Source organism: Lampris incognitus, chromosome 10, assembly GCF_029633865.1.
Source record: "Lampris incognitus isolate fLamInc1 chromosome 10, fLamInc1.hap2, whole genome shotgun sequence".
In the NCBI taxonomy this organism is placed as follows: domain Eukaryota; kingdom Metazoa; phylum Chordata; class Actinopteri; order Lampriformes; family Lampridae; genus Lampris; species Lampris incognitus.
Window position 1 is genome coordinate 33449207 of NC_079220.1, and position 72089 is coordinate 33521295.

The following is a 72089-nucleotide window of genomic DNA, read 5'->3' on the forward strand; positions in this document are numbered from 1 at the left end:
GTGGGGGGGGTTTAGGGGCAGGGGGAAGGCGGTTAGCTGGCAGGATGAACAGGAGGGAGATTTAGACGGGTGGATAACCAAACCGCTACATTGTAGCGGGGTTCTTCTAGTATATACACTACCGTTCAAAAGTTTGGGATCACCCAAACAATTTTGTGTTTTCCATGAAAAGTCACACTTATTCACCACCATATGGTGTGAAATGAATAGAAAATAGAGTCAGGACATTGACAAGGTTAGAAATAATGATTTGTATTTGAAATAAGATTTTTTTTACATCAAACTTTGCTTTCGTCAAAGAATCCTCCATTTGCAGCAATTACAGCATTGCAGACCTTTGGCATTCTAGCTGTTAATTTGTTGAGGTAATCTGGAGAAATTGCACCCCACGCTTCCAGAAGCAGCTCCCACAAGTTGGATTGGTTGGATGGGCACTTCTTTGAGCAGATTGAGTTTCTGGAGCATCACATTTGTGGGGTCAATTAAATGCTCAAAATGGCCAGAAAAAGAGAACTTTCATCTGAAACTCGACAGTCTATTCTTGTTCTTAGAAATGAAGGCTATTCCATGCGAGAAATTGCTAAGAAATTGAAGATTTCCTACACCGGTGTGTACTACTCCCTTCAGAGGACAGCACAAACAGGCTCTAACCAGAGTAGAAAAAGAAGTGGGAGGCCGCGTTGCACAACTGAGCAAGAAGATAAGTACATTAGAGTCTCTAGTTTGAGAAACAGACTCCTCACAGGTCCCCAACTGGCATCTTCATTAAATAGTACCTGTTAGAGCCTGTTTGTGCTGTCCTCTGAAGGGAGTAGTACACACCGGTGTAGGAAATCTTCAATTTCTTAGCAATTTCTCGCATGGAATAGCCTTCATTTCTAAGAACAAGAATAGACTGTCGAGTTTCAGATGAAAGTTCTCTTTTTCTGGCCATTTTGAGCGTTTAATTGACCCCACAAATGTGATGCTCCAGAAACTCAATCTGCTCAAAGAAGTGCCCATCCAACCAATCCAACTTGTGGGAGCTGCTTCTGGAAGCGTGGGGTGCAATTTCTCCAGATTACCTCAACAAATTAACAGCTAGAATGCCAAAGGTCTGCAATGCTGTAATTGCTGCAAATGGAGGATTCTTTAACGAAAGCAAAGTTTGATGTAAAAAAAATCTTATTTCAAATAAAAATCATTATTTCTGACCTTGTCAATGTCTTGACTCTATTTTCTATTCATTTCACAACATATGGTGGTGAATAAGTGTGACTTTTCATGGAAAACACGAAATTGTTTGGGTGATCCCAAACTTTTGAACGGTAGTGTATATAAATAAAATTTTTAAAAAATATATATATAATTATTATCATTACTACTTACTGATCCCCGTTGGGGAAATTCTTCCTCTGCATTTAACCCATCCTAGCTGTGTAGCTAGGAGCAGAGGGCAGCTTCCGTGCAGCAGCCGGGGACCAACTCAAGTTCGTCTTCTCATGCCTCGGTCAGGGGCACAGACAGGAGTATTAATCCTAACATGCATGTCTTTTTGATGGTGGGAGAAACCGGAGCACCCGGAGAAAACCCATGCAGACATGGGGAGAATGTGCAAACTCCACACAGAAAGGACCTGGGATGACCTCCCAAGGTTGGACAACCCCGCGGTTCAAACCTAGGACCTTCTGGTTGTGAAGCGACAGCGCTAACCACTACGCCACCATGCCGCAATATATTGTCTATTTGAATCAATTTGATGCCCATGTAATGAGCAGGGTGGTCGTTGAAATATGGAGAGTGACTTCCCTTTATGTTTTACCCTATGCCTTGACTTATGATTCGGTACCAATATAAAGTGATCACATGATTCTGGGACATCATTAACCAGTGGTTGTATGTTTAAAGGAGACTAGTCTCGACAGTGGATCTGTCTTTTTGCCCATCATTACCAGTTTACTTTAACAGTCAGTCGAGTTAAAGGTAGTGTAACCGGTTATTTCCTTGCCCGGTGCGGGATCCGATATGGGGTGTACTGCACCACAAGGCGACACCACTAACCGCTCGGCTAAAGGGTCAGACCCCGTTAGCTAAGGGCTAACGTGTCTTATTAATAGTTGACAGTCGTCACCCTCCCCGGAAGCGCGCCCTCGCGCTTTGTTATTCCCGCGCTCCGAAGAGACTTCTGAGGATCTGCACACTTCCGGATCCCACCGCTGCCACCAATGTAACCGGTTATTTTCTTGCCCGGTGCGGGATTCGATACGGGGTGTATTGCACCACAAGGCGACATCACTAACCGCTCGGCTAAAGGTTCAGACCTGTTAGCTAGGGACTAACGTGTCTTATTAGTAGTTTACAGTAGCATGCTGGGCAGGTACATGCAGACTGGGCCTGCCGGTCACTGTGGTCAGAACTGTGGTTACATCATCTTGAACAACTGAATCACAGGGCAGGGACACACATTTTAATAGGTAGAAAAACTGTTAGTGAGTCCTAGCAAATAAGCACTTGATGAATTTGTGTTCAGCAGACTTAGGGCAAGGTCCACTGGTAAAAGTGTGCTGCCTTTTTTACTATTGTTTTGAGTTCTCTTGACCCAATGTAGAGACCTGACCACTTCTTAGAGCTTAGCCCAGTCAGTGCTCCACCTTGTTTCAAAGTGGTAACAGATTCAACTTTTGGTGAACCGCATAGCTCATCAATGTTACTTGTAGTCTCACCAACCAGTAAGAATGAAGGAGGAGTGAAACCAGAGAGGAAACAAAAGATAGATCCACTTTGTCAAAGCCGAGAGTCAGAAACACTTTGTCATTTCATTTCATGCACTTGCGTACATGAAATAAAACGTGGTATCCCCCAGCCCACAGCAGTACAACACAAAGACAAAAACCCAAATCCAAAAACTACAAGAACTACAAGAACACATATATCCAAACTAACACATATCTAAACTAAAAAATAAATGAAAATCACTGTCCAAGAGAATGAACGCCAGCCAGGATGACTGTGGGGACTGCTGGTCTGCATGGGCTAGCAGTTAGCTTAGCCTGCCCCGCTTCCACGTCTTGTCAGACTACCCTTGGTGTTTCCTTTTCGGGCCTAGCTCTGGTCAGGGCTGTGGTCCTTGGGCCCACAGGATGCAGCAGACCAAGCTCCCTCAGCTGATCCAACTCCAGCTCTCCCAGCCAGACACCTTCGACACACCTCCCTGCACTCCACATGACAACACTTAAAACACAGTCAAGGCGAGGCGATGCCACCGTCAGACCGCCCTCGGTGTTATCGGAACTGCCAGTCTGCATGGGCTAGCAGTTAGCTTAGCCTGCCCCTGATTAGAGTGAAACAAATGATAAGAGAAACCCTTTATTTTTTTGACAGTTGTTATGTGTATTGTCTCTATGAATAAATAGAAAGTATGGGGGATATTTCTTTTAATGTGAACCTCATTGTGTAGTAACAACTACCCAACATCTCCTCCTAGCACTCGACATTGCCTCTCACACAGTGTGATGCATGCACTGCATGTGATGCATGCAAACAGTGTGATGCATCACACGCAGTGCATGCATGCACACAGTGTAATGCATGCACTGTACTGTTCCACCAACGACTTGCAAGCAGTGTTTCTAACTCTTCTGTAACAAAAGTTGCTAAAACCCTCTTCATGATGCCATCAACAAATTTGCACATTGTGTAGGAGATAGAGAGCTATGATGGTGTAGAGAGTGAGAAAAAGGGAGTGACACCACTGTGATTCACTATTCATGAATTTATAAGAACTCCCTCCCTCCCATTAATGCCAATTATGCATTAATGGGAGGGAGGGAGACGATAAGTGTAATATTTGCTAGTAATATTTGATTTGCTAATGTCCCTTACGGCTTTCCGTAGCGCCACAACAAAGTCACGTGATGTACGTAACAACATCAGTCGGAATCCGGTCGGTGAATAAACACCCAGCACGAGAGAAGTCGTCCTTGCTTTATTAATGTTATAAGTTAACATAGCCAGAGGGCACAGATCATTACATGGTGTCAGAGTAGCGGAGTTTACATACCCAATATGGATTCGTACGGCGTTCCAGCTCCACGGATGGACTGGGAATCGGCGAACTTACCTGAAGCATGGAGACGATTTCGACAAACAACGGAGCTAATGTTCAAGGGCCCCCTGCGCGGGAAGAACGAAGAGGAGAAATGCAGCTACCTCCTGCTCTGGATAGGGGAAAAAGGGCGCGATGTGCACAACACTTGGACACTCAGCGGAGAACAGGCCAAGAAGCTAGAAACGTACTACGATAAGTACACTGAGTACATCACCCCCAAAGCAAACCCGATTTATGCCAGATATAAATTTCATGAAAAGATGCAGGGAGAGAGTGAATCCTTCGAACGATTTGTAACTGAGCTAAAGCTCCTAGTCAAAGACTGTGGCTACCCAAATGCCGACGAGATGGTCAGGGACCGCATCGTGTTTGCCACCAACTCACCCAGAGTGAGAGAAAAGCTACTTAGCCAGGGAGCTGAGCTAACGCTAGAAAAAGCCGTAGATGTAGCCCGCTCACACGAGCTAGCAAAGCAACAGCTAAAGTTTATGGGCCAGGGCAGCACACGTGAAACGGTGCACGCAATAGGCAGAAAGATTTACAAACCGAACGCACCCAAAGCAGCTAACGCTAACTTCAGACAAAGGGAGGGTAACGTTAGCACCGCCGCCAGGGCGTGTAGCTATTGTGGAGGGCTACACGGCGCTAAAGCCACTTGCCCAGCTAAGGGTAAACAATGCATTAAATGCAAGAAGCTCAATCATTTTGCTAAAGTATGCAAGTCTAGCTCCCAGGGACAGACAAAGTACTACCGCGGCACAGTACATGCCGTCGGAGAGAACCCAGAAGAGTACACCACTGACAGAGAGCAGGAAGAACTGTACTTCGACAACATTACAGTGGAGAGCACCGCTGTGGGAGAACAGCCAGAGCTGTACATAGACTGCATCTCAATAGAGAACAACGGAAAAAGCAACGAGCAGGCTTACGTAGAGGTTGGAATTGGCACACCTCCACAGAAGGTAAAGTTTAAACTAGACACTGGGGCACAGGCCAATACTATTCCCACCAACCTGTTCCAGGCGCTGTTCAAAAATGTGACACTGAAACCAGCAATACACAGACTCACTGAATATGAAGGAGGCGCGCTGAGCGTGAAAGGCACACGCAAACTCAAATGTAAGTACAGAGACAATGCAATGATGCTGGACTTTTACGTCATTGACACAAACGCCCCACCAGTCATGGCAATGAAAACATGCCGTGACCTAAACTTGGTAAAAATAGTGATGGCTGTGAGCGAGGAAAACAATGTCACATCACAGAGCATAATGGATGAGTATGCAGATGTTTCCCAGGGAATAGGAGAGTTCCCAGGCGAGTGCACCTTCCGCGTCACACCAGATGCAACGCCGGTCGTCTGCCCGCCACGCAGAATCCCCATCGCCCTACGCAGCAAACTGAGGGACGAGCTTGACAGCATGGAGAAAGGCGGCATAATCTGTAAGGTAACAGAACCCACAGAAAGACAGGCAAACTTAGAGTGTGTTTAGACCCCAGAGCTCTTAACAAAGTGATACAACGACCTCACTACCCCCTCCCCACGCTGGAGGACGCCACCACAAAGCTCGCTGGAGCTGAGTACTTTAGCGTGTTAGATGCGCGGTCAGGCTATTGGGCCATCAAACTGAGCACTGAATCCTCAATGTTGACGACATTTAACACAGTGTTTGGCAGGTATCGTTTCCTCAGACTGCCATTCGGAATCGTGTCCGCTCAAGACGAGTTCCAGAGACGCGTGGATGAAACATATGAAGGATTGGATGGTGTGACGCTCATAGTGGACGACATACTAGTGTTCGGCAAAACTAAAGAGGAACATGACTGTAATGTTCTGTGCCCTCTGGCTATGTTAACTTATAACATTAATAAAGCAAGGACGACTTCTCTCGTGCTGGGTGTTTATTCACCGACCGGATTCCGACTGACGTTGTTACGTACATCACGTGACTTTGTTGTGGCGCTACGGAAAGCCGTAAGGGACATTAGCAAATCAAATATTACTAGCAAATATTACATCTCCCTTTTTCTGAAAAGTGCTGCTTTCTCTGCAGAGATACAGATCACATTGAGCACGTTTATAAGCGAATACAATCTTAATAAGAAAGAATATGAAAGTGGAACTCATATAACTGGACTGCAACAAAGTAGTGTAAAACATTTCCTTCACTGTCTAAATGTGACACCATAATAACATTTCATCTTTTTTTTTTTCATTTCATTACTGGTAACTGCAAACAGCAGGTAGGTACATAAGGTAAGTGAACGCTGTAAATATTTCTTTTCAAAACATAGCAGGTATAGTACAGGTTGGTGTAAAATTCTCTCTTTTTTTAACATTCATAAGTCAAGGATTTGTCTTGGTTTGATCGTGCGACCTGACCTCGTGGTGTAACCAGGCTGTGTGTCTGGTTGTCGCTGATTGTTCGTGTCTGGAGGTTCAGCATGCTCTTGCTGATGGGCTTGTGTGTTGTTGTTAACGCTGGTAACAGTCTGCTGTGAAGTGTGTGTGTGTGTAGTGTGAGTGTTCACTCTGCTTTGTCGCAGGTGTTGACGGTTGCGTTGGTAGATCTGACCTTCTTTGGTTTGGATGTGGTAGCTCCTGTCTGTGTTCGCTGGTCTTTCCACAGTTGCAGGTCTCCAGGATCCATCCTCCTGCCGGAAGCGGATTGGTGTGCCTGCGGGCAGGTGGGGCAGAGGTTTGGCTGTTCGGTTGTAGTATGCCTGCTGGCGCTGTTGACATACCTCTCTCCTTTTGTGAACATCCTCCTGACTGGCGATCTGTGGCTGCAGGTGTTTTGCTGTTGATGGGAGAATGGACCGCAGCCTCCGACTCATCAGTAGCTGTGCCGGTGATTTCAGGTTGTCCACCGGTGTGTTGCGATACTCCAGTAAGCTCATGTAGGGGTCTTTGTTCTCAGCTTTGGCTTTGTCCAGGATGCGTTTGGCCGTCTGGACAGTCTTCTCGGAGAGGCCGTTGCTCTGTGGGTAGTGGGGGCTTGTGGTGGTGTGTGAGAAACCCCATGTCTGTGAGAAGTTGCGGAACTCACCAGAGCTGTAGCACGGACCGTTGTCGCTGATGATAGTCTCGGGGATTCCGTGTCGAGCCATTGCTGCTTTCAGCTTCATGATGACGGCAGATGAGGTGCAGCTGTAAAGTCTTTCTAGCTCGAAGAATCTGGAGTAGTAGTCCACAGTGACTATGAAGTCCTGTGAGTTCCATGTGAATAGGTCTGTGCCTATCACTTGCCACGGCCGCTCGGGTATGGCGTGTGACATCATTGGTTCCTTTGCATTTGCGCTGCGCCGTTCTTGGCATATGCTGCAGTCTGCTACCGCATCCTCGATCTGTTTCCCCATGCCAGGCCAGAACAGTAAGTCTCTTGCTCGGCATTTGCTTTTTTCCACGCCAAGGTGGCTGGCATGGATGCGCTGTATCATGTCCTTGCGAAGCTTTTGGGGGACAATGATTCTCTCACCTTTGAACAGGATACCGTCCATTTCTGAGATTTCTGCTCTGTGGTTCCAGTATTCCTGGATGCTGGGCGGGCACTTTTTCTTTGTGTCTGGCCAGCCAGTGAGTGTGGCTCGTCTGAGTGCGGTGAGCTGTGGATCTTGCGCTGTTTCCTGCTTGATTTCTGTGAGTCTTGTGTCGCTCACAGGGATGTTGCTGAGGACTGTGTGCACTTGGGCCTCCATCCCTTCCTGTAGGTCACTGTCGTGGTGTTCTATTGACTTGCGTGACAGTGTGTCGGCCACCGGTATGTCCTTACCGGGGCGGTGGATGATTTGGATGTCGTATTTTTGGAGCGCCAGGATCATCCGTTGCAGCCGGGGTGGTGCTGCTGCCAGTGGCTTTTTTAGTATTGCCTCCAGAGGCTTGTGGTCTGACTCCACAATCACTTTTCGTCCATACATGTACTCGTGGAACCTCTTGCAGCCGAAGACCACAGCGTAGAGCTCCTTCTCTATCTGTGCGTAGTTTTCTTCAGTGCTGTTGAGTGACTTGGACGCATAGGCAATTGGTTTGCCATCTTGGAGCATGACAGCCCCAAGGCCACTTTTGGATGCATCCACTTGGAGTCGCAGCTCTTTCTGCGGGTCGAAATATGAGAGTACTGGACCTGGGTGCTGTGTAATGAGATTCTTCATCTCTTGGAACGCCTTGTCGTGGACTGCATCCCACACAAACTCACTGTCCTGTTTCAGAAGCTGTCTGAGGGGTGAGTTTATCTGTGAGAGGTGTGGAGCAAATCTGGCGAGGTAGTTGATCATGCCGAGGACTGTCTCCAGCTCTGCTTTGTTCTGTGGGGGTTGCATGTCCTTGACCGCCTTCACCTTGTGTGGGTCTGGTTTGATGCCTTCGTGTGAGAGCGTGTGGCCGAAGTAGCTTACCTCGGACACGCATATGTGACACTTGTCGGGGTTGAGCCTCACCCCTCGCTCCCTTGTGCGCTTCAGCATCGCTCTGAGACGCTGGTCATGTTCCTCTTTAGTCTTGCCGAACACTAGTATATCGTCCACTATGGCCGTCACACCGTCCAATCCTTCATATGTTTCATCCACGCGTCTCTGGAACTCGTCTTGAGCGGACACGATTCCGAATGGCAGTCTGAGGAAACGATACCTGCCAAACACTGTGTTAAATGTCGTCAACATTGAGGATTCAGTGCTCAGTTTGATGGCCCAATAGCCTGACCGCGCGTCTAACACGCTAAAGTACTCAGCTCCAGCAAGCTTTGTGGTGGCGTCCTCCAGCGTGGGGAGGGGGTAGTGAGGTCGTTGTATCACTTTGTTAAGAGCTCTGGGGTCTAAACACACTCTAAGTTTGCCTGTCTTTGGCTTCTCAACAATGACGAGTGCGTTCACCCATTCTGTGGGTTCTGTTACCTTACAGATTATGCCGCCTTTCTCCATGCTGTCAAGCTCGTCCCTCAGTTTGCTGCGTAGGGCGATGGGGATTCTGCGTGGCGGGCAGACGACCGGCGTTGCATCTGGTGTGACGCGGAAGGTGCACTCGCCTGGGAACTCTCCTATTCCTTGGAAAACATCTGCATACTCATCCATTATGCTCTGTGATGTGACATTGTTTTCCTCGCTCACAGCCATCACTATTTTTACCAAGTTTAGGTCACGGCATGTTTTCATTGCCATGACTGGTGGGGCGTTTGTGTCAATGACGTAAAAGTCCAGCATAATTGCATTGTCTCTGTACTTACATTTGAGTTTGCATGTGCCTTTCACGCTCAGCGCGCCTCCTCCATATTCAGTGAGTCTGTGTATTGCTGGTTTCAGTGTCACATTTTTGAACAGCGCCTGGAACAGGTTGGTGGGAATAGTATTGGCCTGTGCCCCAGTGTCTAGTTTAAACTTTACCTTCTGTGGAGGTGTGCCAATTCCAACCTCTACGTAAGCCTGCTCGTTGCTTTTTCCGTTGTTCTCTATTGAGATGCAGTCTATGTACAGCTCTGTCTGTTCTCCCACAGCGGTGCTCTCCACTGTAATGTTGTCGAAGTACAGTTCTTCCTGTTCTCTGTCAGTGGTGCACTCTTCTGGGTTCTCTCCGACGGCATGTACTGTGCCGCGGTAGTACTTTGTCTGTCCCTGGGAGCTAGACTTGCATACTTTAGCAAAATGATTGAGCTTCTTGCATTTAATGCATTGTTTACCCTTAGCTGGGCAAGTGGCTTTAGCGCCGTGTAGCCCTCCACAATAGCTACACGCCCTAGCGGCGGTGCTAACGTTACCCTCCCTTTGTCTGAAGTTAGCGTTAGCTGCTTTGGGTGCGTTCGGTTTGTAAGTCTTTCTGCCTATTGCGTGCACCGTTTCATGTGTGCTGCCCTGGCCCATAAACGTTAGCTGTTGCTTTGCTAGCTCGTGTGAGCGGGCTACATCTATGGCCTTTTCTAGCGTTAGCTCAGCTCCCTGGCTAAGTAGCTTTTCTCTCACTCTGGGTGAGTTGGTGGCAAACACGATGCGGTCCCTGACCATCTCGTCGGCATTTGGGTAGCCACAGTCTTTGACTAGGAGCTTTAGCTCAGTTACAAATCGTTCGAAGGATTCACTCTCTCCCTGCATCTTTTCATGAAATTTATATCTGGCATAAATCGGGTTTGCTTTGGGGGTGATGTACTCAGTGTACTTATCGTAGTACGTTTCTAGCTTCTTGGCTTGTTCTCCGCTGAGTGTCCAAGTGTTGTGCACATCGCGCCCTTTTTCCCCTATCCAGAGCAGGAGGTAGCTGCATTTCTCCTCTTCGTTCTTCCCGCGCAGGGGGCCCTTGAACATTAGCTCCGTTGTTTGCCGAAATCGTCTCCATGCTTCAGGTAAGTTCGCCGATTCCCAGTCCATCCGTGGAGCTGGAACGCCGTACGAATCCATATTGGGTATTTAAACTCCGCTACTCTGACACCATGTAATGTTCTGTGCCCTCTGGCTATGTTAACTTATAACATTAATAAAGCAAGGACGACTTCTCTCGTGCTGGGTGTTTATTCACCGACCGGATTCCGACTGACGTTGTTACGTACATCACGTGACTTTGTTGTGGCGCTACGGAAAGCCGTAAGGGACATTAGCAAATCAAATATTACTAGCAAATATTACAATGACCAGCGTCTCAGAGCGATGCTGAAGCGCACAAGGGAGCGAGGGGTGAGGCTCAACCCCGACAAGTGTCACATATGCATGTCCGAGGTAAGCTACTTCGGCCACACGCTCTCACACGAAGGCATCAAACCAGACCCACACAAGGTGAAGGCGGTCAAGGACATGCAACCCCCACAGAACAAAGCAGAGCTGGAGACAGTCCTCGGCATGATCAACTACCTCGCCAGATTCGCTCCACACCTCTCACAGATAAACTCACCCCTCAGACAGCTTCTGAAACAGGACAGTGAGTTTGTGTGGGATGCAGTCCACGACAAGGCGTTCCAAGAGGTGAAGAATCTCATTACATAGCACCCAGGTCCAGTACTCTCATATTTCGACCCGCAGAAAGAGCTGCGACTCCAAGTGGATGCATCCAAAAGTGGCCTTGGGGCTGTCATGCTCCAAGATGGCAAACCAATTGCCTATGCGTCCAAGTCACTCAACAGCACTGAAGAAAACTACGCACAGATAGAGAAGGAGCTCTACGCTGTGGTCTTCAGCTGCAAGAGGTTCCACGAGTACATGTACGGACGAAAAGTGATTGTGGAGTCAGACCACAAGCCTCTGGAGGCAATTCTAAAAAAGCCACTGGCAGCAGCACCACCCCGGCTGCAACGGATGATCCTGGCGCTCCAAAAATACGACATCCAAATCATCCACCGCCCCGGTAAGGACATACCGGTGGCCGACACACTGTCACGCAAGTCAATAGAGCACCACGACAGTGACCTACAGGAAGGGATCGAGGCCCAAGTGCACACAGTCCTCAGCAACATCCCTGTGAGCGACACAAGACTCACAGAAATCAAGCAGGAAACAGCGCAAGATCCACAGCTCACCGCACTCAGACGAGCCACACTCACTGGCTGGCCAGACACAAAGAAAAAGTGCCCGCCCAGCATCCAGGAATACTGGAACCACAGAGCAGAAATCTCAGAAATGGACGGTATCCTGTTCAAAGGTGAGAGAATCATTGTCCCCCAAAAGCTTCGCAAGGACATGATACAGCGCATCCATGCCAGCCACCTTGGCGTGGAAAAAAGCAAATGCCGAGCAAGAGACTTACTGTTCTGGCCTGGCATGGGGAAACAGATCGAGGATGCGGTAGCAGACTGCAGCATATGCCAAGAACGGCGCAGCGCAAATGCAAAGGAACCAATGATGTCACACGCCATACCCGAGCGGCCGTGGCAAGTGATAGGCACAGACCTATTCACATGGAACTCACAGGACTTCATAGTCACTGTGGACTACTACTCCAGATTCTTCGAGCTAGAGAGACTTTACAGCTGCACCTCGTCTGCCGTCATCATGAAGCTGAAAGCAGCAATGGCTCGACACGGAATCCCCGAGACTATCATCAGCGACAACGGTCCGTGCTACAGCTCTGGTGAGTTCCGCAACTTCTCACAGACATGGGGTTTCTCACACACCACCACAAGCCCCCACTACCCACAGAGCAACGGCCTCTCCGAGAAGACTGTCCAGACGGCCAAACGCATCCTGGACAAAGCCAAAGCTGAGAACAAAGACCCCTACATGAGCTTACTGGAGTATCGCAACACACCGGTGGACAACCTGAAATCACCGGCACAGCTACTGATGAGTCGGAGGCTGCGGTCCATTCTCCCATCAACAGCAAAACACCTGCAGCCACAGATCGCCAGTCAGGATGATGTTCACAAAAGGAGAGAGGTATGTCAACAGCGCCAGCAGGCGTACTACAACCGAACAGCCAAACCTCTGCCCCACCTGCCCGCAGGCACACCAATCCGCTTCCGGCAGGAGGATGGATCCTGGAGACCTGCAACTGTGGAAAGACCAGCGAACACAGACAGGAGCTACCACATCCAAACCAAAGAAGGTCAGATCTACCGACGCAACCGTCAACACCTGCGACAAAGCAGAGTGAACACTCACACTACACACACACACACTTCACAGCAGACTGTTACCAGCGCTAACAACAACACACAAGCCCATCAGCAAGAGCATGCTGAACCTCCAGACACGAACAATCAGCGACAACCAGACACACAGCCTGGTTACACCACGAGGTCAGGTCGCACGATCAAACCAAGACAAATCCTTGACTTATGAATGTTAAAAAAAAGAGAGAACTTTACACCAACCTGTACTATACCTGCTATGTTTTGAAAAGAAATATTTACAGCGTTCACTTACCTTGTGTACCTACCTGCTGTTTGCAGTTACCAGTAATGAAATGAAAAAGAAAAAAAAGATGAAATGTTATTACGGCGTCACATTTAGACAGTGAAGGAAATGTTTTACACTACTTTGTTGCAGTCCAGTTATATAAGAGTTCCACTTTCATATTCTTTCTTATTAAGATTGTATTCGCTTATAAACGTGCTCAACGTGGTCTGTATCTCTGCAGAGAAAGCAGCACTTTTCAGAAAAAGGGAGATGTAATATTTGCTAATAATATTTGATTTGCTAATGTCCCTTACGGCTTTCCGTAGCGCCACAACAAAGTCACGTGATGTACGTAACAACGTCAGTCGGAATCCGGTCGGTGAATAAACACCCAGCACGAGAGAAGTCGTCCTTGCTTTATTAATGTTATAAGTTAACATAGCCAGAGGGCACAGATCATTACAATAAGTAACACCAAAATTATTAATCTAGCAGTTACATGCCTCTTCGTTCCTTTACCACTTAACGTACTGGTGTCAAAACAAACATTCTGCAAATGGTAAGGAAAAACTAGTTTTGTTGCTGATCGTGTTTGGGGAATTAGGTTGCTGAAGGAGTCTAAAAAGTCACCGAATCAGAGTTGTAAAGTTGCCAAACAGGCAAAGGTAAGTCAGCAGTTTATAGCAGGAGGGGAATGGCAGGAGGGGCACACGGGGGTCTGGACAACAAGCTGTTAATTTTTACACTGTACTCAGAATTGTTTAAGGTTTTTCTGAACTTAGTTGTTTTAATTTTCAAGCCTTGCTGAACACGTTTCAGCTTCAGAACTCTCTTTCAGCATCTCTCTGTTGCAGACATGAACACAGAGGGTACACACCCTGAGGTAGAGGAGCAGAAAGACAGGAGACGGCATAAAGAAGATAACAAGAGAGAGTCCCCCACATAAAGAGGCTTTCACACCGAACACCAAACGCCACCCTTGCACTGATAAACGCAGTATTGTCTATTGTCACACAAAAGCAGGGTTTGTGCCTTGTGTTGAGTGGAGACAGACTTTCAGAAAGTTCAGGTTAGCTGAACGGCAGTAGGATCCTGTGCACGTGACTTTACAGATATATTTCGTACGTTTCAGTATATTTTAGTGACCACTTGGCTTTTCTAAAAACATCTACTTTCGGTCAATGTCCCAATACTAATGGAAAACCAGTAGTTCAACTTTGGCCTAGAATTTGAAATAAAAACATTACCCATTATAATTAATGAATATGACAAATGTAATGGCCACCACATGATGAGAAACAAACTCAGAAGATGCTCTTGCTAATACACAAACTGAAGCATTATCTATGTTTTTATGTATGCTCAAAAGTTCAGGGAAGGAAACCATAGAAAGGTGAATAAGTTCATCTGGACACAACATGTATCAAGAGAAACGTTTCATCACTCATCTAAGTGACCTCTTCAGTCTAAACTGACTGCAGGTATCCCCACCCTTATAAACAATACAGTTGCATATTGACCAAAAACAATGACCAGTTCCACATGCAGATATGGGTGTGACCATTAACTAGAGTTTCAATGGCCATGTGTACTATTCAGAGAGGATTAGGGAATAGTTGCAATCACAGCATTGTAAAATGGTGACAGATGTACTCTTAGCCCCCCCCCCCCCGCCTCGGTTCAGGGATGGTCATTACCTCTTCACATAGATGGCCTCTTTGACTCCCCGTTCAAACCAGCATTCCTCCCTATCAAGGATGTGCACATCCCCATCCTTGAAAGAGTGGCCACTGGCCTGTAGATGGTGTAGACCAGTGGTTCTCAACCTTTTTGGGGTCCTGGACCCCCTGCGTATTTTTGATCTACCCTGAGGACCCCTCCACCTGATCTTGGGGGAGGGGGGTTGCAATTTGATAGAAACAGTAGAAACTGCATTTTAAATTGCATTATAGCATTTATTCACTCTTTGGGGCAAAAATAAGAGCTTTCAGTTGTAACTTAGATATAGTTAACAAAACAGAATTCTTATGCAGTAACTTTCAGATATATGTAACAAAACAGAATATGTATTCAGTAACTTTCAGATATATGTAACAACAGAATTTTTATGCAGTAACTTTTAACAATGCAAACGGGAGCGAGAGCTCTTATTCAAATACAATAAATTACACTTGTGAAACAGATGTAATTAGAGAAAAAAGTCCTGTTACCCTTTATAGTTTAGGTAGATAAAGGTCTCAGTCACATTTGAGTAAAATAATCCTATTTCTATAAATGTCATAGGATCTTTTTTTTAAAGATATTTTATTTTCACGGACCCCTTGCAATTACACCACTGACCACTAGGGGTCCGCGGACCCCCGGTTGAGAAACACTGGTGTAGACTGTGGAGTCCTGGTCTGACGTGTTAGCTTTTCTGTGTTGTGTCATCCACTTGACCAGCGTCTGTTTAGTTTCCTCAATGTACAAGTCACAGCAATCCTCCTGGCACTTAACAGCGTACACTATATTGCTCTGTTTGTGCTGGGGAACCCAATCCTTGAGGTGGACCAATTTCTGGCACAGCGTGTTTTGGGGGTACATTTGTCACCATCTTACAATGCTGTGGTTACAAGAAAAAGGTGATAGATTGTCTGAAGCTGTTAGAACAGGACAATGCTATTGGCAGAATTTGCACCACAGATTATACCCAGAGGAAGCTACACCTAGTCTGTATGGGTTACGTAAGATACATACACAAGATATATAATTACCACCTATTGTTTATATGATTAACTCAGTTACCTATAGCATCTCTAAGTTTCTGGCATCTATTCTTAACCCATGGATAGGCAGTAATGATCATCACATTCAGAACACTATGGAGTTTGTGGATAAGGTGAGGGACAACATTATGGAGAGGGATGAAATAATGGTCTCTTATGATGTTATGTCCCTCTGCTTTCCTATTGATGAAGCAGAGAAGGTAGTCCATATAAAATTACAAGACGACCCCACCCTTACCAATAGGACCACCCTTAACACTGACCAAGTGTGTCTGCTCCTGAAGCTGAGTCTTCAGTTCACCTACTTCACATACAGGGGGCAGTACTACAGGCAGAGGCATGGGTATGGTATGGGTTCCTTAGTTTCACCTATAGTGACCAACTTGTACATGGAAGAAGTGGAAAAGAGGACTCTGATGTCATATCCAGGGACACCACCTAGCCATTGGTTCAGATTTGTGGATGACACCTGGGTTAAAATTAAATCTCAGGGCGTACCACATTTCACCGACCACATTAACTCTGTGGACAACCACATCAAGTTCACCAGGGAGGATGTGAAAAACGACAGGTTAGCCTTCTTAGACTGTGAAATTGCAATTTGTGACGGGGGACATTTAATGTTTACCGTAAACCAACACATACTGATCAGTACTTAAAGTTTGACTTTCATCATCCACTGGAGCACAAACTAGGAGTCATCAGGACGCTGTACCACCGAGCTGACAACGTCCCCACTGACACAGCGGCCGGGGAAGGGGAGAAATCCCACATTAAACAGACCCTGGTTAAGTGTGGTTATCCTAACTGGGCGTTTGTCAAAGCCAGGAAGACACCCAAACAGTGCAGCAGCCGATCGAAGAGAGGAGAAGGACAACAGCTGTCTAAGCGTAAACCATTGGTGATTCTGTATGTGGTAGGAGTGTCAGAACAGCTGAGATGGGTATTTTCCAAACACCACATCTCAGTTGCTTTCAAACCCCAAAACACACTGCACCAGAAGTTGGACCACCCCAAGGATCGGGTCCCCTGGCACAAACAGAGCAATATAGTGTACGCTGTTAAGTGCCAGGAGGATTGCCATGATTTATACATTGGGGAAACTAAACAGACGCTGGCCAAGAGGATGGCACAACACAGAAGAGCTAACACGTCAAACCAGGACTCCACAGTCTACACCATCTACAGGCCAGTGGCCACTCTTTCGAGGATGAGGATGTGCACATCCTTGATAGGGAGGAACGCTGGTTTGAACAGGGAGTCAAAGAGGCCATCTATGTGAAGAGGTAATGACCATCCCTCAACCAGGGGGGGGGGGGCTAAGAGTACATCTGTCACCACTTTACAATGCTGTGGTTACAACTATTCCCTAATCCTCTCTGAATAGTACACATGGTCATTGTAACTCTAGTTAATGGTCACACCCATATCTGCATGTGGAACTGGTCATTGTTTTTGGTCGATATGCAACTGTATTGTTTATAAGGGTGAGGATACCTGCAGTCAGTTTAGACCGAAGAGGTCACTTAGGTAAGCGATGAAACGTTTCTCTCAGTAAATGTTATATCCAGATGAACTGATTCACCTTTCTCTGACAGCACATGAATCAGGATCAGAAACACTTTGTCATTTCATGCAGTTTCACACATGAAATGAAACGAAACATCGTTTCCCCCAGCCTACACCAGTGCAACACAAAGACAAAAATACATATCTAAAAACTAAAAGAACTACAAGAACACATATATCCAAACTAACACATATATCGAAACTAAAAAAAAAAATCACTGTCCAGGAGAACGAACGCCAGCCGAACGACTGCCGAAACTGCTGGTCTGCATGGGCTAGCAGTTAGCTTAGCCTGCCCTGCTTCTGCATCCTATCAGACCACCCTCAGTGTTTCCTCTTCGGGTGCAGCTCTGGGCAGGGCCGTGGTCCTTGGGCCTACAGGACGCAGCAGACCAAGCTCCCTCAGCCGATCCAACGCTAGCTCCCCCAGCCAGACACCTTCAGCACACCTCCCCACACTCCACATGATGACACTAAAACTACAGTCAAGGCTAGGCGAGGCCGCCACCAGACCGCCCTCGGTGTTATCAGAACTGCCGGTCTGCATAGGCTAGCAGTTAGCTTAGCCTGCCCCACTTCCGCGTCCTATCAGACCGCCCTCTGTGTTACCTCTTTGGGCACAGGTCCAGGCAGGACCGTGGTCCCTGGGCCCACAGGATGCAGCAGACCAAGCTCTCCCAGGTGATCCAGCACCAGCACTCCCAGCCATCAAATGAAGACAAACTTAGACGCAGATGTGGACAAAGACACTGCATGAACGGTACTGGGTGAGGCTGCCGCAAAGGTGAATTCACGCCGCCATCTTCCCACACCGGAAGCGGAAGATAATGTAGAATTATCTACATTAATGGGTCTGGGTATGCCCCCTACACACACACCCAACCCCCCCCCCCCAAATAAACCCAAAACATCCCTCACAGCTTGCCCTTTGTCCTTAACACATCTTGACATGTGGTTCTTTCTCTTCATACCATTACATGTGAGGGACAGGGATGGACAGGACACTCTGAAATGAATCTGACCTTTAACTGAAGTGGAGGGTGTCGTCGGTATCTAGGCTTGGTTTGGTAAGTGTTTAAAGATCAGAGAGATTGGCCTTCAGGCTGGACTGACAGAATGAGGTGGTTGTTCTGTGTTTTGTCTCAATAGGCTTGGTGAAACGAGGGCTAAAATTAACCAGCAAGCACACATGCCTTCCCAGAACCGTTTGGTGTTGGGGTTAAGTAAGAAAGGAGTGTGTGTGCCAGAGAGTTCAGCAGACAACACACACACACACCCCACACATGCACACACAGCCCATATGAAAATGTTTATAGTGAAACCACTGAAAATAGAAGATCAATATAGTATTGTGTTTTTTTTTATCAAATTACAATCACATCATTCATATGAGTACTTAAGTGTCTGAATAGTAATACTATCACATTCACACTGATATTCTCATACTATTGTCAGTACCGCAGCATTTCTACAGTAATACTGTAGGATCAATGTCTTGTACAGTATAGAAATACTGTCAAATTTGTATCATTTTCTTCTTCTTCTGGCTTGTTCCGTTTCTCAGGCGTCGCCACGGAAATGCTGTGATACGTTTGATGGTTTTGCTGTTCTCCATTTTTGTTTGAGAAGGAACACCAGGCAGAACAGCCGTGTGTGTGTGTGCATGTGTGTGTCTGTGCATGTATGTATGTGCGCGTGTGTGTGCATGTGTGTTCATGTGTGTGTCTGTGTGCGTGCATGTGTGTATGTATGTGCATGCATGTGTGTGTGCGTGTGTTCCACTCTGCTGTTCCACTGACCGCCTCCCTCTCCTGTTAACAACATGAGGTTGGTGATTGTATTCACTTGAAAGTCAAAACGCAGCAGCAAACTGAACCAGCAAGTGTGTCAGTGTGCAGAAAAAACCCCTCATGCCTGAATGTGCTAGATACAGAAGGGGACACTGTCATCATCAGTATTACCAACACAGCACAAACTACAGCTGTTAGATTATTGACCTACCAGTTGGGGTTAAGAAATAACACATTACAATAAAAGGGAGATAGGAAGAGCATGTTTGGACAGATGGACAGCTGCAGTCAGCGGGGGACCGTGAGGAGGACGTGATGTTTAGTTTCCGTGTGCTGACACCTAACCAAGTGTAATGAGTGTGTCTCCCTCTGAAAGAAGCTCTCCTCCGTATGAAGAGGCGCACAGACGCCATGCCCAACATGTTCTCACTCACCTCCAGACCGATGATGGGCAGAAAAAAGCCCTCTGAGAAACCTTCTACCAACCTATTTAGTCCTTCCAGGCTTTCTCTCTACACTGGACAAGTTTCCCAGGGCCCACACCCCACTGGAGAGAGACTGTTATCTGTCCAGGATTCCTCCTGCTAGAGGCAGCCTTCACACAGGCCCGAGACCCACCATTCCTTAGATAAGAGCCTGGCAGAACAGATACACACTGTACACACACACACACACACACACACACACACACACTCTCTCTCTCTCGCATAGATTCCACGTGAAAACAGAATGAGAACGTCTCATTGTTGTAACAGGGAACCCATGTGGATTCTCACATTTTTACTGGAATATGACTTTCATGTGGCTCCTTGCAGGATAAACAAGTTTCATAACCCACAGAGGAGTTAATCCAATTCAAACCCCTCTGTGAAGTTTCATAAAGGTACCAGTTGGTCAACTGAGGTTTTTTCTCTTTCAGTCTTTTTAAATGTGAACATATGCGAGACAGGTTTTCATCCACAGCGATATGCTGACAGTGCCAATGTCTTATTTACAATTACATTTGTGCACAGGGTTGTGTGTGAGCACATGCATTATGTACATACATTACATGTACGTAGCTCTAACACAGAAAACACCAATCACTGATAACGGTCAGGATGCATTTCCACGTCCGGTGTGGGAAGATGGTGGAGTGAATTCACCTTTGCGGCGGCCTCACCCAGTACCGTCCATGCAGTGTGTTTGTCCACATCTGCGTATCAGTTTGTCTTTGTTTGATGGCTGGGTCCTGTGGGCCCAGGGACCACGGCCCTGCCTGGAGTTGTGCCCGAAGAGGAAACATCGAGGGCAGTCTGACAGGACACAGAAGCGGGGCAGGCTAAGCTAACTGCCAGCCCATGCAGACCGGCAGCTCCGATAACACCGAGGGCGGTCTGGTGGTGGCCTCACCTAGCCTTGACTGTGTTTAGTGTCGTTGTGTGGAGTGCGGGGAGGTGTGTCAAGGGTGTCTGGGTGGGAGAGCTGGAGTTGGATCGGCCGAGGGAGCTTTGTCTGCTGCATCCTGTGGGCCCAAGGACCACGGCCCTGACTGGAGCTAGGCCTGAAAAGGAAACATCAAGGGTGGTCTGACAAGACGTGGAAGTGGGGCAGGCTAAGCTAACTGCTAGCCCATGCAGACCGGCAGTTCCAACAGTCATCCTGACTGACGTTCGTTCTCCTGGACAGTGTTTTTTTTTTTTTAGTTTAGATATATGTGTTAGTTTGGAAATATGTGTTCTTGTAGTTCTTGTAGTTGTGTTTTTGTCTTTGTGTTGCACTGCTGTGGGCTGGGGGAAATGATGTTTCGTTTCATTTCATGTGCGCGAGTGCATGAAATGAAACGACAAATAAAGTGTTTCTGATTCTGATCTCCAATTTCAAATTGGAAAAAAGGAATCCCTATGAGCACATGTGCATGCTTGTCTGACTGGGATGAAGTGTCGCTATGGGGAACAGTCAGGTTATGCGGTGTTTCACTAGTCAGGACAGCTGCTTTATCACCTCCTTGCCACCTTATTCAGTTTACGACTGTGAGGTTTCAAGAGGCAGATACTGCAAAACCATGCCGGGTATGAGCCGTGTGTGTCGCTGTGAAGCTCCTGGTCTCCTCCTAGTCCTGCAGACATCAGCTGTCCATCCATATGATGCTCATCGGACACCCATACCCATCCGACGTATACTGATGCACGTGTCTGTATTAAATACAGTTCGAGATCATTTCTCCCTCTGGCTTGTTCTGACAAAACAAACCAGCTTCAGTACGTGTATTGAAGACCTATTTAAGGTATTTAAAAAAACAAAACATTGAACATTATTTCTCACAAACAAAATATTTTATTGATGTTAAAATTGTTACGTAGTTTATATGGTTAGTAAAAGCTAAGGTTATATTCATATTTCACTTCACTTTAGCAAATTTGTCTGATGAAGTGTCATCCAGCTGTGTGAACAAATAGATGTACGATAATAAAGTCAAACTACGAGAGTCAGTTTAATATGGACAGACAACAGGACAGGGAGGAGGACGGTACATATGAACGCATTCTCAGTTTGTCCTCAGCAGAGCATTACATGAGTCTAGAGGCGTTAACATATATGCTGCATAAACAAAACTACTGCAAACTGAATCACACTTGAAGGTACGGCTGCACTGAAAAGCGTGCACACTTGCAGCTGCTTTGGGTTTTTCACGTACCACAAGCTTTACCACAGACATGAAAACATCTGCAATGAACTAGGGATGGAAACAGAGATTCTTCCACACATGCAAGCACAGCCAGTCATGCATATATATTTGTTGCTACTGTGCCCAGAATTGGGCCTACTCCAATAAGTTCAGTTCAGTAAGCAAGCCTGTGCACATTGCCAAAACTCCTATATGCACTAAGCATCCTGATGCTTTAACAAAGCAATATTAATTAGCGACGGGGTTGTCAGCAGGTTCAACTCAACAGGGTTTTAAGAGGAGTGGGTGTGTGGAATACTGACATCCATCACTCCACCTCCTCTCTACCCCCCTCGGGGCATAATAAAGAGCTTTTGGTCATGGAGACAGGTGTAGTTCAGCCCAGCAGCTGCAGCAGCACACCGTTATCTTCCACACCCTCTGCTGCCTCTGCGGCCCCCTGCACTATCACTCCAACACTCCACAGTTTGGCCAAGGAGGGGTTTGAACTGGAGGTTGTGGGGTAAAGGTCACATCCCTGCTGCCCAGCACTCCTCTTCCTCACCTTTGCTATGTCCCCTGTCACCTCAGAAACTCAAGTGGCCATGCCCAACACTGCTCCGGTGTCAAAACAAGAGGTTGACTTATCAAAGAGGGCACTGTATTTGGAAAATGGCGCTATCATATGGACACAGTGAATAACAGCTCATATTAAGGATGTTGGAGGGTGGAGATGAAGTGATGAGGGATTTTTTTTTTTTTACAAATGGGGGACAGAGGTGACTGAATAGAAGTGGGGGAGGGTAAGGCCAGTCTAACATCACTTGCGATTTTACTAAAAGTGCCAATTTTACATTCATAGGATCATCCATAACGACATACCATCCTGACTCCCATTACACATACACAACAACCACAGAACTTCGGCCCACCGCCAGCTGAACACAACTACAACATTTCAAGGTCTTTTCTGTGGCAACTATTCCAAGACATTGATAAGAATCCTATCTGTCACAACATCGTTTAAAACTAAAGCAGGCTACCTGTTTACAATATGCTGTTACTGGAATAGGGTCAACTGATCATTTATGGTGACTGGCCAAGAATCTATTCCTAAGTTAATAACGGCTGTACAAAAAGTATGGATCTTTTTGACTCTAGGGCAATGGTTCGACTGTGGTCATATCATAGTAAAGCATCTGACTGGTGGGTAATCATAAAGGGAATAAAAATTCTGAGGCAACGGTGTGAAAAATTAACTTTGGGGTCTGAAAACAAGAAAAAGTTGTAGTAAGCACCTAAATCCTTAAAGAATGACTGAAGAGAAGACGGCAGCAGGCCAGGCGGGTTGGTCTGGAGATTAAGGGAGATCCTTGTGCTCAGTTGTTGATTCTTTAATGATCTGAAAAGCAAAAAGATTTGAGTTAAAAAATGAATTTGTTTCAATTATCTTAGCTGATGCTCAAGTCAACAGGTGTGGTGAGCAGGAGGAACTGTGCTTCTGAACGTGTGACGCTGAGCTCGTAATATAACACAGTATAGCACACTGCCACCTAGAGGAGCCAGGGGTCTGGTACAGCACAGACTGGCCTACCACAACTTTTGAGCATCATACATTTTGTTCTTTATTTGAAACATACCTCCCCATCTCGAGTCTCAACGGTTCGAACCAGGATACTCCTCTTCACGTGGGCGCCGGGGGGTTTTGTTTCCAAATCAGTTTCTGAAGCAGGACCATAGGAAAGCAATGTTAGGAAACAATGCAGTCTTATGAAATACTTTTAATACTCGGTGGTTGATAGCAGTTTTTTTTAACTGTTGTCCTTGGTGTGTAAATTAAAGGGCCAGTTAACATTGACCCCCATTTGGTATTCATCATACAACAAACAGTTGGCTATACTTTCCACTGATTGTACCTATGTGGGTTTTGCAAAAACCGAAAGTGAATTCTCAACGAATGAATTATAAGGCTAATAAATCAAATTCAGTAAGGGGAAAAATGTGTGATAATGTGAAAGGATTGGTCCACTCTTCTAAGCCTAGACCTCAGGTACCATTCAGAATCGCACGGACAGAAACTGTACTGTTCTCTTCGATATTACACATTTACCACTTTGCTGAATCTTCTCACTGGCCTTCCACAGTCCAATGAATCATGTAAGCCTTCAAAACCCATGATATAGCATCTCCTTCACAAAAGACATAAAGCTTACATTACAGTCAAAAATGACTTAATGTGGGTGTCCGGGTAGTGTAGCGGTCTATTCCGTTGCCTACCAACACGGGGATCGCCAGTTTGAATCCCCGTGTTACCTCCGGCTTGGTCGGGAGTCCCTACAGACACAAATGGCCGTGTCTGTGGGTGGGAAGCTGGATGTGGGTATGTGTCCTAGTCGCTGCACTAGCACCTCCTCTGGTTGGTTGGGGTGCCTGTTCGGGGGGGGGGACTAGGGGGAAAAGCATGATCCTCCCACGCGCTACGTCCCCCTGGCGAAACTCCTCACTGTCAGGAGAAAAGAAGCAGCTGGCAACTCCACATGTATCGGAGCAGACGTGTGGTAGTCTGCAGCCCTCCCCGGATCGGCAGAGGGGGTGGAGCACAGACTGGGATGGCTCGGAGAGCAGGGTGATTGGCCAGGTACAATTGGGGAGGAAAAAAAAGGGGGGGGGGAATCCCCCCCCCAAAAAAGAAAATCAAGTTAAAATGACTTCATGTTGTACTTGCTATAGCCTTGCTAGTCTTTGGAAGCAGATGGCTACACTACGGGGCAGCCGAGCTCTCCCAAGTGTGGAAGGTTACAAGGGGTTGGGAAGTTTAGTGTCAACTGCAAATCAAATTAGATTTTGCTCCTATTCAAAACATGCTCTGAATAAACATTAATTAAATTAGATATGTGTGTCTTTTTTTCTTGTAAACCTAAGCTGTCCGCAGGTTTGGCATACAACCCCATTCTGTGGATGATCTGTGGGATGACAAGAATTTAGGGTTATTTTTATACATTTATAGCCCCGAGCAATACTCCTCTTCCACATGTTTGATCAGCTTAACAACCAATCAGCATCGCTTCTCCAAGAGGGGGACAATCACCACAAGTGAGACGAGGAAACTTAGAAACGTAAAAAAATAAATCAATGTTATACAGCACTTTTCTAACACTCAAAGTCGCTTTACAATAAACGGGGTGAAACAAGACAACAGAAAAACATAACAGAGCAGCCACACACGACACCAGCAGTACTCTCCCACTTCAACACATACAAAAGGGCAAGAAAAACAAAAAACAACAGCACTGTAGACGTTGATTTTCTATAGGGGTTTACTCCCGTAGCCTATTCCTCTCCCGAGGTATCCACTAGGCAGTGGCACTATTTAACCCATAGCTGGGGGCTGGTTCATGGGCATCAGGGAATATCCACACATCGGTGGGCCGCGTACCGTACGTCTAGGGGCCAGACCTCCTCCGAGTCCCTTGTAGTTCAGCCAGGGTCCAAGATTTACCCAGTTACCGTGTGTCGCCACGAGAAGGCGCTACACAGGGCTTGCTGTTGGAGAGGCTATGTACTGGCAGGGAGAGACTTACGCGCTCGGCTCTCCTGTTCCCATTTCTGCTAGCCAGCAGTGAAGGTTGAGAGTGAGACGTGACAGGCACACAACACTACACCAACACACTAGACGCTTCACAACAACCCTGCTTCTTACACAAGAATGCCACACATGATGACAACATGTATCTGATAAGACATAGACATAGATGCTGACGTGTCCAACAAAACATAATTAAATTGTTCTTATCAGTATCAGTTTAGGATCGATAAAGAGAGAAAAGGATCAGGAATCAGGAACACTCTGTCATTTCACTTCATGTACATGAAATGAAATGAAATATTATTTCCCCCAGCCCACAGCAGTGCAACACAAAGACAAAACACACATCCAAAAACTGCAAGAACACACAAATATCCAAGCTAACACACATATCCAAACTAACACATACATATCCACACTAACACACATATCCAAACTAACACACATATCCAAACTAACGCACATATCCAAACTAAGACACATATATCCAAACTAACCAAAAAAATCACTGTCCAAGGGAACGAACACCAGCCAGGATGACTGTCAGAACTGCTGGTCTGTGTTGGCTAGCAGTCAAATCATAACGCACTATCTGAGTTGTTTTCATATAGGAGGCTCGGTGGGAGCTGCAGCGGCTCTATAGAGCTCCCCAACACAAACGCTAAATGTGTGGATTTGTTTTGGCGGGGTACTGTTGTTCACCTTGTTTTTGTAGGTGTCGGTGTGTGTGTGTGTGTGGGGGGGGGGGGTACCAGACTTGCTCATTTATCAGACTTAATTTGCCAGACGTCTACTTTACTTTTCAATTGATGTTATGTGGTGTTTTTTATAGGTCTCAGGTATACAACCTTTCTCGCTTACCACAACTGACGCCATGACTCCCAAAGCACTGGATGGTTTCTCGGTCAACTTTGTCAGTTGGAATGTTGAATCACTTAACCATCCAGTGAATTGTGAAAAGGAAAGGTATTCACACATTTAAAACAGCTTAATACAGATATTGCATTCCTTCAGGAGACCCATTTGTGTACTACAGACCATTTTGGACTGAGAGGGAGATGTGCAGGACAGATACTATATCACTCCAATTTCCACTCACAGGCAGGAGGGGCAGCCATACGATTGATAAAAATACACCATTTACAGCAACAAGTATAGAGTCTGAACTAGCAGGCGCTACGTTATTGTGGTTGGGAAACTTTATGCATTTCCTGTAATCTTGGCCAGTATTTATGCACCAAACTGGTATAACACTACGTTCTTCTCCAGGCTTTTCTCTGGTTTACCAAACATGACATCACACCACCTTATGGTGGTGACATGAACTGTATACTCTCCCATATCTTACGCTGCAGTTCATCCAAAAAGACCTCCGTGTCTAAATCAGCATGTTCAATTCAGCTTTTTCCTAAATTATATGGCGTAGTTGATGTGTGGCGGTTTCATAATCCTACTTCCAGAGTATTCTCCCCAGTTCATAAGACCTATTCACATATATACTTAGGACAAAAAGTAAGGAAATGTGTGTTTGGTAGATTATTTCTTTGTTGTAACAATGTTTGTTGGCAACAAATCTTATACCGTTGGAAAGCCTGTTTATTTCCCTTTGAAATGGTCCCACATTTGTAAGGAACACGCATTTGTGGGATGAGCAGCAGAGCTGAGTATGTGGGTTGCGCCCATGAAAACTTTGCCAAATCTTCTCTGCCAATGCCAAACAGCTTATTTTGCTGTTGCTATTGACTCTTGTTTTGAGTTTCTGGTACCCCAGGTGCTGACAGTCAGGTGCCTGATATAAGATTTATTGCCAAGAAGCATTGTTACAACAAAGAAATAATCTACCAAACACAAATTTCCTTCCTTTTTGTGCTAAGTTTAGATAATTTTTCCCTGGATAAAAGACTCCTTCCCCTCATAACCAAATGTGATTACATAGCTAATAGTTATTTCAGATCATGGCTTCTTAACTATGAATATGCATATTCCTAATACACAGTCCAGACGAATCAATCCCAGAAGAAACTTGGCAAAAAATCTCATCTCATCTCATCTCATCTCATCTCATCTCATCTTCAGCCACTTTTCCGGGGTCGGGTTGCGGTGGCAGCAAGCTAAGGAGGGCACTCCAGACGTCCCTCTCCCCAGCAACACCCTCCAGCTCCTCCTGCGGGATCCCAAGGTGTTACCAGGCCAGATTGGAAGTTCTGGGTCTATCCCGGGGTCTCCTCCCAGTTGGCCGTGCCCGGTAAGCCTCCAAAGGAAGGCGCCCAGGAGGCATCCTAATCAGATGCCCGAACCATCTCAACTAGCTCCTTTCGATGTGAAGGAGCAGCGGCTCTACTCCAAGCTCCCTCCGGATGTCCGAGCTCCTCACTCTATCTCTAAGGCTGAGCCCAGACACCCTATGGAGGAAATTAATTTCAGCCGCTTGTAAAAAATAATAATACAGGGAATTTTCTCCTCTTCCATGTTTCTTAGGCATGCAGTTATTAAATAAAAAATTTGTACACTGTCTGCACTGGTCTAAAGTCAGACTTTCTAAGATCAAAACCGACATAGATCCCACATGAGATGATGCAGGCAGGCTCCAGCCACTCTGTTGCATATGTTTTGGACATGTCCCAAGCTTTACACGTTCTGGAAAACGATCTTTGAGACCTGCTTTAAGATATTTGGAAAAGCAGTAGCGCCATCTCTATTCATTGCACTGTTTGATGTGGCCCCGGTGGACACCCCTCGCAGCAGATGCATGTTGGATATTGATATTGTTTAAATGGAAAGATCCAATTCCACCGACATAGTCACTGGATCAGGGAGGTCATGTACCATCTTAAACTGGAGAAGATTAGATATACTGAAAGAGGGTCTACTAGGAATAAAATGTTCTGTGTTTTTCTGTGTTGAAACCCAGTGAGAAGATTCAACAAAAGTAAATTTCTCAATATTGAAGTGATCAGTGAAGTTTTTGTCTGTACCATTCAAAATGATGATCGATAACATTTTAATGAGGTCTGAGTTTTAAAAAAGTGACCCAATGCTTTAAACACCTCTGAACTACTACTACTACTACTACCACTACTACTCCTACTACTACTACTACTACTATGACTACCACTACGACTACTACTACTACAATTTTTGGCTGCTCCCGTTAGGGGTCGCCACAGCGGATCATCCGTTTCCATCTCTTCCTGTCCTTTGCATCTTCCTGTGTCACGCCAGCCACCTGCATGCCCTCCCTCACCACATTCATAAACCTCCTCTTTGACCTTCCTCTTTTCCTCTTCCCTGGCAGCTCCATATTCAGCATCCTTCTCCCAATGTACCCAGCATCTCTCCTCTGCACATGTCCAAACCATCTCAATCTTGCCTCTCTTGCTTTGCCTCCATACTTCTCCATCAACACTCTCAAAAGCAAACATCGCATCTGTAGTGCTTTTTTTTGGCATGAAACCATACTGCTGCTTGCTAATCATCACTTCTCCTCTTAACCTAGCTTCCACTACTCTTTCCCATATCTTCATGCTGTGGCTGATCAACTTTATACCTCTGTAGTTACTACAGCTTTGCACATCACCCTTATGCTTGAAAACTGGTACCAGTGTGCTTCTTCTCCACTCCTCAGCCATCCTCTCACTTTCCAAGGTTGTGTTAAACAATCTAGTTAAAAAGTCCTCTGCCATCACTCCTAAACACCTCCATGCCTCCACAGGTACGTCATTTGGACCAACCACATTTCCACTCACCATCCTGCTCATAGCTGCCCTCACATCCTCCTTGCTAATGCACCGCACTTCCTGATTCACTATCCCCACATCATTCAACCTTCTCTGTCTCTCATTTTCTTCATTCATCAGCCCCTCAAAGTACTCCTTCCAACTTCTCAACACACTCTCCTTGCTTGTCAGCACATTTCCATCTCTAGCCTTCATCACCCTAACCTGCTGTACATCCATCCCAGGTCAGTCCCTCTGTCTAGCCAATCGACCTCTCTCTTCACTTTACGCTGCATCTCCTTGTACTCCTATCTACTTTTTTTTTATTTCTCTGATTATCCCACTACTTCCTTGCCAACCTCTTCCTCTGTATACAGTGCATCCGGGAAGTATGCACACCCCTTCACTTTCCCACATTTTGTTATGTTACAGCCTTATCCCAAAATGGATTAAATTTCTTTTTTTTTCTCATCAATCTACACACAATACCCCATAATGACAAAGTGAAGAAGGTTTTGTAGAAATTTTTGCAAATTTATTAAAAATAAAAAAATGAAATATTGCATGTACATAAGTATTCACACCCTTTGCTATGACACTCAAAATTGAGCCCAGGTTCATCCTGTTTCCACCGATCATCCTTGAGATGTTTCTACATCTTGATTGGAGTCCACATGTAGTAAATTCAATTGATTGGACATGATTTGGAAAGGCACACACCTGTCTACATAAGCTCCCACTGTTGACAGTGCATGTCAGAGCAGAAACCAAGCCATGAAGTCAAAGGAATTGTCTGTGGACCTCCAAGATAGGATTGTATCGAGGCACAGATCTGGGTAAGGGTACAAAAACAATTCTACAGCTTTGAAGGTCCCGAAGAGCACAGTGGTCTCCATCATTCGTAAATGGAAGAAGTTTGGATCCACCAGGACTCTTCCTAGAGCTGGCCGCCCAGCCAAACTGAGCAATCGGGGAAGAAGGGCCTTGGTCAGGGAGGTGACCAAGAACCCGATGGTCACTCTGACAGAGCTCCACCGTTCCTCTGTGGAGATGGGAGAACCTTCCAGAAGGACAACCGTCTCTGCAGCACTCCACCAATCAGGCCTTTATGGTAGAGTGGCCAGACAGAAGCCTCCGCTCAGTAAAAGGCACATGACAGCCCGTTTGGAGTTTGCCAGAAAGCACCTAAAGGACTCTCAGACCATGAGAAACAAGATTCTCTGGTCTGATGAAACCAAGATTGAACTCTTTGGCCTGAATGCCAAACGTCACGTCTGGAGGAAACCAGGCATCTCTCATCACCTTGCTAATACCATCCCTACAGTGACGCACGGCGGTGGCAGCATCATGCTGTGGGGATATTTTTCAGCGGCAGGAACTGGGAGACTAGTCAGGATCGAGGGAAAGATGAATGGAGCAAAGTACAGAGAGATCCTTGGTGAAAACCTGCTCCAGAGCACTCAGGACCTCAGACTGGAGCGAAGGTTTACCTTTCAACACGACAACGACCCTAAGCACACAGCCAAGACAATGAAGAAGTGGCTTCGGGACAAGTCTGTGAATGTCCTTGAGTGGCCCAGCCAGAGCCCAGACTTGAACCCCATTGAACATCTCTGGAAAGACCTGAAAATAGTTGTGTAGCGACGCTCCCCATCTAACCTTACAGAGCTCGAGAGGATCTGCAAAGAATGGGAGAAATACCCCAAATATAGGTGTGCCAAGTTTGTAGCTTCATACCCAAGAAGACCTGAGGCTGTAATCGCTGCCAAGGGTGCCTCAACCAAGTACTGAGTAAAGGGTGTGAATACTTATGTACATGCAATATTTCAGTTTTTTATTTTTAATAAATTTGCAAAAAATTCTACAAAACGTTTTTCGCTTTGACTTTATAGGGTATTGTATGTAGATTGATGAGAAAAAAGGGGATTTAATCCATTCTGGAATAAGGCTGTAACATAACAAAATGTGGGGAAAATGAAGGGGTGTGAATACTTTCTGGATGCACTGTACATTGCTGCACTTCCTCATTTCACCACCAAGTCTCCTTGTCTTCCTTCCTCTGCCCTGATGACACACCAAGTACCTTCTTAGATGTCTCCCTCACTATTTCTGCAGTGCTTGCCCAGCCATCCAGCAACTCTTCACTACCACCCAGTGCCTGTCTTAACTCCTCCCTGAACTCCACAAAACAGTCTGCCTTCTTCAGCTTCCACCATTTGATCCTTGGCTCTGCCTTCACTCTCTTCCTCTTCTTGATCACCAAAGTCATCCTACAGACCACCATCCGATGCTACCTAGCTACATTCTCCCCTGTCACCACCTTCCAGTCTCCAACCCCTTGCACTTTTCTCCACTCTTATACGTCACCCTGTACTCAGCCCTCTTCTTAAATATGTTCGCAAAATCCACCACCATCTGTCTCTCCACATCCCTGTCCTTGGCACCATACCTGCCCATCACCTCCTCATCACCTCTGTTCCCTTCACCAACATGCCCATTGAAGTCTGCTCTAATCACCACTCTCTCCCCTTGGGTACACTCTCCACCACTTCATCCAACTCACTCCACAATTCTTCCTTCTCTTCCATCTCACACAACTTGCAGGGCATATGTGCTGATAACATTCATCATCATACCACCAAGTGCCTGTCTTAACTCCTCCCTGAACTCCACACAAGTGTTCCTTCTTCAACTTCTACCATCTGATCCTTGGATCTGCCTTTACTCTCTTCCTCTTCTTGATCTCCAAAGTCATCCTATATACCACCATCTGGTGTTGCCTCGCTACGTTCTCCCCTGTCACCACCTTGAAGTCTCCAATCTCTTCCAGATCACACTACTGCATATGATATCATCCACCTGTGTGAACCTTCCTTCAATCTTATACGTCACCCTGTGTTCCTCCTTCTTCTTGAAATATGTATTCATCACAGCCTTTTCCATCTTTTTTACAAAATCCATTCCTCTCCTTGACACCATACCTACCCATCACCTCCTTATCACCTCTGTTCCCTTCACCAACATGCCCATTGAAGTCCACTCTAATCACTAATCTTTCTTCCTTGAGTAAACTCTCCACCACTTCATCCAACTCACTCCAGAATTCTTCTTTCTCTTCCATCTCACACACAACTTGCGGGGCATATGTGCTGATAACATTCATCATCACACCTTCGATTTCCAGCTTCATACTCATCACTCTGTCTCACACTCTCTTCACCTCCAACAAACTCTTGACATACTCTTCCTTCAGAATTACCCCTACCCCATTTCTCCTCCTATCCACAAAATGGTAGAAGAGTTTGAAAATCACCTCTGAACTGCAGGTTGGAAAAGCTCTGGACAGGAACAGTGATCCTGTAGGAGGAGGGACAGTTAGAGTCACAGACTAGGTATTCATGTTTCTCCTTCAGTCATGACATGAACAGAGAACTGGCCTGCCAGTTTCCCACATACCTGCTTTCCTCTCCCTCCAGCAGTTTCCTGTAAGTGGCAATCTCAATATCCAGAGCCAGTTTGACATTAAGGAGGTCCTGATACTCCTGCAGGTGTCTAGCCATTTCCTCCTTAAGTGCTTGAATATCTTCCTCCAGATGGTTAACAGTGTCCTGGTAAGCAGTCGTGTCTGTGGCAAAGCGGTCCTCCATCTCACGCAGCTGTCGCTCCAGAGACTCATTCTGCAGAAGTTGAGGCAAGAGGTGACAAGGTCATCGGCACCAATGCCTAATGGAGCATTTTGGGATTTTATAGCAAGATGCATTGCTTCTAAATAAAACACAACCTTCTGCAATTGGTTGACTCACCGTCCCACGGAGGGCTTCCAAGTCACATGTCACTGCTTGGATCTGACGGCGATACTCATTGGCCTCCTGTTTCGCCTGGCGCAATGCCTCCACATTGCGGTTGGCTGCATCCGTCAGGTCAAGAAACTGTTGCCACAAAACAAAAAATATCACAAATCATATGCAACTGTGCTGAATGTGCTCTTACTGACTTGAATCTTGCTCTTCTTTGAATCATGCCAAGCTTCATGTCAAGTCAGCTGTGAGCCGTCTCCTGACCTTGGATCGGTACCAGTCCTCTGTCTCCTGCATATTTGAGGTGGCCACGGCTTCATACTGGACCCTAATGTCCCTCAGAGCAGCTGTCAGGTCTGGCTTGGACACATCCAGATCCACATGGACCTGCTGGGCCAGTACCTGCTCCTGAAGTTCACGCAGTTCCTGAAAAAAGGAAAGGGTTAAAGAGATATGTTGGAACGAGTATTAAAATAAAAGTGCTTAACCTAAAGGTATCATGTTTTCCTATTTTCTGACCACATCATAATGATAACACAAGCTGTGGATAGGTGTATGTGTATATTTGTGCATGTTTGTGTGTATTATGGGGGCTGCTTACCTCCTCATGAATCTTCTTGAGGAAATTGATCTCATCCTGCATGGCATCGATCTTCCTTTCCAGCTGGACACGGTTTAGCGCTGCCTCATCTGTATCCTACAAAGAGAAGGAGGAGAGTCACAGGGTGTGAGCTTGTCAGTCTGATGCACATATAGACAAGAGAAATGTCAAGAAAATTACCTGTCTGAAGGCATTCAGGCTATTCTCTGCATCCTGCCGGAGGCCCATCTCATCTTGCAATCTGAATAAGACCCAAATGGAGGGAAGGAAAAGAAAACTCAAATAAAACCAGATAGGAATCTTAGAATTTCATCAGAAGATCATTGACCATCTGGCTGGAAAGTAGACCTCAGAAACATTGCAGAGCACACAAGGTATAGTCCTTCTCATTAACAAGCACATCAAAAATCTGACTGGTATCCCAATAATTTGTATCCATCCATCCATTATGTATACCAATTAAGGGTCATGGAAGGCTGGGTTGTATCCTGGCAGGCATTGGACAAATATTTAGACAGACTTTCACACAACATGAACAATTTAAAGACTCTTAGTCACACAACATGCACTTCATTAGACTGTGGGAGAAAACCCACACAAACACAGGGAGAACATGCAAACTCCACACAGATGGACTGGAATTAAACCCAAGACTCTCTTGCTGTGAGGTGACAGTGCTAACCATGCTGTCCGAATTATTTCTAGCTGTATAAACTGTGAACAAGGTATGACATACAACTAAATGGTTGACCAACTTGTTTTTATATAAGACCACAACTTGCAACAGCACAAGACCTGTCCAGGGACAGGCCAGGACATTCGGTTCATTATTTCATTCTGCATTTCCACTAAACATGTGGTTTGAATATCACACAGGATGACATGATATGAATAAAAATGTCCATCTCTTTATACAGGTGCATCATGTCTGAGCATCAGACAGGCAGACACAGTGGAGTAAAATGTAGACTCATAGTATGTTTTCTGTGTATATTATTCACTATAGTGTTAGTCTCTCATCATGTAATGCAACCTGGACACCTCATCAGTAGTGAACCACAGACACACTGCATCTGCTGGAGAAACAAGTCCCAAGTCCACAAAACTGTTTTTCACCATTGGTCCACATAAGCACTATATTTACTTTTTTTTCTCACTACAAAAGTACAGAAGTGTTTCAGAAAAAAAGTGGTAAAGAAAAACAGTACTCCAAACATACATGTAAACGTGGTGTTTGTGATGGAGAAAATTGTTAATTTCATTAAATGACGATTGATTGAGTGCTGTGGTGTCTAGTTTTATAATGAAACGAAATAACTTACTTGGGTAATGTTCTATAATGGTTTAACAGTGGTGGGTTCACTTTCATTAAATCATAGCATTTCACATACCTAACATTACTACAAAGTGATACTGACATCAAAATCGGAAAATTCCCATTGATGGGCTATGCTCCGAGTTGGAATGTGACCACGGAGAATTTCAGTGGCCAAAACAGCACGTCTGCGGCCACTCGAGAGAGCTCTGTGATTGACTGTAGATGGTTTCCAATGACGAATTGTGCCGGTAGATACGTAGACACCAGTCAATTTGCATATAGGGTGTGTCCGTAGCGAGATGCTATAAAACCACAGAGAAGTCGTTCTTTCACCCCCTCCTTCTAGCTACTTGGCTGAGGTCTGTGCTATTTTGCTGAGACTTTATTATCGACCTTGCTACGACGTATTGCTATCTATCTATCTATCTATCTATCTATCTATCTATCTATCTATCTATCTATCTATCTATCTATCTCACAGTTATTTGTATCACCGAATCCTCCTCCTCGAAACTGTAATCTTCGCAGAGGATCTCCCTCTTGCTCTCGCTCTCCGACATTTTTTGTAAGTAACAAGCGACAAGCGGTACCGAGCCCCACCCACCCAGGAAGACAGTGGCCAATAGCTTTGAATTCTTAAAACCCCACCTATTTTCGGTTATGATTCAAACTCACAATGTTAAAAAAATGTGTTCAGGAAGGGCATGTCAGTCTCTCTTTAATAATTATATAAGTACAGAAACGGCACGGTGGCGCAGTGGTTAGCGCGGTCGCCTCACAGCAAGAAGGTCCTGGGTTCGAGCCTCGGGGTAGTCCAACCTTGGTGGGTCATCCCGGGTCATCCTCTGTGTGGAGTTTGCATGTTCTCCCCGTGTCTGCGTGGGTTTCCTCTGGGGGCCCCCGTTTCCTCCCACAGTCCAAAGACATGTAGGTCAGGTGAATCGGCCATACTAAACTGTCCCTAGGTATGAATGTGTGTGTGCGTGTGTGAGAGAGTGAGTGGGCGGGCCTGTGTGTGGGCCTGGCGGCCTGTCTCCAGGGTTTCTCCCTGCCTGCCGCCCAATGACTGCTGGGATAGGTTCCAGCATCCCCGTGACCCTGAGAGCAGGATAAGCGGTTCAGATAATGGATGGATGGATGGATAAGTTATAGAAACACAATAGTAAGTGTTTGTAGAAAGTTTTAATTTGATAAACCAGGGCAGAACATTGGATGACATGTAACAGACAATTATTGATTTTACCCGAATAACATGAACTTGACCTCTGAACTTGACTAACATGAACGTTTAACCTATACAACCTAATTAAACTGGGCTCTGCAATAATGACGTCATTTCCATTTTTAACTCTGATATTTTTTTCTGGGGCAATTTTTTTAATAAAACTGCCGCTATGATCCTATCCTGAAATGTGTCAGGACTCAGGGCTCTTTTTTTTGTTGTTGTTGATTTTCTTCCTGAGCCATTCATGGTGGGGTGGGAGTGGGTGGGGGCTCTGCTGAGCTTTACTTCTGTTCCTCATCCTGCTGTAGCAGAGGCTGGCCAGCGCTCACATGAATAGGCAGCTAACGCATCACTACACATCCACTCCAATCTAGCAGCCAGGGGTCTTTCCCACAGGCTGGAGTTCACTCATTCACAAAGGGTTCACAGTACATACACACTCACACCCTCACCTCTCACACACACCAAGTGCTCATGGCCACACATACGCTCAGATAGGGAAAAATCTGTCTGCATTCACCTAGAGTGAGCTAAAGGTTCAAGGAGAGCCAAAGGGATTGCAAAATGACCTTTGACCTCCTCAGTAATGACCCTCCAGATTGATTCGAAGTGATTTTAGGAGCCAGGAGATGCATGTATACAAGTCAGTGCCTTTGAAATAGATTTCTCAGACTTTAGGGTGGCTCAGTCAGGGATTTTCCAGTAAGCTATCCTGTTCTAAACATGAAATCAAAGTTTGGAGGGGGTTTCTGGCGTAAAAAGCCTCATGTGCTCTTGTAACATTCCTGAGCTCCAGTGACTACTCTGGGATAACAAGAGAACATTTCCCTGGCTCGCTGCTGTCTTGGTGGGGTAAACGTTTGTATCCCTTGTTCCTCTCTGCTCCTTCAGCAGCTGCTGGGGGTGGGGGGTGGGGAGGTGCAGACAGGATAAAGCTTGCAGAGAGAGGTACCCAGAAAGAAAGCTGGCCTACACCACAGACGTTCACATTCCAACAAACACGAGAAGAACAAAATCTGCATTTAAATGCGGTTGCAACAAAAAAGAAAAACACTCGAGATGTTTGAAAGACCTTATATCTAATCTTACATCTTCTCAAGCAAACTAAGATGCGAAAGAATAATGAAAAATGCAAAACACTAAAAGTGAAGCCAGTCAGAAGTTATGAAAGTTGTTTTCAAAACAGTTCTTGTTAATTTATTGAATAGCGCTGTGTGCATATATACACTGCATGATGGTGCTGCTCCTCTTTGCACTAAACATATATGTTGAGGAGTTATATCACTTTATTTTCTACACCCTGCATATATATATATATATATATATATATATATATTCTATTAAATTGTATCGTCCCGACATCTTTGACTGAATATGCTGCTTCTATTGCTAATATGGTGTGTTTTACGTCCCCTTTGCTTTATTTCTATTCCTCATCCTATGTACACTATTTTATTTTAGCCGTGTACTTTTACCTGCTGCTGCACCAATCCAATGACCTCACTGGGATAATCTAACCTAGTCTAATCTACTCTAATAAATGTAATCCCATCTAATATTAAAATGATCTGGGGCGTCCGGGTGGCGTGGCGGTCTATTCCGTTACCTACCAACATGGGGATTGGCCGTTCGAAGCCCTGTGTTACCGCCGGCTTGGTTGGGCATCCCTACAGACACAGTTGGCCATGTCTGCGGGTGGGGAGCCGGATGTGGGTATGTGTCCTGGTCGCTGCACTAGCGCTTCCTCTGGTCAGTCGGGGCGCTTGTTCAGGGGGGAGGGGGAACTGGGAGGAATAGCGTGATCCTCTCATGCGCTACGTTCCCCTGGTAAAACTACTTACTGTCAGGTGAAAAGAATCGGCTGGCCAACTCCACATGTATCAGAGGAGGCATGTGGTAGTCTGCAGCCCTCCCCGGATTGGCAGAGGGGATGGAGCAGCGACCGGGTCAGCTCGGAGGAGTGGGGTAATCAATTGGATGGGGACAACTGGGGAGAAACCCCCCCCCCCCAAGAAAAATCTCATCGAATGCAAACTAATTTCACCTAAAGTAATCTAATCTAATTTCAAGACTAGGCCCCAATTAGGCCCCTATTTTTCTCTCACCTGGCCCCAATATGGTGGGTTACTGCAGAATTGACTTTACTCAACAAATGCCTAAAACTTTCCTTTTCTAGGGCAACCTTAATCCATAGATGGCCCTAAATTTGACTGTGATGGCTATTTGTTGCATTATCAAGGAAATTTGTCATTTGAATCCCCTATTTAAGAGCATTTACACTCATTTCACTCAACACGACATGCACTCTTGGTTATGATGTATTTGCTATGACGTTCTCTGTTGATACACAAATCGGTTCGCTCACTGATGACTGTCTTATAAGTCATTTTGTATTAAAGTTGTCTGCTTAATGAGTAAATGGAAATTTAAATTACCTCACCCATTTTTTCTTACCTTTGCTTGAGGGTGGCCAGATCTCCAGCCAGGTTGTCCCTCTCGATCTCCAGGCGGGCCTTGCCGGCGGTGAGGCCATCCACCTGCCTGCGCAGCTCTCTGAGATCCTCCTGGTAGATGTCTCCCAGACGGCTTGGCTCCTTCCCTTTCATCTGGTTCACCTCTGCCACCAGCACCTTGTTCTGCTGCTCCAGGAAGCGCACCTTCTCGATGTAGCTGGCAAAGCGATCGTTGAGACCCATCATCTCCACCTTCTCATTGGTGCGTGTTTCCTTGTACTGGGCCTTCATCAAGGAGTCTGCTGAAAAGTCCAGTCGGTCTGCAGGACTCCCCAGGATCAGGGTTCCACTGGCCGAGCCCAGGGAGAGCCGGGACACTGGGCTGGAGTGGGTTACGTGGCGAGGGCTTCCATGCCAGGAAAGGCGGCTGGAGGGGAGGCTGCCAATTCGGAGCCCTGTACCCATGCCGGGTGAGTACTGGGGCCCGAAACGCTTCCTGTACGAGGACTGAACTCTCTGACTCTCCATGATGAGGAATAAAGCTTGCTCAGGGGACACACAGTCCTTTTATAGAGACGGGCCCCCTCCAAAGCCAAGCAGAGAGGCCAGAGGGTGGGGTAAGGGGGGAGGGAGGGTGTCAGTCAGTGAGTGAGACAAAAAGAGAGAGTGAATTGATGGATAATATGGCCCTCAGAAATCTGTGTGCCGAGAATTGTTTGTGCCCGTCCACTCAACTTGCCCCTACCCCTCCTCATCTGCAGCCCCCCCCTCTCTCCAATGTTTGTCCTTTCTGCGGGGCAATAGAAACAAATTTTCATCATTTTTCAAATCACCTGTTTGTTGTTGTAAATACTTTTTTGAACTACTCAATGAGACATTTTCTGAAACTGTTTTTCATTTTATGAGCTAGATTACAATAAGATGAATAGGTTTCAATATTAGCTGTTGGACTGGAATGTACACTAAACAAATGTGCTTTTGAAAATCAAATTTCTCTCTTTCTCTCTCTCTCTCTCTCAATTCAAAGGGCTTTATTGGCATGAAAGTTTTAAAAACAATGTTGCCAAAGCATCAAAGTGCAATTTGGACAGTACTTTCTCTCTCTCTCTTTCTCTCAATTGAATGAAAAGGAATTTGTGTGACAGAGCCCAGCCACCAGTTCGGTGTGGCCACATGGTTTCTCAGAAATGGAGAGCAATTGAACAAAAGGAGGCAGTTGATTGAAGGAAATCTTGTCCTACCCCCTCCTAGCAGGTAACAGCCATAGCTTGAAAGATGGAGCAGACAAATTAGACTTGGAGAAAATGTCAAATGTTGGATGTACGTCTGTGTGGCACAATGTGGCACTGTTTGATATCTAGAATATCAAGTTAGACCTGAAGGATGGAAGAGATGAAGGATTTAGTGGAGGTACACCGGCCAAGACTGTGATGGCAGAAGCACACATCTTCAGGACAGTTTCAGCCCTCTTTTGTCTCTCCTCCTTGGACTTCAGTCTAAGGCACAATTACATAACGAGGGCCACAAAAGAGAAGTAAATATAAATTCTCTCTAGTGTCTTTATTCCCCTCTACAACCAAACAAGAATCTTTATGACATAAATAGGATATATGTGGTATCAAGCTGATGTAAAATGATTTAAGTAAATGATATAATGCTATATTTTTGGGATACTAAAGCATTAATGTATGCTTTTTTGAAAATACAATTTTCCAGTGTCATTTATATGTATTACTCATAACTTTTGTTGATATGGTGGAGCTCTTAGTTTACCTTACTTTTTATTTACTACCAAGTCACAGGGCTCAACTAGTATTTAGCATCATCCTTTTAAATGTTAAATGTTAATGTTAAATAAGTGTGCTGGGATGACTAGTATGACATGTGTGTGTGTGCGTGCGTGTGTGTGTGTGCATTTCACACAGGGTGATGTGATGCGTCTAGTGCAGTAGTTAGAGGGAAAATGAGTGCTTGCTTACCACCTGCTTTTCTAACTCTTGCTTACAGCTTGCTGCCACCGGCTAGCTCTTGTGATGAACAAGGAACGTTTGGCTGTCCGAGCTAATTTGTGAACATTCTGTCACAGTTCCATGATGGGATGGTGGCACAGGTGGTCATAGGAAGACAGGAATTAGCGCCCTTTAATGTATGCACAGGGTGTGTGCTAGCACTGGCAGGCAGGGGTGTGTGCTGGCAGTGGTACACCTCAACATTTTCCTTCTATGTGTCACAAAGCTTTTTTATAAAGATCTGGAAGACAGTAGTGGGATCACAATAGACTTTAGGCGAGATGGAAACATCTTCAACATCCAAAGGTTCCAGGCAACCACCAAGTTGTCAGCATTGCAAGTCCTTGAACTGCAGTATGCTGATGACTGCGCTCTGCAAACCATCCTTGCCAGAGCTGTGAATAATTACAGCAGGCTGGGTCTATCGGTAAACACCACCAAGACTGAGGTGTTGGTCCAGCCCCCCACCCACTATGCCTGTCTTCACTATAGAACACCAACCACTCTCAGTTGTTCCATCTTTCTTTCAAACACCTGGACTGTATCCTTTCTGAGGGCTGCAACACTGATCACAAAATTCACAATAGTATCAAACAAGCCTCTGTAGCCTTCAGTAAACTCTGACGTAAGGTCTTCCAAAACAAACACCTCCACCTACACACCAAAACTACCATTTACAAAGCCATCTGCATCACAACTCTCCTATATAAAATGCAACTTGATTGATTGATTGATAGATACAGCTGTGAAGCCTGGATCATATACAGCTGCCACCTAAGTTTGTTGGAGCGGTTCAACATGAAGTGTCTGTGGTGAATCATGGTGATCATGTAGTGTGACTGTGTTCCCCATGCTGAGATTCTTGCTAGGAAAAACTGCAAGAGCATAGAAGCCATGGTCACTGAACACCAACTGCACTGGCTTGGGCATGTCATCAGGATGCCTCAAGAATGCCCGTTACATCAAGTCCTGTATGGACAGCTTCATCTGGGCCGCCAGTCTGTATGTGGTCAGAAGAAGCAATACAAAGATCAGCTAACGTTCACGTTCAGTGGCAGTGTTTGCTTGACGCATGTCCACACAGATTCTCCCTTTTTATGGGTCTTTTGGTTTTGGGGGTGTGACGATGGGAGAGACCAATGGCATGGGACCTGACACTGTCTCAATTATGTCATCCACTTCCAGGTTTCGCAGTTCATCTTCCACTTTCTGCCTTATGTGGAATGGCACACGCCTGTGCGGTTGGCATGTGGGTTGGACATTGGGGTTGATATGGAGCTTAACCTGGAAGTCTTTCAGCTTGCCAATTCCATCAACCCCAGCTCCTGCCTGCCGCATCTACAATAGAGACTTTGAACATGGCCCATTCAGACGCCATGTCCCCAGCCTCCCACGGGATACACAAGAACTTCTTCCGGAGGTGGGAGTTGAAGACCTCACAGACAGGGGCCTCCGACAGATGTTCCCAGTTCACCCTCACTACACCTTTGGATTTGCCAGGTATGTCCGGCAGCCTTCCCTGCCATCTGATCCAACTCACCACCAGGTGATGCTCGGTTGATAGTTCTTCTCCTCTCTTCACCCGAATGTCCAAAACATATGGCTGCAGATCTGATGACACGACCAAAAAGTCTATCATCGGTCTTCGGCCTAAGGTGTTCTGGTACCAAGTACACTTATGAACTACCTTATGTTCGAACATGGTGTTTGTTATTGCCAATCCATGACTCGCACAGAAGTCCAATAACAAGGCACTGCTCGGGTTGAGATCGGAGATGCTGTTCCTACTGGCACATGTATATTATTATGCATGTATACTGGTGCATGTATATTAACGTATACATGTGCCAATAACACAAAGTAGTGCCATACAATTATACAGTACATAACATCTCCTCCCTTCCAGCATTTATGTCCATAAACACAACTCTAAAGTGTAAACAGGTATAAACAAGTATTTAAGCTACGGCCATAAGGTGACAATATAACAAACCACAACACAGATACGGCACAATAACAACAGTTCCTTAACTTTTTTTTTGTTAAGCGAACTGAAGTCTTTCTGGAGGTTTCCTAACTCTCACAGGGTAACGCGGGGCAGGCCCTGGAGCAGGGGTACTAACAGAACCCTGACTCATGACTTCCGATGACGTCATGATAGGAGTAGCAGGTTGACCCTACTGCTGCAAGGAGAAACCCTTAAAAACTAGCCGATTCACTACTTAACGCTAAATAATTGATACAAATTGTTCAAAACTAAAATATCTACTCTAAGAAAAGATTCAGAAATGAGAAGGAAAATGACCAAAAAAGAAGATAAACGAGACCAAACGGATGAGTTGTCACACACAGGTGAAGCATGCACTGAAGACGACAACATGGCAGTAGTGCTTACAGAACTTCGCAACCTACGGAAGGAACACACAGAGGCCTCTCAAGACATGAGGTCTACCTTATCTAGGGTGGAATCAACCCTCAGTGATTTGCTGGAGCGTACGACAAAACTGGAACAACAAGTAGCCAATGTTGAACAGAGAGTGAGCAAGGATAAAGCACCCCGACATGGGCGAGTCATTCACTATTTACTTCATAGAGAGGCAAAACTATTGGCCAAGTGTGAAGACCTCGAGTCCAGAGCAAGACGGACCAGTCTGCGCATATATGGGGTGAAAGAGGGAGAGGAAAGGAAGGATATGATTAACTTCATAACCAAGTTGATGCGCTTGAATTACAGGAAGATTTGGATCTGTCTTCAGATGGTTCAGAATGCTGCTGCTAGAATCCTAACTAAAACTAGGAAATTTGACCATATTACACCAATTCTTGCCTCCCTTCATTGGCTTCCTATCCATGTTAGATCAGAATACAAGGTGCTTCTGCTGACTTATAAAATCCTAAATGGGCTTGCTCCATCCTACCTGTCTGATCTCCTTACACCTTACATGCCATCTCGAGCTCTTCGTTCTCAAAATACAGGGCTCCTGTGTGTACCCAAAGTTAAAAAGAAGTCAGCTGGTGGCAGGGCCTTTTCCTATCGGGCTCCATTTTTGTGGAATAAACTGCCTGCTGCCATCAGACAATCGGAGTCTGTTCAGTCCTTTAAATCCAAACTTAAAACTCATCTTTTTGCCTTAGTTTACAATTAGTTGCCTTTAAGTTGAGTGCTTCACAACCTGTACTGGATGGCGGGTCGGTTTTCTGTCTCAATGAATTTACCAACCACTCTTCTGCCGACGAAATTATCGAGTATAGATTATGACGAATTTATGACTTAATTGATTATGGCTAATGACTATTGCAAACTGTTCTCTTCTCTAACATGTCTTTTCTCTCTCTCTGAATGTCTTCTCCTTTCTCTTTTTCTGTGTTTGAATGGTGTCATGTGAGTCTCTCTTGCATGCATGTGCAGTCGGTTCTCCTCCCAGGTCTCCGTGGTGATGGTGGCCGCCATTTGGATGCTGCCTGCCCTTCCACTCCTGACCTAAGTTTTTCTTATTACATGATGATGCTGGTCGCGTCGCTTGGGTCCTGGACTGCTCTGTTGGCACGTGGACACTGCTTGGCATCCTGTGCATCATGTTCTTCATAAATTTTATGTCCATTATAATTCTGTTATCCTCTTTCAAAGTTGTATTATGTAAATTGCGTGAACACAACATCCATTGCACGCTGTCCGTCTTGGGAGAGAGATCCATCCTCTGCTGCTATCCTTGAGGTTTCTTCCTATTTTTTCTCCCTGTTAAAGGGTTTTTTTAGGGAGTTTTTCCTTATCCGATGAGAGGGTCTAAGGACAGGATGTTGTGTTGCTGTTAAGCCCACTGAGGCAAATTTGTGATTTGTGATATTGGGCTATACAAATAAAATTGATTTGATTTGATTTGAGAGAGCGCATATCGCTCATTGACCATGAAACCAAAGGACCCCGCCCCTCCAAGATCCATTATTGTCAGATTTTCTGATTACAGAGTTAAGGATATGATACTTCAACAAGCCTGGAAAAAACGAGGGGCAACATACCAAGGGCAGAAGATATTTTTTTTGATCAGGACTACACATCGGACATACAGAGGAAATGCAAGCAGGTACGGGAGGTGATAAAACAACTTAAAGAGAAAAAAAGTGAAAGCCCAATCTAGAGCTGTGAACGAATGCCAAAAATAGGCCTCGAACGAATAACGAATATTACACACTGAGGTTCGAATGGCATTCGAATACCTTGAATTTGCATATCACCCCCAAAAATCAATACAGAGAGAGTAAGTCTATTGTAGCCCGTGTTTTTATTAACAGCATATTTATGACAACATACAACTCCAGCACATTGTCCGCACATATTAGTCCAAAAACTGTTGTTGAGCACCCCTAAACATAAAATAAATCTGACTAGGAAAAGGCCAGATGATGTTAACTAGGGCCTACTCTAAGTAACATACAAGTAAAATAAATCTGACTAGGAAAAGGCCAGATGGTGTTAACGAATTTACCGTAAGTAACATAGGCATAGTAAATTATCCATGACCCACGGGGCTTAAAAAAATAAAATCAAGAGTCCTACTCACTGTAGTAGTATAAGAAGTTGTGCTAATAGTGGTTTGCGAGAAAAACCAAAGCGTCCACGTGTTCAGACTCGAGAGCGCTCCTTTTTTTGGTGACTATGTTTCCCGCATCAGAAAAGACACGCTCAGAGCGCACGGATGTCCCTGGCACGGCGAGGTATCTCTGAGCCATCTTCCCGAGGTGTGGATATATTCTCTCTTCGATTTTCCCATTAACAGCCCAAAACCCAAAGAATTTCCATACGTAACTTCTCAGATGTTGTGGAGTATGAATGACTCTCGCAGGAGATGTGCTAGTGCTAGTGCTAGCGCTTGGGTCACAGCCAACGTTCTTCTCGGATTCCGCCATTTCCTGTGTTCTATGAGCCCGCCCGCTCGGCGTGGGAACTGACAAGAGCTTTTTAATTTCCGGTTTTACTACGGATGTAGGCTATGCTTATTTTCATAAAATACGTTTCACGAAACCATCATTTATTTCCATTTAAACGTGTGTGCATTAATAATAATAATATTAATAAGGGGGAAAAAATATATTAAAAAAAATTATTACAAAAAATCGAATTTCATATTTTCATATTCAAATTCGAATATTATTACCATAATTCGAATGTACATTCGAATTTCAAATGCTATCTGACAGGCCTAGCCCAATCATCGTTCCCTGCCCAGCTGAAAATCCATCTGGAATCTGGCGTGAAGACGTTTGCGACCCTTGTGCATGCGGCTCCCACCCTCAAGGAGATGGGAATTCATGTTAAGGTGGATGACCGGGAGATTCTCCAAAAGAAACTGTTGCAAAATTCTCGGGCCACGGCATTGACATCAAACAGAGCAGGCCAATCAACAACGACAAATGCGGACTTGCAGATTTTTGTTGAAGGTGAAAAATGAATATCAAACAACTTCAAGATTTAAGTAGATTCTATACAAGAAAATTAAATAGGACTTGTTATAAACCGGGCTCTTACGGTTGTTTCCTTTGCTTTTACTGTATTAGCTGGTTCATACAAACGGAGAAGGAAAAAAATAGGGGTTCTCCCTTCAGAGGATGAAGGGTTAGATAATTTAATTTAATTTCGCACACTTATAGGATTATCGCACACATAGGATATTACAAGAAGAGTTAATGGATAGCAGTTTGGATATCAAGGGGAAATGAGAATTGGAGATGAACACCATAATATCGGATAAAAACTGGGAATTATCATGCAGAGAGGGACATAAAATAACAAATAGCCCCACTTGGAAGGAATTTGAATGGACAGTTAGGATAAGATTTTTCAGGACTCCTCTTGTCATATCAACATTTGGTGGCACCTTGGATCAGTGCTGGAGGGGCTGTGGCCTGATAGGAGACCATACACACATATTTTGGGACTGTCCAAAACTATCGGAATATTGGCAAAATATACAAAATGAAATTAGAAAATGTTTAGATATAGAACTGCCCTTACAACCATCTTGCTATTTATTAGGAATATTACCAGAAGATGCAGAAGATAAAAATCAGACATCACTATTGAGAGCCCTTCTCCTAATTGCTAAGAAGATGATCACAGTCAACCTGGCTGAGGCCACAGCCCCCATGGTAAAACAATGGAGGGAGAAGGTTAAGGATATATATTACATGGAAAATATAACTGCAAGGTTACAATTAAAAACAGATATATTTTTGACTACATGGTCACCAATTATTTCATATTTTCTCAATTGATCTGAAATCAGAGATGGTGACAAAAATTCTTCTGGATCTCTTTTCTCCTCATTTAAATTTTAACACTATATGTCCTTTTTTCTCATACAATGTATATATACCTATTATATGTGTTCATGGACAAATGTCACTACTCATTCCTGTATCCTCTTCTTTTTTTTCTCTCTCTCTTTTTTTGAGAATGGGAACTACATATGGACATTGAGAGGACGCATAAATCCATAGACTGCTTCATAAGACATCTATGTTATGTGTTGTGTACTGAACATGCGACTGTTGTTACGGATCTCGGATGAAGACCAGAGACCTGTGTAGTGAAACCCAAAGGCAGACGGACACAGAGTACAGAGAAACCCGAAGGCAGTTATAATGCAGGAAAACAAAAATAAACAAACTGTCACAAAATAATAACAGGGGAATCTAAGGTGGGGGTGTTGTGACGATGTGCGTGCACCTGGCTACCAAAGTCCAAAATCCGTTGAGCGAGGGGTTGTCCTAGGCAGTCCGAGTCCGTGATCCAGGAAGTCAAGTCCGAAGGGAGGGGTCCAGGGAGAGAGACGCGGAGGGAGATCGCTGGAGGGGGTCCGGGGAAACGTGATGGTCGCTGGGGACGAGGAGCGAGGGAGACACGGGGAGCCGTGGAAGTCGAGGAGGGAGGGTGTTGAGGGAAACAAAAACAGCGAGATGAAAAACAGGAACACAGGAGTTAGACACTGGGAGAAACAAAACAACCAGCGTGGGAATAGGTACGAGAAAAGGGTTAACAGGAATCACAGGAATAGGCTTGTCAGAGCTTTTACCGCAGGGTTCAGTACGTCGAAGCACAGAGAGGCATTCTGGGAGACTTCTTGTACAGGAATGCCTAATTGCCGCAGGTGTGCCTGATGGATGATGGCAAACACCTGGTGCAGCGCAGTGCTTGTCTCCTCAGAGTTCGAACTGAGCGCTCGGATGTTCCTGGCACATCCGAGCTGGAGGAGTGGCTTGAACGTGCTGGCGAGGTAGCTCGGGGCGGTGAAACCACCAGGTACTGGTAATCCCGGCCCTGGCGGTGAACGGCGAGTAGTCGGTTGACGTCCAAGACCAAATCGCCACCGCCGAGGACGCTGGGAGGCGGAGGAGCTTGGACAGGGGGAGACAGGGGGCTGGAGGCTACCGGTTTGAGGCGAGAGACATGAAAGACAGGATGGATCTTGAGTGAGGCAGGGAGGAGGAGACGTTCCACGGAGGGGTTGATGATGCGGTCAATGGTGTAGGGACCGACGTAGTGAGGAGCCAGCTTCCGGGAGAGAGTTGGGAGGGGCAGGTCCCGGGCCAGTAGCCACACCCTGTGGCCAGGACGATAGGCTGGCATGCTCCACCAGTTGGCACCGCGCTGGGACCGCTCTGTGGCCCGCAACATAGTGGCCCGAGCGGTCTTCCAGATGCGATGGCACTGGCAGAGATGGGCCCTGGTGGACGGGACTGCCACCTCCAACTCCTGACAGGGAAACAGAAGGGGTTGGGAACCGAGGGAGCACTAAAAGGGGGACAAACCGGTAGCAGAACTCTCCATGGTGTTCTGGGAATACTCCACCCAGGGTAGGTGCTTGCTCAGGGAAGGCGGGGTTGCTGGTGGTGATGCAACGCAAGGCCGCCTCCAGGGCTTGGTTGGCCCGCTCCTCCTGCCCATTGGTCTGGGGGATGGTATCCGGAGGAGAGACTGACAGTGGCCCCAGTCCCCTTACAGAAGGCCTGCCACACCTTAAACGTGAACTGGGTACCACGGTCGGAGACAATGTCATGAGGGATCCTATGGAGACAGATAACATGGGAGACAAGGAGGTCTGCCGTCTCAGCCTCAGAGAGGAGCTTGGGAAGGGCAACAAAATAGACAGCCTTAGAAAACTGGTCGATGATGGTCAAGATAGTATTACCTTGGGACACGGGGAGGCCAGTCGCGAAGTTCAAGGCAATGTGTGACCAAGGTCGACCGGGGACAGGAAGGGGGCACAGGAGACCCACAGGCGAGCGATGGGTAGCCTAACTGTGGGCACAGGTGGCGCAGGTGGCCACAAACTCTTTCGTGTCCACCTCCATAGTGGGCCACCAGAAGTGCCTGCGGATGAGGCCACTGTCCGGTGGACGCCAGGATGACAGGCGAACCAGCTGGAGTGCCCCCACTCAAGCACCTGGGACCGGACGGTGGACGGCATAAACAAGTGATGCCGGGGTCCATTGCCTGGGTTGGGCTGGGCACGCTGAGCTCTTCTCACCACCGATTCCATAGCCCAGGTGACGACATCCACCACCCAGGCTGGGGGAAGGATGGTGTCAGGGGTGTCCAGTGCGTCAGGCGACCACTCTGGAAACAAACGGGAGAGGGTGTCTGCCCTGACGTTCTTGGAATCCGGGTGGAGGGTGAAGTCGAACTGGCTGAAAAAGAGAGCCCAGCGTGCCTGCCAGGGGTTAAGCCTCTTTACCGTTTGCATGTAGGTCAGATTCTTGTGGTCTGACCACACAATGAACGGCTGCTTTGCTCCCTCCAACCAGTGTCTCCACTCCTCCAGGGCGACATGGACCGCCAGAAACTTCCTGTTACTGATGTCATAATTCCTCTCCGCTGGGCTGGAACGCCGGGAGAGGAAAGCGCATGGGTGGACTCTCTGGTCATCTTCTGACCGCTGGAAGAGGACGGCTCCAATGCCTGCATCCGACATATCCCCCTCCACAATGAAGTGCTTCAACGGGTCTGGGTGAGTGAGCACCGGAGCCGTCGTACACAGTCCCTTCAAGGCCAAAAAAGATGGCCTCCGCCTCTGGAGTCCAGGAGAAGAGGCTGAGGGTGGGGGTTAGCGGAGGGTGGAGGTTAGCGCAGTGAGGCGGGCAGCCACTTGACCAAACCCCCTGATGAAGCGCCGATAAAAATTGGCGAACCCGAGGAAGGGCCGGAGTCGCATCCTGTCGGTAGGCTGCGTCCACTCCTCCATTGTTTGGATCTTCCTGGGGTCGGTTCAGGTGTGCCCCTTCTCCATGATGTGGCTGAGGAATTCCACAGAGGCAGAGTGGAACACGCACTTCTCAGCCTTCACTAACACCCTGTTCTCCAGCAGCCGTTGGAGGACCAGGCGGACGTGCTGGTGGTGTTCCTTCTCTGTCCTGGAGAACATGAGGATGTCGCCCAGGTACACCACCACAAACGTGTTAAGCATGCCCTGCAACATGTCGTTGACCAGCACTTGGAAGACGGCCAAGGCGTTGGTGAGGCCAAAGGGCATGACGAGGTATTCGAAATGCCCTAGGTGCGTGTTGAAGGCCGTCTTCCATTCATCACCCTCCCGAATACACACCAAATGGTACGCGCTGTGTAGGTCTAATTTAGTAAACACCATGGTGTGAGTGAGTGGCTCGAAAGTGGAACTCATAAGGGGAAGTGGATATTCATTTTTAACAGTGATGTCATTTAACTGATGATAATCAATACAGGGCCTCAGGCTGCCATCCTTCTTCGCCACAAAAAAGAAGCCCGCTGCAACAGGGGACGACGAGGGCCTTATGATTCCTGAGGCCAGGGACTCTGTGATATAACTGTGCATAGACTCCTTCTCTGGGACTGAGAGGTTATACAACCAACCAGTGGGAAGGGCGGCCCCGGGAAGGAGGTCTATGGCGCAATCATAGGGACGGTGAGGGGGAAGTGAAAGTGCACCATCTTTGCTAAATCCTGATAAACAGAGGGTACACCAGTGAGATCCGGGGGAGAGAGCACGGGACTGGGGGCACTGGATGGAGAGAGAGTGGAGCGAAGGCAGTTGGCATGACACACAACACTCCAACCCAATATCCGCTCAGTGGACCATGAGATGTGGGGATCGTGTCTCTCTAGCTACGTTCTACGGTGCTGTGGAGGTGTGCAAGACCAAAAAACGCGCAGTCTCTACATGATTACCCGAAAGAGTGAGCGTGAGAGAAGCTGTGCTGTGCGTAACTCTACCGAGTGAACGACTGTCTGAGGCTTGGGCTGTGAAGCGAGTGTCAAGGGAGATGAGTGGAATGCCAGCTTGCCAGACCAGCGAGATGTCAATCAAACACTCGTCCGCCCCCGAATCTGACAGTGCGCTGATAGAAAGTGATTCCTTATCCCAGGTGAGAGTGGCAGAAAACAACTGGTTGGGCTCTTCTTTGGACTGGGGCAGGATGGTCAAGTTCACTTTGCACAACCCCCACTAGTGAGTCTGGTCTTTTTGGGTGAGTCGGGCAGGCTCGGATGTAGTGGCCCGACTTCCCACAGTAGAGGCAGAGTCGGTCACACATCCTCTGCTCCCGCCCCTCCAGTGGAAGCCGTGACTGACCCAACTGCATAGGCTCCTCATCCGACCTGGATACAGATGATGCCGGGGGTTGCATGGGGTACTGAGAGGGCGGAGAGTGGCTGCAGGATACTGGAACAGGGGACCCGCTAATAGTACAGGCGGGGGTAGGTCTATGGGAGGTTCCGGCGCGTTGAGTGCACTCCAGACGCCGCTCCCGCAACCGTTCATCTATCCGGAGAGCGAGATTGACGAGCTCGTTAAAGGAAGAGGGCCGGTCTCTAACAATGAGATCCTTGATGGAATTGCTGAGCCCCCTCCTGTATGCGTTCTTAAGTGCGGTGTCATCCCACCCACTGTTAGCCGCCAGTATCCTAACCTCCAGGGTGTAGTCTGCCACTGAACTAGTTCCCTGCTGGATAGAATGGCGGTGCCTAGCTGCGTCTTCCTCATCCGCTGGTTGATCGAACACTAAACAGAATTCGCAGCGGAAGGTATCATAGTCGGTGAAGAATGGTTCATGATGGCCAACCACCGCCATAGCCAAACTGAGGGCTCTGCCAGTTAACAGGGATAACACCAGGGCTACCTTAGCCTCCTCTGTCCTATACCTGGCTGGCTGGTATTTGAAAAGCAGCTCACACTGACTGAGGAAACCTCTGTACTGCTCGAACTCCTCACTGAAGGCTTTAGGACAGGGGAGGTTAGGCTCAATACGGGAATCATGATATGACTGACCGGAAGGAGGCTCGGAGGGACTGGGAGCTGGAGCTGGAATGGGGCCAGAGACTAGGGTCAGGGCAGGATGATCGCTGATCTTGGACACTGCCACTGTCAGTGCAGTGATCTGCGCGAAGAGTGATGCAAGGGCACTCGCTGAGGTACGTGAGTTAGTCTGGAGCCCGCTGATTTCTCCGGTGATCTGGGAGAAGGCAGTGCTAAGTTCTGAATGGAGTTGAGTGAGTTGAGTGCTGTGGTCCTTTACCACTGCCTCGAGACCTATAGGGTTCTGGGGCTTGGGGGCTATAGCTGTCTGAGCGACTGCCTGCCCCTTGGGTTTGCTTTGGCTCATTCTGGCTTCAACGTTCTGTTATGGATCTCGGATGAAGACCAGAGACCAGTGTAGCGAAACCCAAAGGCAGACAGACACAGAGTACAGAGAAACCCGAAGGCAGTTTTAATGCAGGAAAACAAAAATAAACAAACTGCCACAAAATAATAACAGGGGAATCTAAGGTGGGGGTGTTGTGACGATGTGTGTGCGCCTGGCTACCAAAGTCCAAAATCCGTTGAGCGAGGGATTGTCTGAGGCATTCCGAGTCTGTGATCCAGGAAGTCAAGTCCAAAGGGAGGGGGTCCAGGGAGAGAGACGCGGAGGGAGATCGCTGGAGGGGGTCCGGGGAACGTGATGGTCGCTGGGGACGAGGAGCGAGGGAGATACGGGGAGCCATGGAAGTCGCAGAGGGATGGTCTTGATGGAAACAAAAACAGCGAGATGAAAAAACAGGAACACAGGAGTTAGACACTGGGAGAAACAAAACAATAGTGTGGGAATAGGTACAAGAAAAAGGTTAACAGGAATCACAGGAACAGGCTTGTCAGAGCTTTTACTGCAGGGTTCAGTGCATCGAAGCACAGAGAGGCGTTCTGGGAGACTTCTTGTAGAGGGCTGCCTGATTGCCGCAGGTGTGCCTGATTTATGATGGCAAACACCTGGTGCAGCGCAGCGCTCGTCTCCTCAGAGCGCGAACTGAGCGCTCGAATGTTCCCAGTGCGTCCGAGCTGGAGGAGTGGCTTGAACGTGCCGGCGAGGCAGCTCGGGGCGGTGAACCCACAGCAACTGTACTGTGTAACTGCACCTGATAAACGTAAAAAAAATAAAAATAAATACAGAACCCTGACTCACAGGCCCAACAGTCTCTGGGGTACTAACACCCTCAGTACCACTGGTAATGTCTTGTGTCGTGGTGTCAACCACCTGACTGTGGTCGTGACTATTTCACGAACTGCCATGATACCGGGTTGCACTGTGAGACTTAGGCATGTTAGTGCTTTCAGATAGAGCAGGGATAGGCAACATGGTCCAGAAAGGTCCGGTGTGGGTGCAGGTCTTTGTTCCAACCAAGCAGTTACACACCTGATTCTATAGATCAACCAATAGTCTTGTTCCAACCAAGCAGTTACACACCTGATTCTATAAGTCAACCAATAGTCTTTACTAAGGACCTTGATTTGGAGACTCAGGTGTGAAACTCCTTGGTCGGAACAAGACCTGCACCCAAACCAGACCTTTCTGGACCATGTTGCCTATCCCTGAGATAGAGTGATCATCTCGGGGTCATTCTGAAGTTTGGTTTCACAATGTGCTGCATTCAGCTGATCCACATGTCTGTGCCAGACCATGTCAGGGCCCACATTCACAGTGTAAGTCAATGGTCCAGTCTGTGAAGCAATTGTGCCAGGCTGCCATTTGTGAGCACTGTTGCGATAGTCTCTAGCCAGCATGTTTTGTCCAACGTTGAAGGTGTGGACACTTTGCTGTTTCTGACATTGGCTCCAGCCAGACTGTTTTCGCTGTACATGCCTGCGCAGGGCAGGCTTCAGCAAATTCAGATGTGATCTCAGGGGCTGTCCCATGAAAAGCACTGCTCTGACCTGTTGTGGAATATGCCAGTAAGAATTTTTCGATTTTATGTTGCAGATATGTTCCATCCTTTCCCAAAGCTCTGATAGCCTGCTTGAAGGACTGAATGAACCATTTAGAAAGTCCAATTGTAGCAGGATGAAAGGGAGTGGAGTGATGTGCTTTATTCCATTCTTCCTGATGAAACATTGGAACTCCTCTGAAGTGAAATGACTTCGGTTATCATTTACTATTTGTTCTGGTAGTCCAGTATGGGAGAACAGGCTGCAAAGGAGGTCAATGGTCTTTGTGGAAATTGCTGTTTTGGTACAGAAGACCTCCGGCCACTTGGAGTGGGCGTCAACCACCACCAGATACATTTGGCCAAGGAAAGGTCCAGCATAGTCAATGTGAACATGCTGCAATGGTATGGTGGGCCACTCCCATTTGTGTAAAGGTGCAGTCAGTGGTTGCTTTTGTGTCTGTTGACATCCGCTGCATGTCCTGGCCAAATCTTCCAGTTGATGGTCAATGCTGGGTCACCAGACATAGCTGCGAGCCAGACTCTTCATCTTTACAACCCCCCAAGTGCCCTTTGTGGTGCACTTTCAGCACCTTAGAGTGAAGCTTGGAAGGGACGACAACCTTTGTGTCCCACATGACACAGCCCTGGCTCACTGAAAGCTAGCCACGCCGAGCAGAGTAAGCTGGTAACAGTGGGTCACCTTTGGTCGGCCAGCCTTTCACCGTCAGTTCACGCGTCTTAGACAAAGTGGGGTCCCGACCTGTCTCTCGTTGGATTTCGGCACTAGTGACAGGTAATGGCTCCATCTGAGACACGTGGAGCATGTCCACTGGCTCCTTTGCTTCCTCTGGATTGGATTCCTCTAGCGGGAGTTGCGACAGACCATCAGTGTTTCCATGCTGTTTCGTTCCCCTGAACTCAGTGGTGTATGTATGTGCACCGAGGATCAATGCCCATCGCTGCAAGCACGCAGCAGCCATGGATGGAACACACTTTTGTGGGTTAAAGATGGATACAAGCAGCTGGTGATCAGTGAGTAAGGTAAAGTGTTTCCCATAAAGTCAGTGTTATTCACTTCATGCACAATCGTGATTCACTTTTTGTGTTTTTGAAACATTTTGTCACGTGATTTGGCTCTGCACAATTTCTGTATGTGGCCTGATTTGTGACACTGTCGACACTCCTTGTCTTTGAACGAACAATCAACCGGATTGTGGGACTACTTTCCACAGCGAAAACGAGCGGCAGTTTTCTCACGTTTCCTCTCTAACTTGTGTACAGCACAGTCTACTGTCATTTTATTTTATGTTGCAATTCAACTGCGTCTTTAGCAGCAGTATCCACTGAGATAGCGATCTCCATCACACGAGTTAAGAGTTAAGGCGTTCTCTCTTAGAAGCTGCTTCTGTATGCTCTCATTATGCAACCCGCAGACCAGCCGATCTCTAAGTGATTCTGTCAAGTTCAGGCCTAATTCACAATGCTCCACGACCCTTCTGAGCTCCATCATGTAATCCGATATTGTCTCGTTCTTTTGTCAATTACGCTTATGGAAGTGACAACGTTCGGCAATGACCAGTGGCTTCGGATTCAAATGGTTCTGTAACACATCGACAATTTCATTCAACGTCTTTTCTGCTGGCTTTGCCGGTGCCGTCAAACTACGTAAGTTGTAGGTTTTAGCACCCATTAAGCTAAGCAACACCGCAACTTTTTTTTCATCTCTGATGTCATTAGCCAAGCAATACTATTCAAGTCAAGTGGCGTGTCGTCCACTAGGGGCGCTAGGGGGCCGCCTTACCTACGGTTCCAAAGGGAAAATAAATTGTAATAAATAATTTTTTAAATTGCGGTGCCATGTGTGTATAAAATCCAATTGTTATATTTACATAAAGCATGTATTATTTCTTGAATAATCTTTTTATTTGGAGATGTTAACAAGTGCAAAATACAATAGGCATGAAATTAAGACTATCTCCTTTTTTCTTTTACACCAACACCCCAACCACCCACCCACCAAAACATGGGGTGCACCCGCCTAGAGAAGCAGAAAAAGAAAATAAGATAATAACACATACACAATAATAATAATAATAGATACATTTACATGTGAAAGAGGTCACATTTAGCCATGTTCAATGTCACTGTGTACATACATATTCACGATTGCAGTCATACATGTCTGCATCAGTCCAAGGCAGAAACAATTTCGATACAATTTAAATACAATATCCACAATATGTACGTATATCCCTAGAATATACAATCCCTGGTAACTGGTATATAAGGAAAAAGAAAAAAAAAAGGATATGGGGAAGGAAAAATAACTGAATATGTTTAAACACTTCTATTTGTGAAATGTTATATAGGCCTACTGTGGTCTGTGGTGACTAAATATCTTAGGTCATCAGGCAAAGTTTTCAGTTTGCTTAGATATGTCAAAATTGGACCCCAGATGGAGAAAAATTTGTCACTGGGCCCCCTAATAGTGTACTTAATCTTCTCTAACTGTATGAAATGCATCAGATCACTCAACAACATAGACACTTTAGGTGGGTGTTTTGATTTCCAATGTAATAAAATTCTTCTGCGAGCAAGCAGTGTCGTGAAAGCAATGATGGTTTTATGGCTTTTCCTCATTATAGAGTGTTCCCCACCTGTGACTCCAAATATAGCTGCTGCTGCATTGGGTTGGAAATCAATATCAAGTGCTTCCGACAGTGATTTAAAAACCATAGACCAGTAAGTTGTCAGAGCTGGGCATGACCAAAACATATGGGTTAAGTTGGCAGGGGTGTTGACACCTGTCACAACTTGCGTCTGAATTAAGGTAAATCTTAGCTAGTCTTGCTTTAGAAAAATGAGCACGATGTAGGACTTTCAATTGTATTATACTTAGTCACTTTTTGTAAAGCACAGTTCCAGTTGTCCTCATCCATGTCCTCTCCAAGCTCAGCTGCCCAGTCTGCCCTAATCTTAGCAAGAGTTATGTTTTTAAGAGAAGCTATACAATCATGTATCCTTGAAATTAGTCCTTTAGAATTAAAACGGATCTCTAGCATACCATCTAAACCTGAGACTGAAGATACGTTTGGAAAGTTGGGGTCATGGCTCTGAAGGAAGTGGCGCACTTGAAAATATCGAAATAAGCTAGACCGAGGGAGCTCAAATTTGTGTGATAAGTCATCAAAGCTTGCAATTACACCATTTATGTACATATCTTTAAATTTAGAAATACCTTGTCTTTGCCAAAAAGGGAAGGCAGAGTCTAATCTAGCTAGGGGAAAAAGGTGATTATTGCATATAGGACTCATGCTAAGACAATGTTTGAACCCAAAGTTCCGTCTAAATTGAAACCATATCTTGAGGGTATTGATGACGACTGAGTTGTTAGTAAAGTGTGTAATAGAAAGAGGAGAACTGGAAGTGACCAGGGCTGTGAGAGATGATGAGATACAAGATGTAGCCTCAAAGTCACACCAGTCTGTATCTGGCGAGTGAAGCCAATACATATTTTTTTGAACATTTGCAGCCCAATAGTAATACCAAAGATTTGGAAGAGCTAAGCCACCCTGTAATTTAGGCCTTTGTAGTAATTCTATACGTATTCTAGGGATCTTATCGCTCCATATGAATGAAATGAAAGCCTTATCAATGGATTTAAAAAAGGATTTAGGAAGATAAAGTGGGATACATTGAAACAAATAAAGGAATTTGGGGAGTACATTCATTTTAATACAATTCGCTTTTCCTGCCAAGGACAAGTGAAGTGACTTCCACTTTTTCAGGTTTAGTCTGACTTTCTCAAATAAAGGAGAAAAGTTTTCCTGATAAAGACTTTGCATGTCTCTTGTGATATTAATGCCCAAATACTTAAAGCCATTTCTAGACATTTGGAACGGTAAGGCATTATCTTGTATTTGCAGAGCCAAGTCATTAACAGGGTAATATTCACTTTTGCCAAAGTTTACTTTGTACCCAGAGAATGCACCGAAGCTCTCCAAAGTACGGATAATGTGAGTTGTGCTTAGAACTGGATCTGAAACATATAATAATAAATCACCAGCGTATAAAGACAACCTATGCTCTATTCCTCCTCTATGGATTCCACTTATAGATGGTAACGATTTAAGTGTAATGGATAAGGGCTCTATAGCTAAAGCAAATAATAGTGGACTGAGTGGGCAACCCTGACGGGTTGCTCTTGACAGCTGGAAGTATTTTGATTGTTTACCATTTGTAATAACTGAGGCTTTGGGTGAAGTATACAAAAGCTTAATCCATGAAATAAAATTAGGACCATACCCAATTTTTTTTAAAAAAGTGAACAAAAATTCCCATTCGACGCTGTCAAAAGCTTTCTCTGCATCCAGTGAGATGACCACCTCTGGTACCCCACTGGATGCAGGAGAGTGAATAATATTCAAAAGCCGATGGATATTTGTGCATGAATGTCGTCCCGAAATGAAGCCGGTTTGGTCAACAGATATCACTTCATGCATTGTGGTTTCTAAACGTAGGGCAAGAGCTTTGGCTAGGATCTTCACATCACAGTTTAGGAGAGAAATGGGTCTATATGAACCACATTCTGTTTTATCTTTACCTGGCTTAAGCAGGAGAGTAATTGATGTAAAGCATGGATTATAATAGAAAAGTGTGATAACTGATGAAAAAAACATTTGCTTGCAACCTTTGTCTGTGTGCCGAAGGGCCCATTTTTCTCCGCCTGACGGGAGACACGCGAGTTTAAAATGCAGCCATGCCATCGCACACTGGATTGGTTGACAGCGCGCGCCGAAAAGAGCTGATTCTTGGGCAGAGAAATACCCACCCGATTTGGTAGATGGCGCTGTGTAAAACTGTATGTATAGTAGTTTTTGGTGGCAGAGCAGGAAGTTGGGGAGTTGGCTAGCTGTTAGTAAAGTGGCTAATGTAACAATGGCTGATGTGCTAGAGGAACAACCTGCTCCTAAAAGTGTTGATTCTTTTTTTGAAAAACCATTTGAACGGAGAAGTTTGTCTGACAAGCTTATTGTGAAGCAGCTGGGTCCGGATCAGCCTGAGAACCTCAACATTCGACAGCCCACTGGTGATCGTGGCAAATCATACATCAGGAATTTTGCTAGCAACTGGTATGCACTGAAACCATGAAACCGGATGTAACAAGCAGCATGCTGTTTTTTGCTTTCCGTGCTTACTTTTTCGAACGTCCACATCGGACAAGGCTTGGACTGAAACTGGAGTGAGCGATCTTTAGCATCTTTCCGAAAGAAAAAAAAACACGAAGACAGTAAGGCTCATATGGCTAATGTCATGAAACTAGCCATGTTTGGGAGAACTAACATTGCTAGCCAACTTAGCGACAGCTACAGGATCTGCGTTGCTAAACACAATGAAGAGGTGGACAGGAATAGAGCTATACTTTCAAGGATCAAATTTTGTGGAGCATATGAACTTGGATTACGTGGCCAAGATGAGAGCAGTGACACTGCCAACCCTGGGGTTTTTAATCGGACTAGTGAATTTTGCTGCTGAATTGGACAGTGTGTTCAAAAAACATTTGGAAACAGCAACCGTGTTTAAAGGTACATCAAATATCATTCAGAATGAACTGCTGGATTGTATGTTGGGAATCATGCATGAGTACATAGCAGATGAGATTAAAAACGCAGACTTTCTAGCCATTCAGGCCGACGAAACCACTGACGTATCAACGCAGTCTCAGTTAGTGCTTGTACTACGTTATATTGACAAATCACACCAGGTTCAGGAGCGTTTTTACAGTTTTACTTCTTTGCAGACTGCCAGTGCCGAGACTGTTGCCGCATCAATTCTCAATCAATTAGAACACATCCTGCCAGAGAAGGGAGAGCAGCAGAGCGATAAAGTGATAGAAGGGAGAGCGATAAAGTGATAGAAGGGAGAGCAGCAGAGAGATAAAGTGATAGAAGGGAGAGCAGCAGAGAGATAAAGTGATAGAAGGGAGAGCAGCAAAGAGATAAAGTGATAGAAGGGAGAGCAGCAGAGCGATAAAGTGATAGAAGGGAGAGCAGCAGAGATAAAGTGATAGAAGGGAGAGCAGCAGAGCGATAAAGTGATAGAAGGGAGAGCAGCAGAGCGATAAAGTGATAGAAGGGAGAGCAGCAGAGATAAAACGATAGAAGGGAGAGCAGCAGAGCGATAAAGTGACAGAAGGGAGAGCAGCAGAGAGATAAAGTGATAGAAGGGAGAGCAGCAGAGCGATAAAGTGATAGAAGGGAGAGCAGCAGAGAGATAAAGTGATAGAAGGGAGAGCAGCAGAGCGATAAAGTGATAGAAGGGAGAGCAGCAGAGAGATAAAGTGATAGAAGGGAGCGCAGCAGAGAGATAAAGTGATAGCGCAGGCTTACGACGGATGAAAGCGTGATGCGGGGAGTACAGGTGGTGTGCGCAAGAGAATTCAAGATGTATACCAGTTTCCCTACTATATACACTTTTATGCCCACCAATTAAATCTTATTATGCAGCAAGCCGCTAGCCAGATTGCGCATTTTCTTTTCAAATTTGAGTGGGTTCTCTTGCCTTTTTCTCTCGCTCCCCGAAGAGGACAGCTGAGCTGGATGATGTGGCAAGGTGCAGGCTACCAAAAGCAGCTCAAACACAGTGGAATTTCCACTCGCGGGCTGTCAATACAGTTTACGAACACAAACGGGATCTAATCGAGTGTTTCCAAACAATCCTGGACAGCGGCAACGATCCGACTACCAAGCGGGAGGCGGGTGGATTTCTACGACTTTTGGAGGACTGGGAGTTTAACGTCTTCTTGGACTTATTTCACGCTGTTTTGCCTCATGTTGATGTGTTGTTCAGTCAACTGCAGAGAAGAAATGTTGACGCGGTGCACGTGCAAGGAGCGATCAACACATTCGTGGACAATATTCAGAGGGTGCTTGGTGAATCTGTTCCAGCCCTGCACGGAGAGCGCGCAGCATCTCTCCTAATGGCCTCTTCCCAGCACAGACGGCCTGACCTGGAAACATACCGCGAATTGGATACTGAGGTGTGCCATATCATATTGGCTGATGCTAAGGAGCGCTTTGCATTTATGGAACACCTTCAAAATGCTACACTGTTGCAGAACGACTTGTTCTTCATTCACAAACAGCACTTCCTTCATGCAGCACTCAACAGCACAGCTGAGGCACACCCGACCAAAGACCAAACTGCGTACAGAACTCTCTCTTATCTACGAGAGAGAGGAGTTCCATGTGTGCAGTGGCGCTGTGGCTCTGCTCCACTTCATAGTGGAAAACCACCTCCAACTCACCCTGTCCGAGACCGTTAGACTCCTTCGCATCCAAATCACAACCCCGATGACAACATTGGAGGCTGAGAGATGTTTCTCGACGCTAAAAGAATATAAACATGGGTCCGCGGTGGCGTAGCGGTCTAAGCATCGGCTTGGTGTCGATGCAGTTGCCCACTGGGGACTGGGGTTCGCGCCCCGGTCTCGTCAGATCCGACTATGGCCGGACTCGATGAAGCAGCAATCATTGGCAACGCTGTCTTCGGGAGGGGGGCGGAGTCGGCTTGTGTTCGTCATGTGAATGCGTTTCTGTGTGTGTCGGAAAAACAGTGGTTCGGCTTGGATTCGCCTTGTCACAAAAGTGGGGAGGCGTCTCCTTCGAGACTGCCGGCCGGAGAGATGCAGTTGGCGAACGCATGCAATACGAGGGTGGGTGTTTGAATTAAAATAGGGATCAATTGGCCACTAAATTGGGAGAAAAAAGGGAAAAATCAGAAATAAATTTAAAAAAAAAAGAAAAAAGAATATAAACATTTCTCAGAAACACAACCAATGAGCGTCTCAACGCACTTGCCATGTTTTCCATGGAAAAGAGACTCATGAAGGAGATTCCCAGTTTTAACTCAAAGGTAATAGACAGATTCGCATCATTGAAAGAACGACGAGCCAAATTCAAATATAAGTGAGTAGCCTATCCCCTATGGGAAGTAGCCTTGATTTGGAGTGGGGAAACATGACCGAAAGAATCTATTGGCCTACATGCACTTGTCTCCGAACCTTTTATACAGCCTATGCTTCGAACAATCAGAAGGGGCCGGTGAAATTTATTTTGATATTTTCCAAATGCTTATCGGTCAACATGTAGTAGGCTACTGTAGGCTTATGTTACGATAGTTTAGTTTTTTTTTTCTTCATTATTTTATGTGGAACACTTTCTGTGCACAATATGTACGTCTATTTGTTGGAAACTTTCCCGCATTTGCGCTATTAATTTAATGAGATTTATGGCTGCGAATGATATTTATGGGTGGAAATTTGAATGCTTTGTGAAATTTGATTAGTTGCGGCTTAAATAGAATAACTGTTTCAAATGCAAAAAAATCACTAATAACCTATCATTTTAATTTAATTGTCTAATTCAATTAATGCATGTTATCAAGCCTACATTACATAAATGAAATATAGTGTCAGACAATGACAGGCAAACGGAAAAATAAACGAGTTCTGTTAAATATATGCTATTTGTTTTTATTTCCGAAATGTATTAGACGTTTGGAAGTAGACTTGTGTATGCTTCTTAAAAAAATGATTAAATGATTTATCCCAGGGGACTAGACTCCTAGACTAGTCTCCTTGGAGACTGCCTGCTGTGTGTCAAGAAAAATTATAATTCTGACGTGCTGGATTCAAAGCAGCCCCACCTAGTGGAAAAGTCACGCCACGCCACTGTTCAAGTCTCTCAAGATAGTATGTAGCCCAATCCTCAACCGAGCTGTCAAAACTGTTCATTTGTCCAACACATCCTGCCATTTCCACTGAGTTTTACGTTCGTTTGTTCAATTATTTTTAAAAGTTTATTTTATGCTCCTCTCGCTCATTCAGTCTTTTTCTTCCGACGAAGGTTCACTTTTCTCCCCTCATTGGTGAAACGATGCACACTAGGGTTATTTCCTACGATCGTCGCCAATTGTGTTTGCCGTTCAAACACTTTTAACACTTTTAATGTTTAACCTTGTGGACACAAGAATCGGGCTTCCGAGTAAGCGCAATACATTTTTACTGTTGTAACTTGAGCTAAACGGAGCAATCACTCAATGCGCGTCACAGTATGCATTAATGTATACATGCGCCAGTAACACAAAGTAGTGCCATATAGTTATACAGTACATAACAGGTGTAGATAACCTTGTAGCGTTATGTTTGTACAGACGTGCATTCCTTACTTACAGAGTAGTCGTGTGATCATACAGCCTTGTGGCGGCATTATACACACAGCTACATGTCTGTACACTGTACGTAAGTTCCCCTGCAATGATTATCAAATGTTAAGCCTAGACTGGGGGTCGGCGGCAACTTGCGGCTCTTGCCGCTTGCTCTTGCTCTTACACGCCTCCCTTGTGGCTCCCTAACGTTGTCAAAAAAATATAGGCCTGTTCTTTTTTCTTTCTATCAATGCTGTTGACCTTAGGGTAATTAAAGTTATCCTAACACTAGCCAGTAGTTAAAAAAAATACGCAGTTCGAATCAAGAAAATATTTAAATGGGCTATTTGTTACATCTACATCCTGGCGCCTCTTAGCCGAAGTGAAGAGAGGTGGCTTGAGTAGCCTATGTATTCACCTAGCTATGGATTCAAACTCCAAAAAAAAAGAAAGATATCGGAGGAAAACCGAGGATTTAATAGTGCGTGGACAGAGAAGTTTGCCTTCACCGCCTCTACTGCTGGTTTGCCGGAATGCTTGATCTGTGGCGAAAAGTTAGCGAACAACAAAACATGTAATGTTGAAAGACATTTCCAGAAGCACACTGCATTTGCTGAAAAATATCCGGCTGGGGAACACGGAAAGAAAGCGGTTTCGGAACTGCTGCGGAAAGCAGAGCAAAGCAAAGGTATTTTCAAGAAATGGATAACATCTCCAAAGTCCACTGCTGCTGCTAGTTGCGTCGCAGCTCAGGAGACCGTAAAACATGGAAAGCCGTTCACAGACAGTGAATACATGAAAACATCCTTTATTAAGAGCAGCTCTTTTCAGACTTCAGAAACAAATCAGAGATCGTTCACAAAATTAGAGTTATGCCCCTCTCTGCTAAGACAGTCAAAGACAGCCATAAGAATGGCAGCAGACATCACCTGTCAGCAAAGGAATGACATTAACTCAGCTCCTGCTTATTCTCTTGCCTGTGATGAGACATGTGACGTGAATGACATTGAGCAGACCGCGTTGCTATGTAGGTATGTGAATTCTGATGGACCCCAGGAAGAAATCGTTGATCTGATACCAATGAAAGGCCAAACACGGGGGGAAGACATTTGTGAGGCTGTCTTGAACTGTTTAAAAGATAAAAAAAATAAACACGTCACATAGTGTTAGTGGCTACAGATGGGGCACCTAGTATGAGAGGGAAGCAGAAGGGGTTTGTGACTTTACTACAAAAGTCGTTAGATCGAAAGCTTCTAATGTTTCACTGCATCTTTCACCACATGTATAGAAGTGATGAACCTAGTCGTCCAGATCATGAACAAAATTATCGCAAAAGGCTTAAACCACCGTCACTTTCGTGCTATGCTTGATGAGGTCGACAGAGCATATTCGGATCTTCTGCTCCATAACCAAGCCCGGTGGCTGTGCAGAGGGGAGGTCCTGAAACGGTTTACCGCTTGTGTAGAGCACGTGAAAACCTTCCCGCAAAGCAAAGGCCAGGTCTGTCGCAACTGGAAGATCCAGATTAGCTGGAGAAGTTACACTTCATGATGGAAATGACAGGTCACCTGAACAAAAGTCTTCAGGGAAAAGGGAGCATGGCACAGAAACTGCTAGAGGAGATTTTAGCGTTTGAGCGCAAGTTGACAGTGTTTGTGTAAGATATACAGAGGCACGCTGTGCCACTTCCCTTCATTGAAAGAGTTCAGAGAACATAATCATCAGCGGTTATTATTTACAACGTGCGATCACAGTAATGCAATCGGCATTTGGGGAACGATTTGGAGCGTTCCAAAATGGGAAAAAAACCCATTAGCCTCCCCTGTCACACCCCTGGACATTAATCCATCCCTGTTAAACACGTCCGCATTCTCAGGAGTAAGCCCATCTGATCTTGAAATTGAACTGGCCGACACAGCTGACAAAGATATATGGGTATCTAAGTTCAAAAGCTTGAAAGCTGCGCTCGAAGACGTCGCCAGTCAGAAAGCTGCTCTCGCTCTAATCCACAATTGGAGTGAAATTGAAAAACTCCCCAGACCCGACAAACTTGTGTTTGAAACATGGAATGCAATTCCTGACAATTATGCCAACATGAAGAAGTGTGCATTTGGAGTCCTGTCCATCTTCGGATCAACATATTTGTGTGAGCAAATTTTCTCAAGCTTGACGTACATAAAGTCCAAACATCGCTCCCGACTTACAGACGAGAGCCTGCAGTGTTGCGTGAAGATGAAGTTCCGTCTTACAGCCCTGGTATCGAGAAGATCTGCAGTGATATCCAGAAACAGAAGTGCCATTAACTGGTGAGAACGATATGCCTCAGTAGTACCATCTCTTTTAGCAAGTTTTCTCCCTGAATTATATGTGACATAGTTGTGTTGCTCATCAGGTCCTGGATCGATTGCTGTACGTGGCCATGGATAAAATAACTCCACAATGGATAGCCTTACACTGAATTATAGCATATCTTTGTTCAAAATGCAGCTCATTGCTTGAAACTGGTCTATTTTTACTACTTTTACGATTTAAAGCTAGCCATCTTTTGTTTATGCCTTATATTTAATTACATTTGGGCTTTTCATCTCATTTGGGCTTTCACAAAGCTAGCTAGTAAGCCTACATATGCAAGAGGATTGTTTTCTCCACTATTGCACCATTGTTCTCTCTTGTGTTTTGTTGGAAAAGGCATCCCACACAAAAATAAAAGTGTCAACTGTTTCTTTATTACAATAGTTGCAGGTATGTAGCTGGGTATATCATTTAATGAATGCACAAAAAATTGAATTAATAACAATGTTAGGTTAAACTTAAAGTAACCAAATAATAGGCCTAATAAACAGCCTATCCAGCCACCTTGTGGTAGGCTACAACATTAATGTAATGCTCATCTAAACATTAGTGGCCTACTGCTGGTGTTGTGGGACTCAAAATATTTTTTTGTGGCTCCAGACAGAATCCCCCCCCCCCAGCCAAAAAATGGCTCTTTACATGGTAAAGGTTGCCGACCCCTGGCCTAGACACTAACACTGCCTCCATGCGGGGCTTTCTACATGGTGCCAAAAATGAAACGTGATACTTTCCCAACTCAAAAGGTACATGGTTAGATCCGACACCTTGTTCGGCAAAGTGAGTTTAGCTAGCAGCACTGGCTAACTAACGTAGCCGTTCCCTCTGCACGCAAGGAACTCCACAAAGACGAAAGAAGAAAAAGCTCGCTAGAAGGACGACAATGGCAGACGGATTTCGGTGACCGGACCCTCTTATCTTCGATGGTAATGTAGCAGAGAATTGGCGCATAATCGAGCAGGAATATGACATATTCATCGTCGCAGCGCACAGTGACAAACCAGCCAAAACACAAGCATACATACTGCTAAATTAAGCAGGAGCAGAGGCGATCGAACGTGAACGCTCACACACGTATTTACCAGCTCGTAGAAGATGGGGTCGTCATGAGGCGGGCGGAGACACGAGAAGACCCGGAATGTTTGAAAAGAAAATTCAGGGAGATTTGCAACCCTCAGACAGGCATCACCATGGAGAGGCATTCCTTCAACACCAGAAACCAGAAACCTGGGGAAACAGTGGAAGCATACGAGTACACTCAGAATCAAATCTAAAAGCTGTCATTTCGGAGTTCTCCAGGAGGAGCTGATCAGAGATCGTTTAGTGTGTGGCATTACCAGTGTAAATGGCCAGCCTTCTCCAAATTTGTTATGTCCTATTCATGGTGCGGGGTTTGGCGCACCCCAGAAGGGGGTAAACGAAAATTTAAATAGTGACGTTACACGCCAGTTTGATACAAGTCGCTTGCTAGTCATGCACCGAGCATGTTAGGAAGAGAGCAGAGAAATTCAAAGTAAGTAATTGTTTCTTGTGCTGTTTTTAAGTCATTGGTGTAAGCACAACCTTTATATGAGCGTGTTTTTATTTGTTATTTGTTTCCAACTGTTACCAAGTGCGGTGTTGTGACTTCTCTTATGTACACTATTGTAGTGTTACTATTCGTGGGTTACTAACTTAATCACTATTATATATAAGTACACGGAGACGAGGATGCGGCACGAGTCTGATCTTTACTGACGGAGACATCACACACTACTAGGCTCGACCAGTGTATTACAGAACTCAGTAGTGGTGACAGTCCAACACAATCGAGCACCGAGTGCTCGATCCAATACACCACATCCCTCTTTCCCAACTGAGATGTGGCCTACTCATCAGTTGCTTCAACAGTAGACCCTTTACCGAACCATTAACACTATGGCATTAACACTGAACAAGTCTTTTCTACTTGCATACTTCAATGATTAATAAAGCATGTTTTTTAAATGACAGATGACTCTCATTAAACAACATAAACCATTTCCTTTTCACATTCTGGTGGTTAGCATGTAAACATTTTGAACATTCAGCAATCTTGCAACATTTCAGGTTAAACACACCTTGTACTCTTTGTTTCACCTTTTTTTCTTTTTTTTTCTTAATAAACACTTGAATGATCACACAAAAGAACCCTGAGGTTAGTCATTGTATCTGGCAGGGCGCCTGACTGCTCTACCGCACTTTGTGTAGCATGTGGGTGTACTGCCTGTAGTCACCAGAGGAGGGTCGTGTGGTGGCAGGTCATGTGGTGGTGAGTCGACTGGCACAGGCGCTTGTGAGGGTGAGGGTTGTACCTCTGGGTCAAAATGTTCCTCACTGTCCGTGTCTCTGAATAGGCTCGGATGTATCTTCCTCAGATGTCGCCTGTTCCTTCTTTGCATCCTCCCAGCCGGTGTCTGCACAGTGTAGGACCGTGGTTCATCTCGCTGTCGGATGACAACGGCAGGCTCCCAGCCGCGCCGCGTTTGCATGTGTACGGTGTCTCCTGGGGTCAACACTGGCAGGGGCTTTGCACACTGGTCGTAACGTTGTTTTTGGCGGAACTGCAGGTTCCGGATCTTGCTGTGAATGTGCTGTGGGACTGATTGTGTCAGCACAGCACTGGAGCACGGAAGTGTGCTTCGTAGAACTCTCCCCATCAACATTTGTGCAGGTGATACGTCCAGTCCTGTCACCGGTGTGTTCCTCAGTGACAGCAGCACCAGATGTGGGTCAGTGCCGGTCTGCATTGCCTTCTTCAGCGCATGTTTCACTGTCTTTATGGCTCTCTCAGCCATGCCATTTGAAGAGGGAAAACCTGGGCTGGAGTGTGTGAGCTTGAACTCCCATGAAGCTGCAAATGACTTCATCTCATAGCTGGCAAATGGGACATGGTCACTCACTATCTCCCTAGGAATCCCGTGTCTGGCAAACACAGACTTCATCTTCTGGATTACTGTGTATGCTGTTTTGTCAGATATGTTGAGCACTTCAGGATATTTGGTTAGGTAATCAACTAACAACAGGTATGACTGACCGTGTAGCTCGAAGATGTCAGCTCCGACTTTCATCCATGGCAGTTCTGGGACCTGATGCGGCATAAGTGGCTCAGCCTGCTGTTTGGGCTGTAGCTGCTGGCATTGCACGCACTTTTCCACCATTGCCTCTATATCTCGTGCCATGCCAGGCCAGTAGAGAGACTTTCTTGCTCTGGCTTTTGTGCGCTGCACTCCTTGGTGTGCAAGATGCAGCTTCTCCAAAATCGTGCTCCTGAAGCTCTGGGGTATGATGATTTTGTCTCCGACCAAGACAATGTCATCTTCCATGCTTATAATGTCCTTTACTGCCCAGTAGGCGTGTAGTTTTCTGTCCAAACGTTTCTTTTTCATGGGCCAGCCTTTCTTGTGTTTCTCACACACAGCTTGCAGCACGCTATCTGCTGCCGTTGCTTTCTTTAATTGGCTGAGTGTTTCCTCGCTCAAGGCATCTGTGGCATCCAAGGCATACACAACTCTCTCATCACAAGGGTTTTCATCAATATGGTCACCTTCTCTGCTAGCTGTTGGGGCTGCAACGATTAGTCGACATAATCGACGACGTCGATCATAAAAACTCGTCGACGCAGAATTTTAGCTTCGACGCGTCGTATAAAAACAATCAGCCAGTAACGTTAACTCAAAACCGCACAAATGTTCATTTGTAACTGCAATGCCCTATAGGAAGTGCTGGGGGCAGTATCGCTTCCATCGTCTGATATAACTGCATTTTGCATGAACGACGAAGGGAAGAAGAAAGCGTATGAACGATGGCGGAAAGGAGAGCGAATGAGGCTAATGAAGAGCAAAAACCAGCGAGACCGAGACTATCAAAAGTCTGGGAGTATTTCACAGATGACAAGCCAAAGAATCAGTTAAATGCAGAATATGCAAAGCCGAATTGGCATTCCACAGCAGCACTACGGCGATGCACGAGCATTTGAAACGCAAGCACCCTGGAGCCACGATGATTGCTACTTCGGATCATGGGTAAGTTTAGCTAGTTAGCCACAGTATCGTAATGTTTACGTTAGCTTAAGTTACATGTTGGAAAACAGAACGTCTCAAGGGTGATGCTTGCTAAGCGAACGCTATTTCAGTTATGTGGATTCTGTGTATCCACCAACGAGCTGTATGTAACATTAGCTAAACAGCACCAAGCTTGCAGCATAGCACACTACAGCTTAGAGTTGTTTAGCTCCGTCATTTATCACCGAGTGTCGTGTTTTTGCAGACTGGAGTATTAACTAGCTAAGTTTTTTTTTATAAATTTATTTCTGATTTTTCCCTTTTTCTCCCAATTTAGTGGCCAATCGATCCCTATTTTAATTCCAACACCCACCCTCGCACTGTATGCGTTCGCCAACTGCATCTCTCCGGCCGGCAGTCTCGAAGGAGACCGCCTCGCCACTTTCGTGACAAGGCGACTCCAAGCCGAACCAGTTTTTCCGACACACACAGAGACGCATTCACGTGACGAACACAAGCCGACTCCGCCCCCCTCCCGAAGACAGCGTTGCCAATGATCGCTGCTTCGTCGAGTCCGGCCATAGTCGGATCTGACGAGACCGGGGCGCGAACCCCAGTCCCCAGTGGGCAACTGCATCGACACAGAGCCGATGCTTAGACCGCTACACCACCGCGGACCTTTAACTAGCTAAGTTAAGATTGCTAACGTTAGCTAAATGTTAACGAGTTCTAACATTCACTGACTCTGCAGTAACTTACGCTATGAGCTCTAGGTTTCTTTTTTTTCAGTTGAAAAAAATTGAACTTTTTGGGCTAAAGCGCAGGCAAGACTGCAGAGACGGGGAACGTTAGCACCATCTAACATTAGCTAGCTATCTTACTTAGCTAGTCAATCTACAGTCTGCAAAAACACGACACGGTGCTAACGTGAGCTGTCTGTAGCCTAGACAGTCAACTAGCTTTCACAGTGCGCTCTAATCAGCTGTAGCTTGTCGTAGCGTTAGCTAGTTAGACTGGGTTGGAGCATATCAATAATTCAGTTGTAAGATATTTATTCATTTAAATGGTTTAATTGGTATTAGGCAGTACACTAAGATAAACTGATACCATAGCCTACAACTTGTGATGATAATTAATACAGCTTTCTGTTTTGTTCTCTTTCTATTTTCGTACTAAGCAAAGGCGTGTGGATGAGTTCATCCTGAAGAGAGGCTCATGCACCCCTCAAATGGCTGGAGTCTTAACAGAGAGCATCCTCAACATGCTCGTCAATGACATGAGACCAATATCCATGGTTGAAGATGGGGGATTTAAGCAGATGGTCACCACATTCCATCCAGGTTACACCTTACCTTCCAGAACTCATTTTACTAAGCTTATGGAGGGAAAGTATGAAGCTACTTTTGGTAAGGTTAAAGATGCTCTTAAAGCAACCAAGAACAAGCTTGCCCTGACAACTGATGCCTGGACCAGTGTCGCGACAGAGGCATATCTTGGCATCACCTGTCACTTTATAAGTGATGACTGGGAGCTCACTAGCTTCTGCCTTACAACAATGCCACTCGAAGAACGGCACACTGGACCCAACATTGCTGCATGGATTGAGCAGGCTGTGGAAAGGTTTGAGATCCCTCCAAGCAAGATTGTGGCAGTTGTTCATGACAATGGCTCCAATGTCGTACTGGCTGCAAACATCTTGCAGGAAAAACATGGGTGGGTGTCTATCTGCTGTGCAGGCCACACTTTACAGTTGGTGATCAATCGTGCACTGAAACACCCTCAGATCAGTAAAGCACTGGGAGCAGCGAGGTGTCTCGTCGAGCACTTTAAAAGGAGCGAACTGGCTTCAAGCAAGCTTAAGACAAAGCAGAAACAGATGGGGACCCCGGAACACAAACTTGTCCAAGATGTCTCTACCAGGTGGAACAGCACCTATTATATGGTGACTCGCATGCTGGAACAGAGATGGCCACTGACTGCGACTCTGTCTGACCCGGCAGTAACACAGAGAGGGAAACAATACCTAGACCTCAAAGCTGATCAGTGGACCCTGCTAGATGAACTGGCCAAAGCTCTCCAGGCCTTTGAATGTGCCACTGTCTACTTGAGTGGTGAAAGCTATGTGACAGTCTCCGCCCTGCCTCCACTAGTCAGAGGGCTTTTGAAGTCCACCCACACTGCCTATGATACAGCTCCTGTGCAGGCCTTCCAGGCGGCTGCTTCAGAGGAGACCACTGCACGCTGGTCAAGAGAGGTCACCATCACAGATGATGACCCAAGCAAACAGATCATTGCAGCTGCACTAGACCCACGATTTCGAAAACTGAAATTCCTGACACCAGAGGAGAGGTTTACTGTTCAGAATAAAGTACAAGCTCTGGCCCTACAGTCCAAGGATGGGAGTACTGTGAATAACCAGCACACCAGTGGGAATGAAGAAGCCACAGCAGCATCAGCTGACAAGGATGCCACAGACTCAGCTGAGGGAACTCCAAATAGGTCTGTTTCAGCTCTCGATTCACTGCTTGGATGTGACTCAACAGACAGTGACAGTGAGACCAATGATGAACAGGATGCACGCAACCAAGCGATCAGTAATGAAGTGCTGATGTACTTCGGAGAGCAGCCCCTCTCAAAGACAGAAAGTCCCCTGTCTTGGTGGAAATTGAATGAGGCAAAGTATCCAACCCTTGCATCACAAGCCAAATCGTTTTTGTGTATTCCAGCTACTTCTACTCCCTCTGAGTGTCTCTTCTCAGCAGCTGGGAACATCGCCTCAAAGAAGAGAGCCAGCCTCACTCCAGAGCACGTCGACATGCTCACGTTCCTGCACTGCAATTTAAAGCATTTATGAACTGCATGAGATCAGAGTAAGACACACATATACACACACACAGCTCCTCTCACTCACACACAGCAAACAAAAGACCTAC

General features: G+C 45.9%; 1 protein-coding gene across 1 annotated transcript; it reads right to left on the bottom strand.

Moving 5' to 3' along the window:
• Positions 1 to 21321: 21321 nt before the first annotated feature.
• On the bottom strand, positions 21322 to 38890 carry gfap (glial fibrillary acidic protein). The gene is made up of 9 exons (XM_056287170.1): positions 38364 to 38890; positions 33547 to 33607; positions 33367 to 33462; positions 33030 to 33191; positions 32772 to 32897; positions 32425 to 32645; positions 32282 to 32325; positions 23307 to 23389; positions 21322 to 23068 (listed from the first exon to the last, which is right to left on the bottom strand). The coding sequence occupies exons 1-9, from the start codon at positions 38888 to 38890 to the stop codon at positions 23027 to 23029; spliced, it is 1362 nt and encodes a 453-aa protein (XP_056143145.1). The 3' UTR covers positions 21322 to 23026.
• Between the last annotated feature and the right edge of the window lie 33199 nt (positions 38891 to 72089).

Coding starts and splice junctions, on each gene's coding strand:
- gfap (XM_056287170.1), bottom strand. CDS start 38,890: ATGGAGAGTCAGAGAGTTCAGTCCTCGTACAGGAAGCGTTTCGGGCCC. Junction 33,608..38,363: donor CTGGCCACCCTCAAGCAAAG/GTAAGAAAAAAT, acceptor GGTCTTATTCAG/ATTGCAAGATGAGATGGGCC. Junction 33,463..33,546: donor GCCTGAATGCCTTCAGACAG/GTAATTTTCTTG, acceptor TTCTCTTTGTAG/GATACAGATGAGGCAGCGCT.